The 72,089-nt window shown below is 35.0% G+C and overlaps 1 protein-coding gene and 1 pseudogene across 2 annotated transcripts; both read left to right on the top strand.

Annotated features, from left to right (window-relative positions):
- Nucleotides 1–13,594: 13,594 nt before the first annotated feature.
- Nucleotides 13,595–14,721, top strand: LOC149549836 (protein STABILIZED1 pseudogene; annotated as a pseudogene).
- A 3,368-nt stretch (nt 14,722–18,089) lies between these two features.
- LOC149549837 (RNA polymerase II transcriptional coactivator KIWI-like) lies at nt 18,090–54,437 on the top strand. 2 transcript variants are annotated; one of them, XM_089793065.1, is made up of 4 exons: nt 18,104–18,328; nt 18,404–18,509; nt 54,046–54,068; nt 54,183–54,437. In XM_089793065.1, the coding sequence occupies exons 1-4, from the start codon at nt 18,260–18,262 to the stop codon at nt 54,231–54,233; spliced, it is 249 nt and encodes an 82-aa protein (XP_089649191.1). In that variant the 5' UTR covers nt 18,104–18,259; the 3' UTR covers nt 54,234–54,437. The 2 variants fall into 2 exon arrangements, with proteins under 2 accessions (XP_089649193.1, XP_089649191.1); XM_089793067.1 differs by lacking the exon at nt 54,046–54,068 and having other exon boundaries at nt 18,090–18,328.
- The last annotated feature ends 17,652 nt before the right edge of the window (nt 54,438–72,089 follow it).

The raw sequence follows: 72,089 nt of genomic DNA on the forward strand, positions 1-72,089 counted from the left end.
ATAATTGCATACATTATTTTACAATGATAAATGTAACCTAAAGACATGTAGGCAGTACAAAAACTTATACTTCTTATCTCTTCTACTATCGCATATTGAAAAAAGATATATTATGATACTAGACTAAAAACACATAACATGTTGCATCATTAGAATTCCTAGATGAAATATTCAAAAAACATAATGCTAATAGAAAACACGAGTAGCGAATACAAACATTGATACTCCTCTTTTTCTTTGGTCATGTCTCCATGTTATCTTTATGATTTTTTCATCTTTCCTCTACACATCGCCACCACAATATTAAACAGTCATCGATGAAGTAAAGAAAAATGCTAATACAAAACACAAGTAGCAAATACAAAAATTGCTACTATTCTTTTCTTCAATCATGCCTCCATGTTATCTTTATGCTTTTTTCACCTTCTCTTCACATCTCCACATCAAATATGATATGCTGACTATGTCATCAAGCAATAGAAATAATGTTGAGATTGATCTATGTCTATACCATTTGAATCATAAATTCAATGGTGAAACTCAATGACATTATTATCACTTAGACAATGACATCCAAGACCTATATATTTTGATATCACATGGAAACTGGAGAAGTCAAACGTGTCATGGTTAACACCATGCATGTCTATATTGTTAGGATTGGTAGCAAGATTGTTTAGAAATGAAGAAACATTTTCATTGGGAACATTACTAGCATATTTTTCTATAATTGGATCCATGTTGAGAATTGCAGAATTCCATTTTTCGTGAGACAAGTGCATGGGGGAAATATCTTGTTCCAGTAGTTGCAATGGGCATGAGTTTATCAAATTTGAGGGATGTATATTCTGATAACTCATTTCAAAATTGCATAGTCCAATTGCAGTAGGATGGGTTAAAATGGATAGTGAATTTTTGTGTCACTTTCTAAAGAATACATGTTATCTATGCTAGCAACATATATGGAATTGATATGTTCTTTCGATGAAAGATCTTGTACTAGATTTCTTTGAAAACTTTCAAGGATGTAGGTTTCATGTGCATCATAGTTAGAAAGTGTTGGTTCTTAGTGATAGGTATTGTATGACCAAAACAATCATTTCTATAGACCATTGACATTGGACCATTTCTTTCTATTTCTATTGGACATCGTTCAACTTGAAGGGTCAATCCAAGTTGATCTTTCTCTAAGTGAGAGATACTTTTTGTTTCATGTATCTTTGTATTTGGATGCATAATATTTGTAATGGCTTTGTATCCTTTGAAGGATATTACAACTAGATCATATGCGATAGCAACTTCCTCTTTGGTATCAAATGTTCCTAGCCATTTTTGTTGGAGTTGATGAAAGCCAACTCTGAAGATGCCCAAGATCACCTGCATACGAAAACCTGTCAAAGAGAAGCCAAGGAGAGGAAGAGCATGGAGCAAGGGAAAAACCCTAAACAGACATCAGAGACCACATATGCAAACAGAAGAAGAATATCTATTTACAATGAGAAGTGATAATGTGATGTGAAATACAAAGAGAGACAATATGCAAACACAATGAAAATGTATTTACAATATACAATATGAGATGTGATGATCTGAAAATACAATGAGGGAGCCCAAATATAAAGAGCTCTAGGAAGCTTGTAGAACAAGCTAGAAGGTGGTAGAAGATAAGGATGACAACTCAGCACACATCCACAAAAGGTGAAACATGCTAGAAGGGAACAGACTCCCTTGTTGTCAACAACTAACCACTACATGCATTAAATACTAAATATTAAATAAATGCATTTACCTAAGTAAGCTTAAGTAATAGAATAAATAATAAATAATAAATTAATTATTTACTCTAACACCCCCCCTTAAGTGCAACTTAGGGAAATGTCTTAAGCTCACAAAACTAAGATGACTGCAAAATGGGTCCTGACAATAAGGCCATGTTAGGTACTCATGTACAAATGCAAAGAAATGCAACCTCTGTGAAACGGGGAAAGAGAGAAAACCACGTGAGAAAAACCCTCCCCCAAAAATAGGTAGGAACCTAGTGAAGAACTGAAGAAGTCTCCAACTAGGGAAATGTCCCCTAAAATAGGAACAAGGAGTGATCATGAAGAAGCGTCACTGAAGCATGAAGAGCCGCAAATCTGCCAAACTACTGATTAGAAAAACCTCCATGGAAGATGATGGCAGGAACTGAGCATGTCTATATGGTAGATAATCCATCTCATCGAAATGCATAGCTAGCTAGCCACTGCAATCGCCTTGTACATAGGATCAACCACTGAATACATAGTTTACACTATCAAACCATCGAACCAAGGATGCATTAGAACAACAACATAACCCCCCCTTAATGTAGATGGGGTGTGATGATAGACAACTAAGAAGGTGGGCCAAAGTCTCCTGTAGATGAACCAAGAACGACGAGAGAGGGAAAGAGGTATAGACACCTATAAAGACACGGTCAAATTGACTCTACACGGGGCTAATGTTGTGGAATGGACACTCACTTGACAAAGGGAGAATGCCTAAAACAACAAACAACTATCCCCCCCATGTTGCTTTATGAAAATAGTGCATGTACAACTGACTCAAAACAACGTTCTTCACTCCCAAAATGCAAAAGTGGCACTTTATCTTAGTGTGAGACATAAAAGTGCTTCAAAATTATAGCGACAATGATTAGAACTAAAAACAAGCTACAACAAAACAAAGTACAGCCTAAAACAAGAGAAACCATGCCAAGAAAATGATCCTCGGGCCTAAAATACTCAAGATATCCACCATATAGAAAAAATGCCAAAACTATGATAGAAAGAGCATGGGCCAAAAATTTAGAAAAAGGACCACATTTCTTAAAAGGTGATAGAACCAGCTTTCCAAAAATATAAAGTTTTCAAAAAACAGGCATGGGACGCAAAAGATATGCATGCCGAAGTTAAAAACAAGACTTCGGACTTCAACTGAAAAAAATGAGCTATAAAAAAATTAAAACCTAAAAATACCTACACCAAAGTCTCCATCTCGAAATTAGCTTTTTGGCGCTTCTTTCGGATCATAAAAATACCTCTGTATGCTCAAGTTATGGCCAAAAAATCAAAGGTAGGTCCAAAAGTGACCTTGGAGATGTGCAAGGTTGGTTGATGCAGTACGTCATGGTGATGTCATCAATCTGCTAGCTTAAACTTGATGACTTGCGGCCCATCACAGCAAAAAAAGAGCCACGTGGCAGTGCCACATGGCAGTGCCACGTGTATGCCACATGGCAGGATGGATGATGTGGCAGGGGCCACGTGGCAGACCTGCCACGTGTCACGCAGCTTGGACCTGCTGACTAGGCCAAAAAATAGACGTGGCAGACAAGCTGCTAACTATGCATGGGGTTCGCAGGAATGTGACATGCGTCAGCTACAGACGGGGTCCATGTGGGCGCTGGATAGGCAGAAAACATTGACAGAGCAGGGCGGGCTGACAGGGAGGTGTTGGGGTGGCCCGCAGGCAGCGGCCGGGCCGCAGCGGCTTTACGACAGTGTTGCCATGGTAGCAGTCGGTGAGCTGTGCGGCAGTGACCGCTGGGTGGCGCAGCGGTGGCCGCCCGATGGTGCGCAAACATGTATATATTTTTATTTTTCCTGCAAAAAATCGTCCATACGACCATATGGAAGGGCCTGTGGACAAAATTTTTTTGCCTTCCAAAACTCTGTCTTTAAAATTGAAAAGCTTTATATGAATCCTCATTGCAAACGGCCTTTCGGATCCAAGGGTGATGTCCGTTTGGCCCTACTGTGCTTTGAAAAATCATTGATCCTCCGATTTGAAGAAAAAATGCACAAACAAACTAGGGTTTGTGACTTCAAATCATGGCTTCAAAATTTCTTCAACCAAGCAGCAGCACGAAGGCTCTGATTCCATGTTGGAGTTGATGAAAGCCAACTCTGAAGACGCCCAAGATCACCTGCATGCGAAAACCTATCAAAGAGAAGCCAAGGAGAGGAAGAGCATGGAGCAAGGGAAAAACCCTAAACGGACAGGAGAGATCACATATGCAAACACAAGAAGAATATGTATTTACAATGAGAAGTGATAATGTGATGTGAAATACAAAGAGAGACAATATGCAAACATAATGAAAATGTATTTACAATATACAATGTGAGATGTGATGATCTGAAAATACAATGAGAGAGCCCGAATATAAAGAGCTTCAGGAAGCTTGTAGAACAAGCTAGAAGGTGGTAGAAGATAAGGATAACAACTCAGCACACATCCACAAAAGGTGGAACATGCTAGAAGGGAACAGACTCTCGTGTTATCAACAACTAACCACTACATGCATTAAATACTAAATATTAAATAAATGCATTTACCTAAGTAAGCTTAAGTAATAGAATAAATAATTAATTATTTACTCTAACAATTTTTGCTTTTGTTGTATAAGATTCCACACTTGTGCAACATAACGACCACTTGAATGTTTCCTAACACCTCAATATGACTTTTCTTTTGGACAGATTTTAGATCCATTGCAAAATGACATATGTCCTTTGTTTTCTTCAACTTTTTCAGAACGTTCTTGCAATTCAGACAACTTCATGTATTTAGTTTTTTTCCTGTTTGATCTCATTACATTTGAGATTTGAGTGCTTTACACGTTAGAAGATTGGTTATGAGGTGTATAGTTGACATGGCAAAAGTTGGTGTATGCATTACTGCCTCTCACTGACATGTTGGCCATATCATATGCAAAGGCTACTTGTTTTGCTATGTTAAATGTTCCTAGTCATTTTTTTCTTCGTAGCTTGGGCAATGTTATCTCTTCTGAAAATCAACCAAATGCTTTCTTGTGAACACCCCTGTATGTCTTCTCCATTTCTTCTTTTGTGTTTCTATAGCACAATTAAGCTTTTGTTAAGACATGTTTCAATACACACATATTTACATTACATTACAAATGACCAATCCTCTCAAATAACAATTTCAATTATAAAGAAATGAAAACAATATGCAATTACAGAAAATAGTAGCTAAAAAATGATTGTTGTCATATTATTCATAATCATCTTTTATTAGTAGTTACTTGTAGCTTATCTCCATTATAAACATTGTTTCCATACTATGATCAATCACAACACTACTAGCCGATAAATACTAAATGTCATTACTATTGTCATGACTAGTGACATTACTATTATTGTACGTTGCTCGGTTACATACCAAATGCATACAATATGGCTGCTGTACACACTACAATTAATGTTACAAACCATGGAGTATTGTTCATTGTGAATAATAGTGTAAAACCTACTAATGTTATCAAGATTAGTGTCATCCATGCTTTTCTTACAAGTTCGTCATAGGTAGACACATGCTCAATTTTGTTCTCAGCCAACTTAATCATCATGTTTTGTGGATATGCTCCATTCACTGCAAGGGGGTTAGCAATCTAGAGACATAGTTCAAAAAGTGGAAAATAAATTCTTTGACTGTGGGTGGTCTCGACCTACAAATATGTGTGTGTGTGTGTTCTAATCTATTCTATGAGGTTTTGATTGTAAATTTTGTAGTCAAGAAGACAATACAATTAGTAATTTTGCATCTCTGAGATCTATTCAAGCACACTGTTTCTTTGACTTTTTAAATTTAGAAATCATTATTTTGAACACATAAACTTATACCAATAGAGATCTTATGAAATGCTAACATGGATCTTAAGGAAATAATACAGAAAGAAACAAGCATATTTTGGAAACTTGTAACTTTGAAATTTCTAGATTCTAATCAAATGTATAACTTTACTTACTATTTTTTTCTTCACTCAATTTCCAAGCTTGTGTATTTGATCCTTGTTGATTTTCCTGCTTTGCAAACAAAGCATCGTATTAAGAAAAGCATAATCAAACCTTCACAACATTAGATGTAATTAATTAGGTCACTAGTTCTTATTCTACATATGTGAAAAATAGTCTATTGTGTGGAATAATTGTTGTGCACGCATTAAACATAGTATATCAATCTTTTACTAGTTCTTAGTCAATTTTGCAAAAAAATGGTTAGCTAAACAAAGCTATCTGCATGTTTGCAACAATCAAAGTTCAAAACAACTTCTAATATATTATAAAGTGAGATGGAGATTACTAGATACATATTGTAATACATTTGTTGAAGCCTCAAGGGATACTTCACTAAGAAGAAAATGACATTGAAATGACCATATACATATTATACTATGTCATAGTGAAAAATATTATAGCTTTTACATGCAAGTTATGAAATTTCATTTATAATAAGCATAAGCTTATACATCATCACTATATTCTTGTGGTGATTGTCATCTTGTAATCATTAGTTCATTAATAAAGAAAGCACCATCTCCCAATATCCACTACAAGATGAATGCAAAGTGGCTCGAAATTATTCTCAAATACAAACAAAAAATGATGAGTAATGGTGCTTTATGGTCTTAGCTGCAAAGGCTCCCATATCATTATCATACCATTGCCCAAGAATTTATGTGTTGTCATGTCTTGTAATCCATTTAAGTGAAAACATTGGATATGTTACCACAAGATTTATTATGGATAAAAGTGTTTCATCTTCAGCAACCGTGCTAAATGGTGATAGTTCACAGAATAGTGTCTTGCATGTTGGATTGAAAATAGTTGTCAATTCTTGTGCAATGTGATTTCCAAGAGGGAAATGTCTTATGATATCTTCACAATGAACTACTTTATGAGCTTCCCTGTATTCCTCCACCAAATGTTTTAAGTAAATGAGTTCATCGTTAGTCATGAATAGGGATAGAACACGAATTTGATTAGTGCGTGGCATTGGCTAAATCTCTCCCCATCCATCGTATCTGAACATGACAACATGCTTATCATAAAAATATCTTTCAAATATTTTTCTTTGGCATTCGTTTGGAAGTTCTAGAATTTTTTCAAGAATAGTAGATTCCAAACTTTTAGAGAGGTGATCTGTATCACGATCTAATGAAACAAATGCATCGAGAAAATCTATTCTTGTGTAATATGGAGATGAAAACCCTGTTTGCAATGAGGAACATTTCTTAGAATTTACTGAGCATCAATTAGTTCTAAGATATATCTTTCACTTAGTGTCATTCTTTCGTCAATATACTTTTTATGGCAATAACCATACGAATATCATTAATATAAATGATTCCATACATACTATTCAATAATTATGCAATGAATGATTATCAATTACAATGTTTAATTTTGCATCAATGGATTCCACTATTCATTGCACGTTAATAGTATACTATTCAATAAATGTGCAACAAATAACTATCAATTACAATGTTTAATTTTGCATCAATACATTCCACTATTCATTGCATCTTAATAGTATAATTAGTATTCAAGTTTTAAAGTTCTCTATAGTAATTATAGTATCATAAGTTTACAACCAATTATATTCATAACAAAGCTAGAAGACACATTACATTAATAATATTTTTATTCATATATCGATACAATATTCACATTACTTGTACATACTTGTTCATTCATAGAATAAATTGCCTAGATAGAGCACCTAGTCTCTGCAGTAATCTCCATACTTTGTAGATACATGTAACAATAGGCAAAGCACAATAGTCTTTGTGCTATTTTTCACACTTCATACATACATGTAACCATAGGAAAAGGACGATGTGATAATTGAACATCGACATTAGTACTTCCAATTTATGAGCAGAAATCAATTTATACTACTACTAGACAATCAAATAGTTCATGAAGAGCTTGTAGTTGAAGGAGTTGGAGCAGTCAAATTTGTAGTTGGAGTAGTTAGATTTGCTTCAGTTGGGAGTGTTTGTCACTTGGATGCTTCTGTTCACATGGAACACTAGTTTCCTTGGGTAGTTTTGTGTACAAAGACATGAATGCATTGTACAAATTTGTCACTCTTATCACAAGAAGCTCACCCAAATGAGCAACATGTGTATTTAATGCATGAACTAGAACAAGATCACATTTATTAGTAATAGCTAGACACACAACACAATAAACACATGATACAACCTCACACTCTTCAACTGCTTTATGGGAAAAGATGTTGCCAACGATAAATGCATGTTGAGTTCCTCGATATGCACAAATTGCTTCACGGTATCCTGTCGGTGGTACAAAGTACTCTTGTACATAAGCATTTGCTAGTTTCTTGATGATTGTTGCTTCTTGTATGAAGTCCATACAATTCGACAAGAATCGTGAAAAAATATCAACATAGAAATTTTTTCCTGAAGCATTTTTCAAAAAGTCCTCACCTATCAGTGTCCTTAGAGATTGCTCGATACGTGAACAATCAAATATGAAGACATGTTGCATTGTAGTTGATTCAATTGGTCCTATAATGGGATAGTCCCACTGCGGCCTTGGAATACATACTTGCTTATCCATTTTCAAGTTGTAAAGTCTATTATCAACTTTCCAATTGTCAGGTTCTACAGTATTTTAAATTTCTAAAGCTAGTTATATTAGTCACTAGTATAATTCTCCTAGTAGAGAAAGTAATTGCTCAAGATTTTGAAAAATATGTCACAAGTATTGTCTATAGCACAAGTTTTCCTGATTGAAAAGAAAAATCAACAAGATGCACAATAATACTATTTAGTTTTGTGTTATTTTGTTATGTTTTATTCATTATAGCAATCAATTATCATTCAAGATGCAGTACATGAAAATATGGGCTTGTAGGTTTACTTTAAAAAAAAACAATAATCAACATTGAAATTTTCATTATTATTTTTTAAAAAGAAATTTGGTGAAAGTTTGTATTCATAAATAATTCAAATATTCTCTTTTACCAATGAGATATTCTAATGATGGAAAATATAATAAGAAAGTTCTTAAGTGGGAAATGTTGTTTTATTCATAGATTGGTAGAAATATTGTCAATAACATGAAATATGATTATGATCAACGTCTTTATTTCCATTGTACCCTATGAATATATTGGTCCCACTTTGTATTCCCCCGTCTTTTTCAACATTAATGCTTTTTCTAAGTGAAAATTGTGATGACTCTATTTTATGTTAATCAATATCAAAGTTGGTAATATTGCAGTTATGATATGCACATTAGATCTAGTGGGTTCATTTTGTTGAATGTTTGTGTAACTTTTCTAATTGTGAATTAGAAACATACAAACTAATTGTAACATTTTTTAAAAAATGATGTAAAAATCTAAAAACAATATTTGAAGAGGAAAACTTAATTTAAGGTCTTAAAAAGTCCAAGCAAGCAAATATAATCTAAGCTTCACTACCACAAATTTCCACTCTCCTGTGAGTGCTATTTCAAGGTCTCTTGTGGGGCCTTTTACATCACTATTTTTGTCTTCTCTCCAAACACCAAAGATGTCACATGTAGACAATGCAATATATTCTCATTAAGGCTTTGTTTCCTAGATGATCTTTTTCACATTCTAGTATTCCTCAATGGTTTCAAGATAAATAAATGACATTAGATGCAGCATAAGATACTTAAATATAAACATGTACTTGGTTGTGTAATAATAGATAGTCGAAAGGTCTTAAAAAGTCCAAACAAGAAAATATAATCTACAATAATAAATGATAAATATAAACTGTAGGAAAAATCCTTAATATATTTAACAAAGTGCAATTAAAATACAACAAAACACAAATATATAATAATAATAATATATAAGTTTCACTAGCACAAATTGCCACTCTTGTGTGAGTGCTATTTCAAGGTCTCTTGTGGGGCCTTTTACATCACTATTTTTGTCCTCTCTGCAATCTCTGCAAACACCAATAGAGTGTGACCCTACAAGGAACTAAATCATGGAAGCCCCTCCACATAAATCTTGAGGAGAATGTGGGCATCAGTTCACATCGAGTCTTTTTCTTAAATTTATTGGATGATGAATAATGCAATAAGGATAGAAATATCAAACAAAATGTGGTCACAATAGCCATGAACGTGGAAAGAAGTCACAGAGTAGCTAACATCATAATTATGGAGGGAAGATAACCGCAAACATCATGGGTTCTAGAAGGATTCCTTTGACCTACCACATTATGGCTTCTAGATAGAATATTTGGGCCTATCAAATTATGGCTTCTAGAAGGATACTTCCATGGGGTTTTTATGCTTCTTTGGCTTTGTGTTCGTCCATTTCAATGTCATACATGCTTTAATCTACTTTCTCAAGCATGTTAGGTAATGCTTAGTCTTCAGTTGGTGGATCTCACTTATGTGGCTTAAATAGAAGTATCTCATGGATTGAAATTGAACATTTTAAATCAAAAATTAAATTTGCTAGTTTATTGCATATTGAAGTTTTCACTGAATCCAATACAACACTGACAGTGAATCATCCAACATATGGAAATAATTTTGAATTTTGTTTTTATTGTTATAGACAAAAAAATTCATTACTATTTGATGTTCCTATCGAGGCTTTGTGCCAAATGAATTTAGTTAGGTTCACCAATGAGCTAGGTTTGTCTTTTGAATAATTTTAGCTGATTGAATCCTCCCACTTTTAACAGTTGGATCAAAGAATGAATTGTGGCATGGATATATTTTCCCTCATAAAATTACTCTCTACTATATAAAATCTATTTAATCTAATGGTTCAGTAGATTTTCCTAGAGGAAGAAGCAATTTCCTTGTTTGATATCTTGTCATATTTATTTATTAAACTAGTTTCTATGTGGTGCTCGGAGAACCCAATCTAGCAAAAACTAGTTAATAAAGTTGAGCTAGAAAGTTATCTTGATTGTTTTATTAAAATGAGATGACGTGCACAATAATATCTGAAATTTCTTTGATAAAGACAATGGATGCGACTTGTTAGTTTACAGTTTTAGAATTAGAATGCAAAATCCACATTTGATACCTTGAAGACCAACAGTAATATTTTCTTATAGTAATTCTGTTGTTTGCTAAATTAAATTATAATACACTACTTGGTTCTTTTTCCAAATAGTTACTCAATGCTTATCATCCTAAGATTAGAAGAGTGTCCTCAGGTTTGGTAAAATTACTAGTCTCCCCTTGTACCTCTATGATGAGGTAGGGTTCGAAAAGATCCCCAATTCACAAACATGAAACCATTCACTAAAGCTCACCCCTCAATATATCTAATGACACAATATATGCAAACATAATTTCTCAGGTACAAAGCTAAGATTAAAAAGATCACACTACAAAATTCTCATCAATTTGCCATCAGAATTATACACTAAATTAATATAGCAATATAAAAGATCACACTACTAATTTAGTAATAATAAAAAAGATCACTATGAAATTTTCATCAATTTGCCATCCTCAAGATATTCAAGCATGGAAGCAAAAGTGTTCAGACAAGCTGCATTTAACCCACTGATTTCTTCTACAACTTTAACAAATTAAAGAATCTTTAAAACCAAGATAATATAACACTTTAGGAGTTGGCGATAAAAAAAGAGAGGATATAGATCTTAGTAAAAGATTTAAAATAGCAAAATGATTATAAAACCATAAAGAAACTTCCTTATGCCCAACTCTCCAAAAATTCATCATTCAAAGGCCTCCATGCAATAGGTCAAAGATTGTAATATACAAGTTTGATGAATCATTTTGGGAAATATACTGTACTGGAGTTGAGGTTAATCTGGAATTATACCAAGGTAGCAAGATCATTATGTGGATGCATGTAATTCTAGGGAGAATGGAGTTGTTTTTGTTTGATGACACCAACAGAGCAAGGGTTGCTGAAATCCACGAGACACCTATGATGAAGGCAAAGCACATCTCTCTTCCCTTGTAGATGCCACTGTTTGAGAGGATGCATTTCTATTGACGACTATTTCTTGCTTGTCTTCAAGCAGTTGCAACATCAGGGTGAAGACATTGATGTTGGGAGTATAGAGCATGTGAGTCCTGAAAACATGCTTGAAATTTATGTTCTTGGTGTTACCATGAGCCACTTGAAGACAATTCCTTTAAATGTAAGAGAATATAGAATATTTGATTTGGAACAACTAGAGGCAAAATTTATGGTCTTTGGATCACAAAGTCAGCTTTTGCTATATAGCCACGTAGATGCTCCTAGTCGTATCCTTTCATATGTCCTAAAAACTGTTGTAGCTAGAGAAGTTGTGCAGTTGTAGCAATTAAATCAGATTAAAGCTCCAAAAGATGAAACATAAATCATTGTGTCATGTCCCTATTGTGGTTACATCTATCACATTTTTTATAAGTTTGTGATAACACCTAGCTTGTTTCCAGATGCTTAGAAGTGCATCACTTTCAAAGTGGTACTAGAAAGTAGTAGATCAGTTAACTGAATCAGCTGCTGCATAATGTCCTCCACCATAGCCCCCCAAAGATTTGTAAAAAATCAAATTGATTTTATGTTTCTGAGTAGGTTAAATTTGGGGTTATTTTGGAAAAGATTTCAAATTATTTTTTAAAAATTAGGTCTTGAAATAATACTTATGAGATATAAAAAATATTATAATTGATACTATTTTTGTAATTTTGTTTGGATAAATAACAATGAGAAAGAATTACTTGTTATGAAAAATGAAAACATAATCAGCTTGGAGTGGGAAAATTGGCAATAGCAGCATTCTATCTTGAACAGGAACTCGTGACCATAAAGATACCTCTTGACTATGTAATCTAATTAAATATATGTACCATTAAGAACAATGTTGTATAGTATCAAATTCTTAACATACAAGTTGAATGACTTACATGAGGGTCATGCTACTCATGTTGCCTATAACAAGGCTTTGTGAAAAGGCTGGGCCCAATACTACAACTAGAATCCGTAAGAAAACTTCCATTGAGTAGAATGATAATCTCATACAATTGTAAAATTAAAATTACATGAGTAGTTCAACCAACAATGAAATTATATGAGTAGTTCAACCAACAGAAGCTTGAAGGCTTCAGATATTCTCCAACAAATACGGTTTATGGTTTAGGTTTTTTTGATATTGAATGTCCCATTTCTATATTTTATATTATAAGCCCCTTTTTCAAACTTGTTTAGATATATTAAATTAGTAATCAACATTCCTATATTATTGTGTCTAAAATCTTATAAACAGTGCTAGTGACAAGATTTCTTCTCTCTTACTAATGTTTTTGTTCGGTAGCTAGAAAATACTATAAGTTATGATTCCCATATTGAGGTTAGGGCTATCTTTATAATTCCACAAAAAAAATTTGTACCTTTAGTGAGACTATTGTGAGAATATATATACAATTATCCATCAAAGGGCAAGTTAAACTCGTCGATCACCTATAACATTACATTTAGTCATCGTGAATTATCCAAGGGTTAAAAGAATACAACTAATTTACACTAGATTTTGTTAGAATCTAGTGAAGTTGATGATAAAAGACCATGGTAGTCACTGTAATCACTAAATAGTTTAATAAAGCTAATGTTCAATAAGGCAATGTAAGCACTCTTGCTATGTAGGCAGAGGTGATACTATTGGTACATGTAGAATTTATAATTAGATAGAATCTCCTAGGATTGGAGAAGCATCTATCGTACTAACACCTGTGTATATTGGATAATGTTGACAAGGCATATTAGTAATATGGAAGGAAAACTCAAACTCTATACGCTTTGTATGGAGGCTGCAGAGCGAGCAAGGTTTGTTGTGACTTGCTAGGCAATAATTTAGAATACAATTGCTATTGGAGTTGAGTAGGAGGATAGGAAGAGAACATGGGTTGCAGATGCAGAGGAGTGTAAGAAAAGAAGCTTAATTGAAACTACTCGTGCAATTTATAATCACACTCTTTTAGTCTTTCTTGCAAAGAAGGGTGTATGGCTCAAGGCTACTCAGCTAGAAAAGAGCCATGGAACAAGAGAGTCTTTAGATGCTTTATTGAGGAAAGCTGTGACCTACTGCCCACGAGCAGAGGTGCTGTGGCTAATGGGTGCCAAAGAAAAATGGCTTGCAGGAGATGTTCTTGCAGTACATGCAATCTTGCAAGACACCTATGCTGCAATTCTTAATTCTAAGGAGATTTGGCTTGCTGCATTCAAGTTGGAGTTTGAAAATCACGAGCCTCAAAGGGCTAGGATGCTTCTTGCCAAGGCTCGTGAGTGAGATTGCGCAGAAAGAGTCTGGATGAAGTTGGCAACTATAGAAAGAGCGCTGGGAAAAACTGCAGAAGAGAGATCACTTCTTGAAGGTCTTAAACATTATCCTTCGTTCTTTAAATTATGGCTTATGCTTGGGCAACTTGAGGAACACCTTGGAAACTTGGAAGCTGCATATGAGGTTTATGATCAAGGTATCAAGAACTGTCCAGATTGTGTGCCTCCATGGCTTTTTGTTGCCAAACTAGAAGAGATAATGGGTGGTTTAAGCAAGGCGAGGCCTATTTTGACTATTCCTAGGAAGAAGAACAACTAAAATCCCGATCTTTGGTTTGCTGCTATCAGGCCTGATAAAGACATGGAAACAAGAAAGAGAGTAAAAGTCTTATGGCCAAAGCATTGTAGACATGTCCAACTAGTGGCAAACTATGGGCAACAACAATTGAGATGGCTCCAAGACCGCAGAGGAAGACAAAAAGTATGGATGTAATCAAAAAGTGTGATCATGATCCCTATGTTATTGCAGCCCTTGCCAAACTATTCCAACATGACAGGAAGGTAGAAAAGGCTAGGAATTGGTTCAATAGTATGGTCTTATCAGAAGCTTTTATCTAGCCAACAGACAGTGACAGTATGTGATCTGGGTGCAATTTAAATAATTAAATAAAAATCAAATCTCGACACAAGTTCAACACATCAATCTTTCCCAAACCTCCAAAACTAGTCATGATACACCAAAAAAATTAAGTTAAATTCCATTAGAGAGCAACCATTTCCCTAAACAAAAACTAATTCTGATAACATTCTATTGTGGATACACAAGTGAGAATAATATATAAATTCTTGCTCATAATTGAAAGTAAATCCAAACCCTACAGATCTCCACTAAACAAACCCTCAAAGCCTTATACACCTAAAATTATGTACAAATTACTGATACCCAAAAAATTTATAAACACAAGTAAATCCGAACCCTACAAATCCTCCGTTAAACAAACCCTCGAAAGCCTTATACACCTAAAAATTTATAACCTAAAAGTAAAGAAACTCCACTCAAGCTATACTTCAAGCTTTTTGAAACTATCAATGGAAACAAAAGAAATAAGGACATTTATTTTAACAGTAAAAGGAGTTATGAACTTACAAGAAAAGGTTGGAGAGGCAAACGAAGAAGGGAGAACTTGTTGGGAAGGAGTAAATAAGCAACCTGTAAGGTTTTCAATTGCATAAATCTCTCTTTTAAAAGTGAACCTTATTATAGGTCAAACTTAAGGCGCAATACTTTTCTATTCATTATGTATTAACAACCATTGATTCTGATCTTGTTTGTTGTACTAAGTAGTGGAATGTAGAATCCAACTATTCGCAAGTCAACATACTATTATTATTTCCTATTGTTATAGCTTGGTTCTCGACTAATCGTATTCAATTGATTTAATTACACTAATTGTAATGGGTCATCCATATTCCTATGAATCATTTAATGAAACGAATATTAATTAGTGGAATGTAGAATCTAACTATTCGCAAGTCAACATATGATTATTATTCCCTAGTGTCATAGCTTGGTTCTTTTGATACAATTGTCATGTTATCAAATATAAGTCTACAACATTATTTTTTTAATAAGTATTTCAATAGCACAATGTATGACTTTGATAAAACCTTGAACAATCTTGATGATTAATTTACAACAACAATAGATTAAATATATGAGTTTAATAAAAACTTTGAACAATCTTAATGATTCATTCACAATAATAATATATTATTATCACCTTTTATTTTAAAATCTCTTATTTCAAGCAAAATAGAAACTAATACTTCAAAATACATAATCCAAATTCTTTCTTAAAAAAATAGAAAATTATGTTGTATTTAGACCATTTTATGTTTGAAGGCTCTAAAATCCATTTTTAATTTTAGTTCTATTCCTCAATTTCAATTAATTTATGTATTTTATATGAAAAATAATTTATTTCATATTTATTTGAGTAGAAAACTCCACAGGCTTGTTACTATATAACTTTTGTATCATCTAGAAAGTGATCTACTGTTTCATTCAAACCTTGTCTCCATAAAACTTGGAGATCTTTCTAATGATAAACAATCGTGAGTCATAATATTCCAGTAGTAACAATCACAAACATACTAGAATCACAATAAGCTACTAGTGATACTCTGTTAGTTCATTGAGTTTGGCTTTACACCCTTTCTTGGGGGAGTTTCCCCAAAAAATTGAAAAGATTCATGTTTGATTGTGTTTTAGTAAACTCCTAAACCATTTTGTGGATTAAATTATAGAAATCATTGAGAATATGCATCTGAAGGTTACCAAGGTTCATTCTACAGTAGCCAAGCTCATATATTTCAAAAGCTTCAAGGCTTTTTCTAACAAGATCCATTGTATTACTTGCTTTGGAACTACTTTTGTACAATGCATCATTCTTTAACAATTTGGGTGGTTGGGACAGTTGGGATGGAGATGATAATTTAAGTTTGACAGGATGGTGACATGGCCTTTGAAATGGTGAGTCTGAATCTCTTCCTCAAGCAACACAAAGACAACAAAGTTACGCAAACAACACTAAACATAAAAAACTCTAATCACAAAATGTACTCAAATTTCCAATATAGTTTTTCACAATAATCAAAAGCCATATATCAAACACATTATATTGTTTTAAATTTTATCCGTGCACAAAATTATTGTGATCTAAAATATCTACATAGATCTGTGCAAAAAAAATTCAATTCTTTACAACAAACTTGATTCTACACAATAGCTCATAGATCTCAAATTTTGACAAATGGATCTCAAATTTTCAAACAAAAAACTCAATTATTTTACAACAAAATCAATTCTAAACAATAGATCTGGACAAATTTTCATAGATAGATTTCATGTAAATATGATGATGACAAAAAATAATACAACACCAACACAATATGTTCTAAACAATAGATTTGGACAAGATTCCATGTAAATATGATGATTACAAAAAACAATACAACTAGAACACAATATAATCTCAAATAAAAAGAATAGAGAAATATCTGACATACCTTGTACTCCAATAGGAAGAGACAAAAGCCTTTAGAAATGTGAATTAAAAGTAATCAACCAATGTTATAAATAAGGAAACAACAATTCTAGAGGATTCCATAATCAATGATCACGCAGGACAAATGTTGACCTAAAAATAATTTATAAGCCACAACTATAAAGAAAAATACTCCCTGACATCCACAATCAATGCTCACAGAACAAATGTTGACTTAAAAATAATTTATAAGTCACAACTATAAAGACAAATATCCCGTGGCATCCTTTCCAAGGAAACTTATGCAACACAACAATAATAAATGACAAGATATGCCATTTCTCTAATTGCTTATCATGTTGTATTATTTTGTTTGTTAGAAATGAAATACAATTGTAACCACAATAATAATAAACGACAAGAAATGTTATCTTTATAATTGCTTATCATGTTGTCTTGTTTTGTTTGTTTGTGTTGATTTGTTAGAAATAGAATACAACTGTAACCACAATCTATAAATGTTTGACAATATGTTTCATTTTTATTATTATTATTTTTAGTATTGATATCTAAAATTTGGAAAAAGAGAAAAATAAATTATTTTGTATGCAAAAAAAAAAAAAATGAAAAACTTTTAAACTCATGTAGCACACATAGACTAATCAAATTGCATGAAAATAAGTTTTACTAAATTTGCAAAAATGTTTTAAAAAAAAAATCTATAGAAAAAAATAGATAAAAATAAATAATCATTCACTTTTAAAGAATGCATAAGTTTCCTGGAACTAATAAATTTATTTTCAATTAAAAAATCTCACTCATTAGTAATAACGAGATAAACTATAAGCACCATGATTGAAAAAAACCAAATTTCTTGGAATTCATATATTCCTACGAAATCCTCCGTTCCCGCTAAAAATCACATCCGAACCGAAGGCTCTCGTTGTTTAGGCCGATCGGAATTCGCAATCTATATAATGTCGGTACATCCCAAATTCATTTCATTTGGGCGGCGGTCGGTCTAAGTTCTGCTGTTTGACTGTGTCTTCTTGGTCCTTCAAAACACCCGTGCAGCTGAGACGAATATCGGGCCAAAAAACAGACGCAAAATGCCGAAATGGGGAAAGCGCAAACAAGAAGGCGGCGAGGAGGACAGTGCAAAAATTGATGTGTGCGAGGTAAGTCTTGTATTTCGCCATCACTACCATGTACTCTTTCTCAACACTTTCATAACAATAGCCTCTGAACTGCAGTTGTCACCGTACCGCAAAGTGGCGGTAAGAATGTGGCAAGGAAAGACATTTGTGGACATACGCGAGTTTTACAACAAGGACGGGAAGCAACTACCTGGCAAGAAAGGTATTTACTCTTAAACCTATATGCAGGCAGTTTTTACTTACCGTTCTCTTATTCATGTTTTTGCTTCCCTAAAATGTCTCACTTACCGTGCACTCAACTCAATTGCCCTTTAGATTGATCCCAAATGACTCCCACTTGTCTGTGAATTTAGGGAATGTTAAGCTTATTAGAAAAACCTCATTTAGATATGTCGTATAGAATCCTCCTCTGAGATTCCTTTGCGTTGCCTTGCAAAAATTTGGTTGACTGGCACATTTAAAAAAATGTTCTGCTGTTATTTGGTGGGTGAGATATAGAGTGGCAAGGGTAGATAGTCTGATGATTGTTGGGTTGGCTGATTCGCATGGTAGCAAGGCAGAAAATATTAATATAATTAAAACCCTAAAACGTCCAAAGTTAAAACCCTAAACGCACCTATTTTATAAAAATGACTTGATGTAATTTCGATGGGATGGTAAAGTGGAGAAGCTAAATAACCTGCCGATTCCCGATGTTGCTAATTCACAGGGCAACGATGTAGAAAATGTTAGTTATATTAAAAATTTGTTAAAAACCTGGAGCCTTATGATTAAAACCCTTAAGTAGAAGTGTGCGATTCTCCTTTTTCTGATATCTGTTATGTTTTTACCTTTTGGCACTAAATTTTTTTAATTACAGCTTCAAAAGGCCACCCAGAGGGTTTCTGCTAAAATTGTTTGGCTTTTCAATTTGCTAAGTAATGTTCGATTGTTTTCCCCAAATAGGAATAGAGTGTGCAGCTAAGTTTGAAATGAGCTTCGATTCTATATCCTATGCTACCAACCCATCTTTTGGCTGGCACGCAATAAATGGCATTTTTTGTGACAGTAATTACATAAAAATAGCACTATCTATATTTAGATTACAGTAGTCTGAGTGGGCATTGGCATCTTCTTAGGGAATTTCGCTTCCGTTTATGACCTGTAATGTTGAAGCATTGTATTCTTTCAAGTTGGTGGCAAATGCAGCTAAAATATTCACTAAATTCTGCATATGCCTAGATATTTCAGCCTTCAAGAAGTTTCACCTTTAGTTTCTGGCAGTAACCAAATTCAGCTATATAACTAAATTTTTTCATTTCAGTTCATGGCTCAGATCTCATGTCTGCAGTAACGTTTGAGGGTTGAGATTTGTTATACCTGGATAATGGGTTTCACACTGTAGGTTTAAAACATATTTAACAAGTTGTAGTTGGGCTTATGCGTTGTCATATTGAGGTTACAAAATTATAAGATAATAACTGTAGTATGAAAAACCGAAATTTTTGCAGGAAATGGTTTCCTTCTTGGACCTTGAGTAAAATCTACATATATTGGATGTTTTAACAGTTTTGATCACAGGCAAAATTCTAGGTATATTAGATGAACTAACACTAAGCACTTCATATATAAATGAGCTAATAAGTTATTCCAGATGCTTTCCTATTGCTATGGAATCTGAATTCTAATCCCATATTAAAGCTAGGTAGCCGTGCTAGTCCAGCTACTGGCTATGTGAGTTGAGATAGATCTATAATGATGTTACCGTCATCAATTTACAAGATCATTTTAATATGAAACATATATTTTGCTAATTCTATGGTCTGCTTAAAGAAGGTGGATAAAATGTATTCATGTTGTAAGTCAAACATATTTGCACAATTACCAAGGGTTTCAAGATATCAATGTATCACGTGGTATAAAATATGGATACAGCTGATCAAGTCAAGTTTATTATGAGTTAACGACACAAAAGAACTCCAAGCAGCAAGAGCAATAAACCCATTAGAGGGGTGAACCCTGTTTATTCAGATCTGAACCCCATCATAAACCCATCATTCATTTGGGATGTCCCAGCCTTCCTCAATAGGCTTCCAGCTGTGTAGAGCATTGTTCTTTCATTTTGCTCCTTCTAAATGAGGGAATGGCTATCTATAACGTCACACCAAGGGATTGTGGCAATGCCAACTAGGTAAACTTATTCAGTCTGGCAGGAACTTCCTCAAACTTTTATAATAATAACACATTTTCCGTTAACTATGGCAGTGAAATACAGAAATACAATTGGTATCAAAAGTTTTCAAGCTAAGCAGCCAATATAAAAATATGCACAGGAGAAAGTCCAACTCTGTAAGACTTCCAATGTAACAGAAAACAAGATAAATCATGTGGTTGTAGCAATTAGCATTATTGCAACTCTCTTTTCTGGTGACTATTGTGCACGAGTGTTCATAGTCATCCCATCCATTCATTCCAAAGGCACACTATGGTGGTGGTAGCTCATGATGCTAATCCATGAGTTGTCTGGATTAGTTGTCACATGTTGTGTAGGGGCACTTCAATGTATTGTTTAGGAGGCTTTTCATAAAATTGATGGTGGTTTTTTTGAGAGACCCTTACCTTACCCCATGCTGCTAGTTGCCCACCTGCAAAATAGGGATCAAGGCCAGCACACCAACTTTGGTTCTGTAAATTTAGCTATGCCCTTCTTACCTATATGACATTCTTCCTTGACATTTTATCCCTCTTCATTATGAAAGGAAATAAAGTATTTATATCTAAAAAAGAGGAGTGATGTTAAATAGATTCAGATTTACAAGTGCAAGAATTATCAAATTAGTATTATTTAATGAGGCCTTAGTGGAAAGCAACTGCGTTCTATAATGTGAAGAGCACACGATTATACTGAGGGGGGGGGTGAATTAGTATAATAGTAACTTTGCCAATTTAAAACTTTTATCCAAACAATCAACTTCGAATGCTGAAATAAATAATTATGCACATAACTCAAAGACACAATGATATACGTGAAAACCATGTGGGAGAAAACCACGGTAAATAAATGCTTTCTTATGTAAATTGTTCTTTTACAATGTTTTTGTAGGCTACAACCTACTAGAGGCTCCAACCCTTATGTTTATGAGCCCCGACTCACTGGAAACTCCAACTCCCACAATTTGTAGGCACCAACCTATTGGAAGTACCAACCGCCACTATTGTCTTCGTGATCACCGATCCACTGTACACAAACTGTTTTCCATCTTGACTATGTTGCTTGTCTTCAACTGGTGATGGATACTTTTATGTTGCAACATATCTTCAATAAAACTGATTTGTATATATGCTTTGAATATACACTCTTATCTGAAGATATCTTCCTTAAGAATGAGCTGCAATCTCCTTTGTTTTTATTTAATATTCTGATATATTTTCTTCTTATTCTTCTAACTCCACATACGTTTTCCTTCTATCTCTGACATATATCTATAAATCTGTTTTTATATATATTTCTTTAATTCATCCTTACCTGCTCATTTATTTCACACATTTCAAACACTTTTCAACTTTTCCCTTCTACGCATCCACTCTGGTAATTCACTGCTGACTTCTCATTCTATCTTCTTACATTCTACTTTGGAGATTAGTCTTTGTCTGTTTATACATCTCATACAAAAGGAGGTGGCTTTTCAAATATTAAAAGCCACTTCACTAAATCGTTACCATTTCATTAATAAAATATTCTGATCTTTTAGTCTTCGGTAGTTGGTATAATGATCAAATTATATAATTTGAAAGATAATATGGTTTGTAATCCTTTGGTTTAACAATATCAACATTTATAATAAATATAACTTGGAACACTTTGGAGGTTTTGAATTATGGTGTGAACAAACTTAAATGTCCGATGCATGTAAAGTATTACTTCTCAATAGCTCGGAATTACTATCACTAGATTTCGTCTTTAGTAATGTTTATCTGCTAATATCGTTGTCTTTCCTTTCTTCTAATGGTACAAAAAGAAACTCTCGTGAATGGTTTGACTTCCGTATTTCCTTATTCATATCAAGCATCCGAATTCTTTTTTGACGTAGATATTTGCTTGTACTGACTCCTGTGGCTTTTGGCATAACCCTTCATTTGGTATTTGTGTATCAAAACTCTTGTGCTATACGATCTGCCTTATATGAAATAGTTATTTTCGTTGTTATTGTTTCATTGTCACTGCTGCATAACGTTGTGTAGATGCTGACATGGTTGCCAATAACGCCACTTCTCTTCCTTTCTGCTGTAGTTATTATAGAGGTTGCTTTGACTGTGTATATGCTTAGCGCTTTTGTATAGATTTTGCTTGCTAATTTGGATGCCGCCTCGCATAGATTGGATATGCGATAAACCATCTTTGTTAGATGTTGAACACTCCTAACAACATGAATTTGATTTGAATATTTAATTAACAAATAAATAGCAGTGTACATTGTCTTCATTTCTTTGGGGACACCAATGACTCTGTTGACATATATAAAGGATTGTCGGCCACCAAAGTTTTTACTAATGGATTAAACTTCTGCGTCACCTTATTCCTTACGTTGCTTCTGTATATATTTTGTCCTGCCATAAACGCTTCTTGTCCTTTACTTATTTCCCTTGCTAATTTGCTAATGACATTTTCTTTGTTTGATGTCGCCTACTAGTGCTGAGAATCTCTATCAATGCTATCGGGATAAATAAGAAGCCGAATTCGTCCCTTGTTGCTCGGATTCGGGTCCGGGTTCGCACGGGTTTGGATTCACCCCCAGGTTCGCTGCGGGTTTGGGCAGGGTCCTTAGTTTGGACTGTGGGTTCGTCTGGGTCCTTGCTGGAGCGAACTCGGACGAACCCACATTGAACCCGGGGCTAAAACAACTTTAAAGAGTGTGATTTTTTAATTGTTTTCTTATGTAACTCTAAAAGGAACTTAATAAAAAAACATTTCGCTCATCTAATCTCTTATGTTGAGGAGTAGGATGATGTTATAGCAGCATATGGGACTAGTGGAACCAGTTTGGGTTTCAATGATGAGGATCTAGATATAGTTGCAGTTGGGGATGACACCTTTGATCCCTCATTTTACAATGATCCATTTGACCCTTGAAGGGCATTTGATACTATGATTATTGATAAACTACTAAACGCTTGTCATTTATCATCATATTTCAAACACTAGTGCTGAGAATCTCTATCAATGCTATCGGGATAAATAAGAAGCTGGATTCGTCCCTTGTTGCTCGGATTCGGGTCTGGGTCCGTAGGGGTTCGGATTTGCCCCCAGGTTTGCTGCGGGTTTGGATAGGGTCCTTAGTTTGGACTGTGGGTTCCTCTGGGTCCTTGTTGGAGCGAACCCGGACAGACCCACATCGAACTCGGGGCTAAAACAACTTTAAAGAGTGGTTTTTTAATTGTTTTCTTATGTAACTCTAAAAGGAACTTAATAAAAAACATTTCGCTCATGTAATTTCTTATGGTGAGGAGGAGGATGATGTCATAGTAGCATACGAGACTAGTGGAACCAGTTTGGGTTCCAATGATGAGGATCTAGATATAGTTGCAGTTGGGGATGAAACCTTTGAGCCCTCATTTTATAATGATCCATTTGACCCCTGAAGGGGATTTGATGCTATGATTATTGATAAACTACTAAACACTTTCATCTATCATCATGTTTCAAACTTTATTATTTGATGAACTAGTCTTTGTTTTGCAATTTAGTAATTCAATGTATTATTTGATGAACTAGTCTATGTTTTGCAATTTAGTAATTCAATGTATAATTTTCTTTACAATCATGAAGATAGATTAATGAGTGAGTATTTAATGTTTATCGTTGACATTTGGCATTGATCAATGATCAATGATCAAGCAACAATTGTTTGTATTGTGAAATGGCTTTTTTTGCAACTATGCATGTTTTTTTTGTGTGTGTGTGTGTACTCATGAACCCACTCATGAACCCAAATGGGGGAAAAATTTGCTTGAACCCACAAACCCGAATATATATATATATACACACACACACACACTCACGAACCCACCCACAAACCCAAATGGGAAAAAAAAATTCCCATAGCCCACGAACCTGAACCTAGAACCCGAATCCGTCCTCGAACCCGAATCGGCAACTTAGGGATAAATACAACAATGTATATGCCATTTTTTTCTTTGTTATTTCCTTGTTGTTTTCTATTCCATTTCCCCATATATTTATTGCAACCTTTGTCTTATTAAATTCGATGTCAATGTTTTTGCTCTTATTGATGTTTCTATCATTTTGGAGTGTCTTATTTAAACACTGACTTGTCAAAGACTAGGTTGCCATCGAACTATCCATGCTGTTTATATTATATGAATAATTCTGTAGCAAAGTTCATGTATGTGATGACTTCTTTTAAGCATAATGAAAAGGATTCCTTTTAAATCTATTCTTTGATTATTTTACTTAAACATTGCTGCATTAAATTAATCTCTGCTTTATAATGTGGCACCTTTCATGTGTTGTGTGTCATATTTATGTTTACATAAGCCTTCATAAGTTCAAGTATTATATTGTTTGTTATTCAACCCTGATCTCTCTTTGAGACATGCTGCTGTATAATATGTGAGATCACACACATCCTTCCTTTCATTGTATCTTGTTTGTTTGTTCATGCTCATAAGTTCCTTTGAACAATTCTTCCATCAGAATGAACTGAAATACTCTACCGAAATTGATGGTTATGAACTTGGAGGAAGTTGAACAAAATCCACAGCTGACACAGACATGGTCAAAACTATTTATAGCTGTCCAATTCTTAATATATGATAATATTTCTTGCCTCAATTGCTTTTGACATTCCCAAAAACACCAACCTCACCTCATCCATTTTTTCTATTGATGTCTTGATTGTGTTACTGGGGGATGTAACAATCATCGATATTCTTGCATCTCAATTGTGATGGTCAAAATTCCAAAGTTAAGCAGAGTTGGTTTCTTCAGTGGCCTTATTGTTGAAGCATATAAGGTCAAACACCATGTAAAAATGAACAATGGTTTAAAATGTTGTTTATGTGACCATCCACTTTCATGTCTTACTGTTAGGTCCCTTCATAAAAATGTTGACCCTTCCAGCTCCTTGATATTAAAAAGGTGTTTATTAACACCAGTAAATGTATTAATGAAGAACTCTTTAATATAAATTACCAATAATAAAATAATAATATAAAAGAAAATAAAAGATAGATTTCAAAGTTTGAACTTGCCTTTCAATTTGTGGTGTCGAGGCCTATGCTACAGCTAGGTATTTATCTAGGAATGCTTGCCATTGTGAGCTTATGCTTTTTTGGATGCCAATTGTCTGTTGCAATTCATATATGGTCAAAAGAGTCTGTCATGGACTGAGTCTGTCACTATCTGTATAATATTAGAGGCTCCAACCTCTTCTATGACATCTTGCAAGAACAATTGACAACAGTTCTATGAACTTGCATCCTCTTGGGATAACAGTAAATAGTATTGATGAGTGGTCAATGTTTCGAATTGGCCCATCCATTCATGATGGAGCATTTGTCCCTTGCCCAAGCTGTCTCATATCTTCCTTTAACACACTATATTGAAATATTCTCTATCAAGCAGGGGTGGTGCATAGCTTATGTTCTCTAAGTGGAATAGATGAGGGACATGCAACTGTGACATGTTTGAACATTGGTTTAAAATGTAGTGAATGTGCCACATTAAATGGTATGACATGAGCATAAAATCAGCCACATCTTGTGATTGTATGTTGAACATATTTGCAACAGTAGCACATCTCATATTTTCCTATAGTAGTAGTAGAGTCCTTTCCCCCATGATTCCAACCATAGTTCAAAATCTCATTCTCTACCACTTATCGACGAGGCAAAAAAAAGTTTTTTGGGTAAATATCGGAGAGAAATCGATGACTTCTTGGGAAAATATCGAGAATTTAAAAAATAACCTAAATTTAATTATAAATGTATTTTTTTTTACAAAATTCAATAAGTAGATGCATGTAATGAGTCACTAAATGAGTAAACAAACCAAACAAGTTGATCTAGATATGTATAAATGCAATAAGTAACAAAATTGCATTCTAATGTGGAATGCTGATGTAGTTAGAGACTTTGAACTCTGAAGCAAACTACAAATATCGAATTATCTTTGTGAAAAGATAAGCAAATACAAATGTCAAGTTCAATATTAAACTAGTCTATATTGTCCTCTTCCCCCCTCCCATTTGTTCTAGTAAAAACTATGGGAGAGGGAGGGGGTCTAGCTAGTCTAGCCATAGCATTTGTCTGTGGTGGTGGTGGTGCTAGCCTTGGCAATGACTCTTCATCCTCTGAATCCTCACCATTGCTATACTCACTGTCAGTGTCCTCACTCTTACTGCCCTCCTCTTGAATGTCGTCTAGTCTTGTTGCAAAACCCTCCTCCTCCATAGCCCGCCTCTCTGAATCATATATGTCATCCTCGGTGAACAACGAAGGTGTGCTGTCTAATCACCAAAAGGATTTATGTCATCCAGAGCAAGTGGCTTAGTTGGTGATGGCTCTACCTTTCTTATGCGCAACTTAAGGTTGTATTGCACAAAGACAAGGTCATTTAGGTGTTTTTGTGCCAACTTGTTCCTCTTCTTTGTGTGAATGGATTCAAATAAGCTCCAATTATGCTTACAACTGAATGAGTGACATGATTGACATAAGATGCAAAGAGCAAGTTTTTGCAGATTTGTGACATTTCTACCCCAATTTCGCCACCAAGCATCTACAAGATAAATATTAAAGAGTTAGAAAGCAAGGTGAGGACAAATTTTTGTAGCTTAGTATTTATCTACTTTTCATGCATGTGAAAGACTCCAAATTCCAAATATTGTAAGTAGGGCTTGAGCGTGTCTAGCTCTCTTTGCCAAGGTTGAGTAGAATAGTTTGCCCATTGCATTTTGATACATTTCCATCTCAGCCACAATGAGGTCTCTCACCGCAATGTTAGGTACCATCCTTTGCATGCATTCACAAAAGCCCTTCATGACCTCTCCGTTGGGATCTGCATATGATGGAGAGAAGTGGTAACAAGGGTTGAAGAAATACCCGGTTGCATGAATGGGTTGGTGGAGCTGATTGCTTCACCTCCTATTAATAATATCCCATACGGCTTGATATTTTAGGTTGTCCCTCTAGTATTTATTTCTTATAGCTTCTTTGGCTCTATCTATGGCCTCATAAAGGGACCCCATTGGGGTTTGTTCCCCATCTATCAAGTGGAGAACATTAACCAAGGGCTTCACCAACTACAATTGAAATGTAGAAAACAATTATTAATCAGAGAGTAGAGTTATAAATTAATAATGAAAGACTTGATTAATAAGTACAAAAAAATAAATATTCAACTTTTGAAGTTTCCAAGTTACCTCCACAATTTTTGTAGCTTGATCAAACAATTGGATGTCAAAGACAATGCGTGCAACACTTTGTCCATTGACCTTCTTTGAATAACGTGACTCTAGCCATTATGGACACACAAACATCTACCTTAAAGGATTCATATGAAGAAGAACACTTTGCAACATTAAAAAAATCGTTGCAAATCTTGTGACTATGGGTTTAACCAACTCCTTGTCATTGGTGAAGTCTCTCATCAAGTGAAGGACTCAAGGGGGATTGTAGATATATTTTGTTATCTTCTTTGCATATTTCTAGATCCTTCAAAAGAAAGTCAATAACATGCTTTGCACAAGGAGACCAAAAGAGTGTGCTATGCTTTTCTTGTAAGATCCTACCTGCTGCCACATATATCACTGCATTGTCAGTTATGATTTGCACCACATTTTCAGCCCCAACCTCCATCACAACATTCTCTAGCATTAGAGCCAAAGTCTCAACCGTCTTTACCTTGAGGCATCCAAGGATTTAAGAACAACTACTTGATCATTGCAAGAAGCCAAAAAGTTGATGATGGTACGGTTTCTTCCATCCGTCCATCCATCTGAAAGTATGGTGCAGCTATATTGTTTCATTGTAATTTTTGCTCTTCAACCACATCTGTAGCTCTAGAAACAACATCTTTCAGCAATCTACAAGCACAAAATAAGAAATGACATTTAAGTACACAACTTTGATTAAAAAAAATTACATTCAACAAAAATAAGTAAATTGTAGAACTGTAAAAGTATTAAAGTTTGAAACAAGTAACCTACCTACTAGTCAAGTATGCAGGAGTAGGTGGCTTGTAGCCCTTTCTCGCTACTGTACAATTAGTGACAAAATTTTGAAAATATGGACTTGTTGAAACATTAAAGGAGAGGTTGTGAAAAAACCAAAAATCAGCACGTTCAATGTCTAGTTGTTGATGCACATCACAGTTCCATCTAGTACCCTCTATTGATGGTTGTGCTCCAGGTGTATTTCTATGCACAAAATAACTATTAATAGAAGAGTTTTGTGATCTATCTAAATCAACGGATGTGGAAGCTGAGCCTGAGGGCTTGCTACGGGTAGGTGCGCAAATTCGTGGGCCATGAATAGAGCCCACTATCCCCTCAAGTGCTTATTCTTCTTCATCAAGGGTGACTGGGATACTTGGTCACAACCCACATCATTTCATTATGAACCATGATAATTGTTTTAGCACAATCAAACTAATAATGATGATTAGAAAATAATAAATGATTCTTAAAAAGGAAACATATGTTGCGATTTGGAAATGGATAACGGCATGACCAATTTTGCCCTTTCCCTTTTCAACTTCTCTTCTTGGGCACTGAGCAAATCAATTATCTCTCTTTTTATTTCTCGGTGTGTCATGCTTTTGTATACCGGCAAGGTGGTACTTCAAATGAGATATGCCTCCACGAAGTTGTTATTTGCATTTTATGCATATCACACTATGATAAAATCAACCTAATTTAACATTTAGCATTTAATGTAAAATCAACCTACACATACAAAATAGTCCACAACTTTAGAAATTTAATAAACATATTTAGAACAAACTATATTAGATTAAAACTTCAAATAAGTTTAAACACAAGTTGAAACTTCAAATAATAAAACATAAAATGTATTAGGTTATGAAATTATTGAGATTTTTTTTTGAAAAATTGCAAACAATGGTGTTATATCTTTGTCATTACATTCTAAAATGTGTTAAACACTAAAAATGGTATTCCAGAGTCTTAATTAAGTTAGATGCAAGTTATGCAAGAATGGCAAGACAAATCGATTTTTAACTCAAAATAACAAAAATTTAAGAAACTTACTTGTGAATCTGAATTTTCTTGAAAAGAGCTTCAAATCTGCTCCTAATCTACTGGAAATTGCTCTAAATTAGCGTCAAACACTTAGTTTCTCCTCCTAAACCCTTCTCCTCCACACAAGAAGTTCAACGCTGCAAAAAAGTAATGGTTTGCTGTTTTTCTAGGCTTCTTTGTTTACTGGCATTCAACCCACAAGAACATAAGAACTTCTTGTCGAGAATTGGGCATTTTCTCGCCAAAATTTTACCAACTTCTCGGTCTCCAAATCTCGTGATTAAACCTCAAATTTTTGCAAAGCCTCCAAATTCTCTCAAGGAAACGCTATATCACCAAGAAATTGACACTTTTTTGATCTTTGATTTCAACTTTTTAATTTAAAATTTGTTTTCTCAAAGAAAGCATTGGTGGTTGTAGAGTATGGTCAGTTGTCCTTGATACATTTGGAGAACGACTAGATGTCCCTCGACTTTTTTGAAATGTTTCCTAAAATGTGCATAAAAAATGGATGGGGAGGGAACATTTCCTAGGTGTCCTGATGTCCTTGAAACATATCTTGAAAGAAGTGGAGGTTTTGGGGTAGGGGAAGAATCCTTGGGGAGAACTGGTTGAAAGGGATAGAAAATTGATGCACTTTTGGGAATCAACTGATTGGCAGTCAACTTTTATGTTGTCGTCAGAAGCTTTTCATGAAACATAGCAATACTCATGCCAATCGCTCGGAGTGCCTTCTGAATATCTATCCTTCGCTCAACAATCAAGGGGCTGTCATTCATGGCGGATTCAGATGATGCCTTCGAATGGATTGTTGATGTTTAGGTTGATTTTGTTGAGTGTTTGAACATTTTCAAGAAGTCAAAGAAAGGGAGCATGCTGGTCAGGTTGGATAATCTTCAGAGTGGGTTTCAAATGGTTTATGACAAAAAGAACGGGAATAATAGGAGGGAGTTTGGGGTTTTGAAGATGTCAGGATGCTCTTTTGGCAAAAAGGTGGTTTCCAATCACAAGAAAACTGCCGGTGGGTGTAGCCATATGCCATTTCATTTGCCCATTTTTAATAGTCCACATGAAAGGTATAATATTTTTGTGGATAACCGTAATATTCTTGGGAGCATGTAACGAAAAGAAAACTACTGTCGTGTCATCTCTATTTTTGTCAAGGATCATTTGCACGTATGAAATTCATTTTGATGCTAATGGAGAGGTTTGTATTGATAACCTGCTTTGTCTGTTGTTATTTTGTTTTTGGTTTAGTTGTCTTACGCGTGCAGGTTATTCGTTTGGATAGTATATGATGTGAAGTCAATAATTTCTTTTTGTATTGTGCATTTTATCTAATCATTGTATTGAGGATGATTGTCATCAGTGTTGTGAAGCCTTCTAAGTAGGTAGAATGACGAATTCAAGATGACTCATGGATTTCAGTAATGGGGAATCTTTTAAGGTTTTTATTAATGTGTTTATGGCATTGGGTGTCTTGTCGGCAAAGATTCAACAGGAGATATCAGTTGCTGGTGTTTTGACCCTTAGACCTGCACAAGGCGAAAGCAAAGACATTTCTATGACAAATAAAAAAAACATATAGTAGATGGTAAATATGGTAGGTGTTGGGTATGTGCTCTCATTGTTCCTCTTTTGCTTTTCTTGCCATGTCTTTACAGGGTAGGTACTTTTTCTCTTTATTCATTCATCATTCAAATTTGCATAAATTCTTGATTTAAGGTCAATCATTATTGAGTCAAATTTATGGACTTAATCATGAACTCTTCTCTTTGATCTTTATATATCTTTGCAATATTTCGAGCAAAAGGCTGATCGTGAGTACTTTTGCTGGAACACTACAATCATTTATTTAATGTATTTAATCCTCAGGATTGATGTGTAGAATGATCATCTGGATGAGAAAGGCTCTTTAATGTCCAGTAGTAATCCTGATGAGTTCTAACTAAGGCAACAACCTTGATGTGTTATTATGAAATCCGGCTTGTGGAGCAAGCTTTGGTCTAGATGGCCATGAGGTTTGAATAGTGGGTTCATGAGAGATTGTATTTTTTTGTTTTGAGTATTATATCACCTGTGATCCTATATTTAGTATCATGTGTATGCTCACTTGACCTTGTGCAAAAGTCTGTGATTTGACTGGCAGGTTATTTTTGAATATGTCGTTTCTCATTTTCTTTTATCTTTATTGAGTAACACATTTTGTATAGCATGATCATAACAGATTGAATTAATATTGATGGCTGATTGATAAGAGAAAAGCAAAAGCGTTAAAGGGACAAGTCACTTTGATTTGAAACCTTTTTGCTTTCAATAAATTGAAGAAATCAGATTCTACTGCAGCAAGTATGACAGGGACACACATCTTTTGAACATGGGTCCTTATGGTGAAAATACTATGCAACTTGAGTCAAGTGAATGAAACATCAAAGGGACAGACTAAATTAGTTTTGAAAATATTTGTTTCATAAAAGTTTTAAGTTTCAGATTTACATTAGAAAAAAAGACTGAAAGCTCCAAGAGGAGTTAAAGATGGACTAGTGAATGCTACAGCCAAATACATATTATTCAAAAAAGAAAGGATTCAGCAAGAGTCTCCTAAAATAGAATTAGCAAGCTGGTCCCTAATAATGCACAAAAGATAATGAATGCTAGGGCCGGAGTACATCAGTAAAGATTTTTAGGAGTAAGGGCCCGTTTGGTTGCTGCCATAGTAATTGAAATTTAGAATAGAAAAATAGAATGGGAATGGAAATAGGGAATGGGAATAGAAAAGGTCAATTCCTATCTTGTTTGGTTCACTTGGAATTCGATTGAGAATATGTTAATCCGTTGTTTGGTTGTTCAAAAATGGAATAGGAATAAGGTTAAGTTTTGTATTTTAAAAAATATTTTCCTTAATTTTTTTTGTTTAATTTTTTCAATAATTGTAAAACGGTTAATTTATTTTCATTTCTTCTTTATTTATTTCATTTTTTAAACAAATAGATACAATAAAAAAATGTTATTGAAAAAAATGTTGAATAAAAAAATAAAAAAATAAAATTCGAAAAGAAAAATTATTAAAAAAAATTATTATTAATTTTTTTAATAAAAAAATCAGATTGGGAATAGGAATGGCCTATTCCAGTTCCAACTATTTTTTGGCATAGACATATGCTCATTTTAGGGGCAAAATTGGAATATGTCTTCTTATTCCCAATTCTGATTGAGCAAACCAAACAGCAAATGTAAAATATATTCTAATTTTCTCTTCCTATTCCAGCAACCAAACAGGCCCTAAAAGATGACGAAGTTTTAAAAATAAGAATATTGCCAAACAAAGCACACACTCTTTTGTTAACATGCTACTGTTATATATTAAAGTAATACATCAAACAAGAAATGAAATGCATTGTTAATAATGCTGAAAAGTACGCAGTGTAAGCATCAAGCAAAACTAATGGAGGTTTCAGCACTATGATAAAGTGAAATACTTAAAGTTTTAAGTCTGAGAAAAGTATTCAGTAAGGCATACATGTGCAAACAAGTGAATATGAATGATAGTATCTAATGAGTATCTGGAGTAGTCACGCGTTGAAGTTATAACAGCTTTATCCAATAGGAGGAAGATGTATCAAAACTGAATCACAAAAAAACATTAAAGGGACAGAATTGTACTATTTTGAAACCTTTTGTTTTAATATTTTGATTAGGAACAAAGTGCAGAGAAAAGAGAAGTAAAAGACTGCATACCAACTCGATAAAACCCAGATCTGAATACTGCAGGAGATGGCATAGTAATCAGAGCTCAAGGCATGGAAATATGACAGAACACCACAATAGCAGGAGACAACAAACATACCCTCACGGTGTGGAGCAATTGCAGCAAATACTGATGAAATTGAAGCAAGTAGAAATGAGCCGTAAAAACACCAGCAGTCACGCTCAACAAGCCTAAGCCGGCCATGGCTTCTCATACAACAATCTCCAAACCCAACAGATGAGCAAGTAATGGCTTCCAATCAGCAAGGAAAGTAGTCATGATCATGTTGAGGACAGCCTAAATTTAGAGATGCGAGCCATGATAAACCCAAAAGTCTCCAGCCATAGCATGGGACGTTAAAACAAGCAACTCGTAGCCAATCATGGCATTCAACAATGAAACCCAGATCTAGAAAAACAACTCACGGCGAACAGCCCAGCAGGGAAATGAGCCATGAAATGGAGTGACCAAGAAGGAGCCAAGAAATATGCACAAACGTCTAGCTACGAGTCACGGAAATGAAGCAAAGTCATGGCTATGAACAACAACATAAACAAAGTCAAGTAGAGCCACGACATAGAGAAGAACTAGTGAAAACCTCCAAAAACCTAGAAGCCGTAGCTAAATAATGGGGTCAAAAATGTAGAGAAGAGAAGGGATCCGTCTTACCCAATCTAGAATGGTGGCTACAACAGCAAAGACAAGGAGCAAGATATGAACCAACAGTCACGGCAAACAACCCTACAAAGAATGAGTCACAGCATCATGAATGACTATAAAAAATTGCAGAGAAAATCCAGTTTTTCCTCCATTTTTGGCTAGGGTTTTAATCGTATATTTTCCTCTATTCTTCCAAATGAGCATTCGAATGCCAAAATAGACTTTTGCTTTTACCTTTTAAAATTCCTTTATTATGTTTTATAAAATTTCGGGTCTGCACTTGTTTATCAAAGCAAAGGAATGTTTTAATTTATTAAAATAATAATATGGGGTTTAATGTGTGAAATCCATATGATTATTTTTATTATTGCATTCTTGTTTAAAATGTAAATATTATTATTAATTAATTAATTTATTTTTTAGTCGATGAACGGTCGAAGCCTTCGATTAATATAATAAAATATTTTACAGAAGCTTGCCTCCTTTCAAACAGGCATTGGTAGGAAAGAACGAAGAAGAAAACCTCCAGTCTCGCCTGGGACATAAGTCCTATATTATTACAAATATAAAAGGGGCATACCCCAGTGATGATACTTAAAATTGGAGTGTTTTACAAAATAGAGGGATTAATCCCATTTAACATCTACATCACATCTAAGAGTTGTGCATACAAAACTAGGCAAATTACAATAGTTCATATCCTTGATGTGAAAGAAAATACACCATCGAGCCATCCTCGCTTCATGTTGGGCTAGTCAGAAACATGTTAGCAAACAACGAAAACACAAAAGAAGAGCAGATATCCGAATAACCAGTACGCTATTTCATATCGTAAATATGAGAATATAAAAACCTATAAATAAGATACTTGACTTGAAAGCACTTCCCAAATGAGCTCAAAAATCAGAATTCAACATATAAGGTAGAATAAACATAGTCTTATCCATTAAAAATCTGAAGAAAAGCAAGAATTGAAAAAGGTGAAAACTAAAAACAGAGCTGCATAAAAGATAAAACTGAAATAAGTCAGAACTACTTAATACAGCCACCCGAAACCATTTAATAAAGGATCAGAGACCAAATTCCCCCACCTACCATTATCCATAATAAATCTAACTCAGTTAAACATTCCTATTTCAGCAAGCTAATACCATCCTCCAACTATTGATTAATCAGAGTGGATTCCAAACGTTCTCTCGGCCCAACACCAAACAGCTTGATATTGTTTAATGAAACCGCTGCAACACAAGTGAAAGGAATATAATCACACCAAAAGAAACCATGCAATAAGTTGAAAAGTTGAGAGAAGCTTTCTCTCTCCTGCCCATCTATACTTCTAGCTGTATTAGTAACTACTATCTAAACAACAAACCCTCATGCCATATTGTTACATAGCCCGAAACTAGGAAAAGAATAAAACCATCTAGGAGTAAATAAAATAAGGAATCCTCAAACAAACAAGGAGGGGGGATATTCCCCTACCCAATCATACAATAATCATAACCCCTATCTCCAATTGTAGATAAAAGGATACATACCAATCCGCCATCCAAATACATGAAACAAATTAATAGGGGAAGGGGATAGACTCCAAGAGGGACCATTACAAGGAAACTCATGCTCAAATTAGAAGTCTTGTATAAGCATTCTACTTATAGACTAGAATATTATTAGGTCTATGACCCTTAATTAGATGAATATTAATACCATTTGCCCCATAGTTTGCTAGTTGATCAGCTATTGAGTTTCCTTCGTGATAAATATTTCTAATTCGGTAATCCTCAAAGTGATCAATAAGATTAAGGATAGATTCTAGTCTTGAGTTAATGACCCAATTAGGAGTTGATCGCTTCCTAATTGCGTTCAGAATAATTTGAGCGTCTCCTTCGATAACCATTTTGGTAATTCCAACCTCCAAACACAAATTCAAACCTGCTTCCAATCCCTCTAGTTCAGCCAAGTTATTAGAGGTGGGCCTAATGGCCATTGCTTTTTTTGCTAACCAATGCCCAGAATCGTTGTTAATAATGCAACCGATTCTTGCAATCCCAGGGTTATTGCGAGCAGTGCCGTCAAAATTGAGCTTCACCCATCCTGTCAGGGGAGGGGACCATCTACAGTTAGCCCTATCTTCTTTGCTTTTTTTATTATAGACGAGGGGGGGATTAATTAGGTTAGCCCAATTCTTTTTCATAAGCCCATCCTAGGATGAAAAGGAGCCTTCTTCTTTCATACATTTCCTGAGATGCGAGTTAGTGACTTCTACGATACTTTCCTCAATTTTTAAGATCAACACATCTGTTTTCAATTCAGAATTCTGAAAAATATGCCTATTCCTCTCCTTCCAAATTTCCCAAGAAACAATTGACGGACATATATTCCAAATCTTACTGTAGACACCTTTAACCAAGCTAGTTGGCCAACTAATAAGAAGGTCCCTATAAGATTTTGGGAACGGCGCAAACCAACCTAACTTAGATCTCAGCCATTCCCAACAATAAAGTGAGTAGGGACATCCAAAAAGTAAATGATCAAACTCCTCCAGATGTTGTTTCCAAAGAACACATCTTGATGGACCATATATCCCAAATTTACTTAACCTTTCTGCAGTTAAGATCCTGTTTTGAAAGGCTAGCCATAGGAAGAATCCAGCCTTAGGGAGACAAGCCCCATCCCAGCATAGTTTTAGTGGGATATCTAAATTTTCCCAACTTTGAGAGAAGAGAATCGTATTATAACCATCCTTAACTTTGTAATTCCCATCATTGGCTGCTGCCCATATAAGCTTATCCGTTCTTTCGGACTGCTTGACAGCCCTATCTGAGATAATCTTGATGTATTCTTCTACTTCTACCTGATCCAGACCCAAGCTTTCCACTGATTTCGAAACCCATCTAGTCACACCATTAATCAATATCTTTGTTTTATATTTATCGACTTCCATGCCCCATTGAGAAATTAAAACTTCCTTTAAGTGTTTTGGACAGGCTTTGGAAACAATAGGAGGATGTCCATCCCACGAATCCTCCCAAAATAGGGCTTTATCACCTATGCCAACCTCCCAAGTGAGGAACTTACCAATAAGGTCACGGCAATTCAGCATAAAGTTCCAGCTTTTAGATCCCTTGGGGGGATTCTGAAGATAGACACGGGGTCTTCCGCATTTAGATATTTGTTGTATAATATCTTAGCCCATTTCGGATCCCTTTCAATGAATAATCGCCAAATGAGTTTCGCACCCAAAGCTTTGTTCTGCCATTCTAGGTTTTTAATGCCTAGTCCGCCCAATGCTTTAGGTTTACAAATATTATCCCATTTGATTAGTGCCAGTTTTTTATCTTCATCACAATCCTTCCAAAGAAAATTCTTGAGTTTAGATTCCAGTTTAATGCGATGACTCTTTGAAAGAGGGAGGCAGGATAGGGGATAAATCGGAATGGCGGAGAGCACTGAACTAAGTTTGGTGACCTTACCTACTTTAGAAAGCCATTTTACCTACTTTAGAAAGCCATTTGTCCTTCCAACCCTCGATCCTGACATCCAATTTCTCAATAGTGTTATGCTAGACTTTGCAAGATTTAGAGCCTTTTTCAAGCGCAATTCCCAAATATTTACATGGGAATTGCCCTTTCCTATAGCCCATCAGCTCACAAATCCGATCTTCCAAATCTACTTTAGTATTTAGAAAGAAAATCTCAGACTTATGCTCATTTACTTTTTGAACTGAAGCCATCATATATGATTTTATAATGGATTTAAACTCGGAAGCTTCAGAAATAGTACTCTTTCCAAGGAGGATAGTATCATCAGCATATTGTTGATAAGTGATATTTGGTATGTTACTTGTGATAGTAATACCTGAAAGTCGCCGGTTCTGATGAGCCGTCGTTAAGGCTCTCCCAAAAGCTTCAGCCATAATGATAAAGAGGGAAGGTGATAATGGATCACCTTGCCGAATACCCCTAGAGATTTCAAAGAAACCTTCAGGCGTACCATTAATAAGGATGGATATTTTGGGTGTAGAGATGAATTTAAATATGAGATTAATCCATTGGTGTGAAAATCCAAAGGCTTCGAGCACCTTGCATAGAAATCGCCAATCGACCATATCATACGCTTTTTGTATATCAAGTTTCATAAACATACATGGTTCCTTACTTTTGCCAGCTGAATGAATAGCTTCTTGAATAGTAATTATACCATCAAGAATGGATCTTCCAGGAACAAAACCTGTTTGTTCCTCAGAGATTAATTTAGGTAGGAAACTTTTAAGTCTATTTGCCATGATCTTGGAAAAGATCTTATAAATCATATTGCAGAGAGCAATAGGCCTATAGTCTCCCGCTGTCTTAGGATCGTTATTTTTAGGAATTAGGGTGAAAAGGAGAAATTAATTTATGAAAGAAGAGCACCTCCATTTCTTGAGGCTTCAATGGCTTTCTAGAAATCGACGCCGATAATGTCACAACACCTTTGGAAGAAGAAAGCTTGGAAGCCATCCGGACCAGGAGATTTATCGGGGTTCATATTAAAAACTATATATTTTACCTGATCCAAGGTAATAGGTTTATTTAAGAACTTATTGTCTTCCTTAGTGATAAGTCTAGGAATATAATTTAGCATCTTATCTTGTGCCACTTTATTGGATCTTTCGTAGTTAAGTATATTTTTAAAATGGGTTACAAAAGTATCAACAATTTCGCTTGGCTTTTCAACTAGGATACCTTGATGATTTTTAATACAAGTAATTTTATTCTTAGATCTGTTGTATATAGTTGAGTTATTAAAAAAATTTGTATAACGGTCTCCTTCTAACCATTTTTCCCTAGATTTCTGTCGCCAGAAAGTTTATGCTTTTGATAGAATTAATTCCTGTTTAGCCAATAACTCTTTTTCTAGCTGATAACTTCCATTGCTCATACCGTTCTTTATAATATCCAGGTGTAGGTTTTTAAGCTTGTTTTCTATTTCTAGCTTTTCTTTGAATATATTGTTAAAATGACATTTATTCCATTTAAGGATGCGCTCTTTAAGTAACTTTAGTTTATAGACAAATGAAAACATCTTCGAACCTTCTAATATCTCTTGATCCCACCAAATTTTAATATTGTTAATGAAATCTGGATCTAGGAACCACATTTTTTCGCATTTAAATGGGTTTCGCGAGGGTTTGTGAGGTTTTGAAAGTTCTAGACGAATTGGATAATGGTCTGACCCAGCAATGGGTAGAATAGCTGATTGAAAGTTAATATTATTATCAGCTAGTTCGCCTATGATAAAGAACCTATCTAATTTCTCCGCAATATATGCGAAGTCTTTCCTTCTATTATTCCAGTTGAAGGTCCCATTGCTGGTAGGGACATCTATCATGTCATGTTCCCTAACCCATGCTCTAAAGTCTAAAGATGATTGCGAGAGATGGTATATACCACCTGTCTTTTCAATTAGGTCTAAAATAGTATTGAAATCTCCTCCTATTAGGAAGGCATAGTCTTTAAAGTTTAGAATGAACTTATTAATCTCATTCCAAACTCGTTTTTTGTCCCCGTAACTAATTGGACCATAAACATTGATAAGGATAAATTGCAAATCAGACTTAAGACTCTTAATGCTAGCACTAATCCAATGAGGACACTGATAAAGACAGCTAAGAGATACCTTCTTGGGGTTCCATAAAACTCCTAAACCACCAGAAGCTCCTACAGATTCTTGGAATAATGAGCTCCATAAGCTTAACATTTTATCTAATTTAATAACTTCATCATTATTAAGTTTAGTTTCTTGAATTATAACAATATCTGAATCAAAGGATTTAAGGTTTTGTTTTACTAACCTTTTCTTGCTAGGGGCATTTAGTCCCCTAGCGTTCCATGTTGTTATCTTCATGTATCTTTGGGAAGGACCTTCCCCTTCCCTGCATTAAAAAGCTGATCAATTTTTTGCTGCTCTCTATTGAGCCCTTTTGCTTCTCTCAGGTCTTTTAGTGATCTCCTACCCCTCTTGCCTTTGGACTTACTGAAGTTAGGAGAGCTCAAACTATCCTGATTCTGCTGGATCCCTAGAATTTCTATCGCTTTTTTGGGTCTAAAATCATTGCTATTCTTATGATTACTCTTCCCTTCTGTATTTTCAGCTTCTAACTCATTAATGATCTTATCAATGATTTCTACTTGAGAATCTTCTTTCACACCATTTCCCATAGTATTGTCACCTCTGTGTCCCAAATCTTCAACCTTCCTGTAAATGCTCTGTTCTAATCTTCTAGCTTTATCCTCTGCCTCTATGCTTATCAAGTCTCTTCTAAGGTCGTCACAAGTACAATTGTTGCCCCCTAGTTTGATGATTTTCTGGATAAGTTCAGTTTTTTGCTCCTATGAACTGTTATTGATTTCTTCAAAGCTAAAAACCTGAACTAATTCATCTACTAACTGCTCCAAATTCTCATCTCTTGAGTTCAATTCATATACATCTACCTCTGTATTGCCTTCTGTGTTTAAGAAATCTTGAAACATTTTTGCTAGAGATCCCTCACCTTTATAATCCTTCTCTTTGCAAGCCATCTCTGTTGGAGTGAACGGAGAGCTTCTGGACTCTGAAGGAGTCTGCCAGAATTTAGAGGCTTTGTATTGGCATCCTTTAATAGGTGTGACAATAGATGGTTCCACCATCTGACATTTCACCTCTGAAGATATTTCCTTTGTAGGTACATTGAGCTCTTTTGGGTTTGGATCTGCTTCAAATAACATGTGATTTTCCATATCTTCAATGTTGGTATCTTTAGACATCCTTACATTTCCTAGTGGCTGGTCACCATGCATCAAACTGATTGAATCCGCAGCTTCTATGATTTCCAGTGGCCTAGGCTTGATTGGTGTTAAAGCCGGCTCAATTGCCATTTGCTGTTTACTTCTGTTCGGAATTGAAGAGCCTTGATCCTTTGCTGATCTGTCTGGAAGTTTCTTTACCTGTGTATGTTTCTGCTTCTCATTAGTTGAGCAATCCTTGTCTAATGGAGAATTCGCCTTAGAGTTCTTGACAATAACCAATTTGAGTCTTATTTGGGACTTTGGTTTGCCTTTAGTGGAGGCCTTACCAACTTTATGAGAGTCTGTATTTCCCTTAAAATGCTTATAATCCATGTTAGAAGGATCCAATTTACACATTTCTGCCCTTAATTTCCTTCTCTGTTCTCTGAACTTTGGGAATAACTTCTGAAAATCTGAAGTGCTTGGAAGAATGTCAGTGTATGTCTTCCTGCCCTTTTCTATTTTAATAATTTCTGAGATTGCTCCTTTGTAGGGGTGCAGATAGCAATCATATGATGCTTTCCTTGTATCAACTTTCATTAATCCTTGTAATGACTGATTGATTTTTGTTTTAAAGAGCATTCTAACATCATTATCATACAGATAAGAAGAATCTACAGCTAAGAGATCTCCTAGTCCAAACCCTAGGGATTTAAGAATCTCTAAGGGCTCGTTTGGTTGTGGGAATATAAAAATGGGAATAGGAATACCTATTCTGGACTACTTATTCTCGAATAGAGAATGGGGTTACGTATTCCTGTTCTTGTTTGGTTCATCCAGAATCTGATGCGGAATACACGGACTCAAAAATTTATGTTTTCTAAAATAAAAAAAATTGGAATAGGAATACGTATTCCTATTCCATCTATTTTGGTGGATTACCAAATCCTCATTTTTGGGCCAAAATTGGAATACGTATTCCAATTTTTTTCCTATTCCTATTTCGATTTGGTGCATCCAAACAGAGAAATAAAATTTCCCGGAATACACATATGCCTATTCCACTTGTATTCCCGTTGCCAAACGGACCCTAAATGATTTAACTCCGGTGGCATGGACATAATATGAAACCAGACCGGACATATGATATCTAAACTCTCTAAATTGAAATTAGGATACCAAGCAATGAATTTCACAGCATACCCATTAAAAAAACATTCAGAGACATTCATGAATTGATTTCTAATGCCTTCATTACTGCATTGTAGATAAAGAACATTGTTTGAGAAGTAAGAAATACTTACTTGTGATCCGCAGTTATCTTCTAAACAATCAGATAGAGAAGGTAAATCTTTTTTCGATCCACACCAGATAGCATAAATGCCACATGATTTGCATTCATCCCAGGCATCTTCTATACTTTTCCCATGGATGGTTATGGACCGAACTGCCTTATATGAAGAATCTGAGCCCTTGGGGTTTGGGGATGCCCTAGGAATTGTAGATTTCGGGCGGCGATGTGGGGGGATGTACAAACCAGGGAGATTGGGGCAGTCAATGGATGAATGGTCGGTTCTGCGAGGAGTGAGATGTGCTGATGGATTTGCCCTACCAAGGTTTGAGCATGGCGAAACTGGCGGTTCATGAAAGGATTTAGCATATTTGGTTAAATGAAAAATTCTAAATTGTTCCTCAAGGCTATCTAATGTGAAATACGCCCGAGAATAATGATGAATAGACCGATCAGGGCTACGGCTTGCAGAAGTTCCTTGGACTGCTCTGGACGACCTTGATTTTTGTCTAAGATCATTCCACTGATTTGCTTCCAATACCTTTAGTGCCTCAAATTTGTTTGAGGTTTTGACCTCAAAATTCAGTCTAAGATTCTTTTGAGCCTTCTAAGAATCAACCTTATTCTTCTTTTTTCGCTTATGAGCAGGATATTGCCATGAATGATGATTGTTCCTCTGCTCTGTAAAATTCGCATTTTCGCTGTGGATCGCCATTTATTGGATTTATTACAAAGACTGTTCCCCTTTCGCGATGCAACAATGATGCATTCTTGTGCGAAAACAATCTTAGATCATTCAAAATAAAATTTGCAGATGTCATTTGCATTCGCGCCAAAATGCAAATATTATTGTTTTCTAGTTGATGAATTATAAATCAACTAGTTACAAATGATATTTTTTTTATGCAATAAATAATGGTAAAGGCAATGCTATTTTTAGACTAAGTGTTGAAGAGAGAGATTTGCATTTTTAAATGCCTAAATATCGAAGGGTTTCTATTTTTAGACTCGCAGATTAGACTCATGACTTTGGTGTCAATTATGGAGCGGTTTTTGGCATTTATAGTCTTCTTGGACTTGTATACATGTGTGTTTGGTCAAGGCACAGTTTGGAGTTCATGTGACATGTTTTTTGAGTTGTTAGGCTATTTTTGTAAACAACTTTCTCTAGATTTCGACCCTCACTTCCTAATTTAGTGGGAAGATGGTGTTGTTTCGTTATTGTTATATGCTCCTCTTGTTTATAGAGAAGGGGTTCATATTTTGAGAGGAGAGAAATGTGCAAGTGATATTCGTCCTTGGCATCTTTTTCTCTAGTTTTCTGAGCTATTATGCAGAGATATTGTTATTTGGGCCTTTGATCGTAATATAGTTTTCAGTGGATTCAACTTTTGGAGTAAAGGATTTGGTTGTATGCTTTGTGATGATTGATGTTATCCTATTGTGTTTTATTGATAAACCTTTTGGGTAATGTGTTGATGTGTTGTTTTGCATCTTCCATGTTTGATATCTGTTATTCATAGGCTTTGAGTTGTGTTTCCTTGGTGATATATTCAATTGTGATTGATTTCCTTTTGTATGTTCATATTTTAACCTTCTCTTAAAATATTTGTGGATTAATAGTTCTTTCAAGTTATGTTTTCGTGATTATCTGTTGAAAATGTTCATTGTGTTACAAGTATAACAGTAATTTGCATTATTATTTTTGGTGTATCACCTTAGTTTTCATGATTTAGGTATTCCATTTTCAAGTTTACATCTTTACCCTTTCCCATACAAATTTCATGTCTTTGTTAGCATAGGTGAGATATTAGATATATTAGATAGTAACCAACTTAGAATCCAGAGGTTCAATCAGGTCATAGGTTACCCACAACCTCTGGTTGATCTAATGTTTCTCCAAAATTATTGAGGGTTTTCGGACTTAGAGCAATTAGGGTGCAGATTTTGGAGATGACAATATTTACTTCTAGTTTTATAGAAACTATATATTATGATGCATTTACTTCTAGTTTAATGGAAACCAATCGTAATGACGTGTTAACTTTTGGTTTTATAGAAACTATTTACTATTTTGCTTCTCACCCTCAACATTCTACATGAGAATGTGATTTTGTACACACTTTGCATTTATATATATCTAAACTTTGCTTGTTTCTTTTGTGGTCTCATTAATTAACTCATTGGATCGCATCTTCTCATTGAGTTTTGCAAAAAAATTATTTTTATGTAAACTTAAGCTGTTTTTTAGGTTCTAGAGTTTCTTAAAAAATTGGTTGAATCTTTCTCAAATTTTTTTGGGGCTTGGTGAGTTTTTGCCAAGTGAGAGTTTCCCATCTATGATTTAAGCCATGGTTTTATAACTTAGACCTAACAATTACTCAATATGCCCAAAATTTTGGCAAACTCAGGGCTCGTCAAAATACTTGCAATTTTTTTTTTCCTTCTTTTGATTGGTAAAAGGCCAAAGCCCTATAAATTATATTAAAATAAAATTTACAAAATCTCTTACAACTTTCCATCCATCTTTCACTTTGATTTCCTTGGTTTTTGTATTCGAAAAACTCTATCTTTGTATATGCATAGTTATTCATAAGGAGTTCTTTTGTTGCTTTGCTTTTATTCAAATTCGAAGGTGTACTATGCCTTATTCTTTATTAACATTACTTAGCATGTCCACCTTCTCCTTGAGTGGTGAATATTTTGCAGAAATAACAACTTCTCTTGGCCAAGATCATTGTTAGCATGAAGTAACAAAATATAGAAAAAATTAATAATGATGACATAAAGTCTAGTTATGAACCATATTATGTGTACCATAAAGTATAAAAAATTGGAACTAAATCGGATATGGTAAAAACTTAATGCTAATTATATTATTAAGTTTGACCTAATAAAAGTACTTTAGAGGTTGAAGGTGAGGGTATCTTCCCTGTTAGCTCCTAGATTGGCTAGTTCATCCAATATTTTATCACCTTCTCGGTATTTTTGTTGTATCCGAATTTCATTGAAATTATCTAATAGGGATAAAACTTCTTCTAGTTTTGAGTTGAGTTTCGAGTTGGGTGTATATCTACTCTTTATAGCGTTTAGAATAATTTGTGAATCCTCCTCTATGATAAGTTTTTTGAACTCGGAGTTTAGACTAAGTCTTAGTCCTTTTAAGAGGGCCTCCATTTTTGCCATGTTGTTTGTATAATACCCTAAATATTTTGCCCTTTTAATCTGCCAAGTATCTGTGGAGTGGATGATGCATCCTATATGTGCCCTTCCAAGATTTCCTCTTGATGCTCTGTCAAAGTTCAATTTTGCCCATTCTGCAGGTGGAGGATGCCATCTATAATTTGCTCTAGCTAGCTTGCTTGGTTTGGGTCATAGCTTTGGGGGATTGATAAGTTTACACCAATTTTTTCGCATGTCGCATCCTAGTCTGAGAAGGCCCCTTCTTCTTTGTTTGAATTTCTTAGGTCATTGTTCATAACTTTCGTTATGCTTGCTTTTATTTTGTTGAGAAGGGAAGGTATTGTTAATTCTTGGTTTGAAAAGATTCTCCTATTCCTCTCTTTTCAAATTTCCTAGAGTAATATGGATGGTGAAATTTTCCATAGATTGTTAGATATCTTAGAGTATCCATTTTTGGGCCACCTCTTTAAGTGATCCTATAGTGTTTTTGCAGAAGTAAAGAGCCAGTTGAGTTTCTAACAAAGCCAATGCTGAGTTTCTGACAAAGCCAATGCCGAGTTTCTGACAAAGCCAATGCCAGCATGATTTTGCGAAGGAACATTGATATAGTAGGTGTTGAATGGTCTCTGAGTCATTTTTAGAAAGGGGGCATCTTGATGGGCCTTCAAACACGTTTAAAACTCATTTTTTTTAAAAGTATGCCTAAAAACACATTTTTGATATCCATCATGTTTAAATAAAAAAATAGGGTTTAATTCATGTCATAGGCCTCAGTTGGGTTGAGAGGTAGATTCCCTTGGTTGAGGTATAACACCCATTATGGAGGCCTAGGTGCAATGCCCCTGTGAAATTTTTGAACCAGAAAAACATATGACCAAACTGAAACTTCAAAAATTACATGAACAAATTGTACAATTATATATTCTGGGAAAACCCTCCACTTGAGAGTGAAAAACCCAGCCACACCAAAAATGATGATTTACTGAAAACAAGAGAATCAATACAAAGCTTCCCAGGCTTATCTGGAAGAATGACTTCTTCAACAAAGTGTTATCCCATAACAAATGCTAATAGTGTATCTTTATAGGTTTAGATGTCTGACACATACACATCTCTTTTGAATCACAGTCGACATGAATAAAATTATTCACATGATAATAACACACCAGATGTTATATCACTGAACAATGTTACTCGAACTGTCTCAGGGCTGCTAGTCAAATGATCTCATCAAACTCTTGACACTGTAATCTTCAAAAGTATGTACTGATCAACGACAATATAAAAGCAACCTTATGTATCATACAGATATGAGATTATAGACACAATATGATCGTGCACAGAGTGCCCGAAGCAGATGTAACATAACAGATGACGAAGCATGAAGCAGATAAGATAATATCTCAGTCTGCCGTGATAATGGCGCACGCGCACCTTCTTGAATAATTAATCACACTTCAATCTCTGCCTATACATGATACTGCCCAGAACAAATTGCCATGGAGACACATATCAATCACATGTCACAACAATTACCAAATTGCCTCAGCTATATATGCTGGCAGCTCTACAGATTATCTCAGATGATATCTATCTAAATACATCAGAATTTATGCACCGATATCACAACCGGACAATACACTCTATAATCATTGGCCCTCAAAAAACACATGCTCTTTACACCTGATAGCACTAGCTTGTCAATCTCCATAATTGTGGACAGTGGCAGTTACACGACAGTTCACTTTCAAAAAACATCTAATGTGTGGATGTTTCTAATGAAATAACTATAATAGATATGGTGGCATATGTGCTAGAGGGACACGGTGGCATGAGTCCTTCAAAACCAAAACACAAGGTGAAATGCAGATTGACAGTAGATACAAATAATCTGCTTCCACAAACACAATAATCAGAGCATAACAAGAATCCATGCAATCAACACCATTGAAGATACTGTGGGATGAAGCAAAATGACCAACACAGGTACAAATGATATATCCTGAAGTTACTAAAACATTAACAGCCCCCAAGGAGCTGTTACAAGATTCAAGAAGAGTTGGCAGATTAACGGATTTTCGGATGATTGATTGATTAACAGAGGAACAAATGTGTTTCTTATAAAGAATTACAATGACGTTGTTTCTAAAAGAAACAACGTAGATTGAAGACGGAATTAGAAACAAAACTAGAGACAGGATAGGAAACATTCCTATCTGGACTGAAGACAAAAGAGACAGGATAGGAAACATTCCTATCTAGACTGAAAGACGGACTATAGACAAGTAGTTGACTATTATAGAAAGTATAAGATATTATCTTAATACCCTCACTTAATGGTCAACGTACGAATGTCGGAACATTCTGTGATAATTAAGACCCTCCCTGGATCTACAGAATGCTGAAACCAAAAAGCTTTGCCAGAAGAGTGCTATGACTCAAAATAAGTTGCATTTACAAAACTTCGTTTTTGTGGAAAAAACGGTAAAACCTAGAATGCGTATTATAGACAACTTGAAATGATTTTTGAGGAGAAAATCAACAAACCCAGAATCTCACACAACCTTGCGTATTACAGACAACTTGAAATGATTTTTTGAGGAGAAAATCAACAAACCCAGAATCTCACGCAACCTTGCGTATTACAGACAACTTGAAATGATTTTTGAGGAGAAAATCAACAAACCCAAAATCTCACACAACCTTGCGTATTACAGACAACTTGAAATGATTTTTGAGGAGAAAATCAACAAACCCAGAAAAAATAGAAACAAATTCAGAAGGCAAAAAATGCAGCTTCGCCTTGATCAGGACCCGAAGAAGTTGGACGCTGCGTAACACCCAGAACAAGTTGAGCGGTGTTGCAATATTCGAAGATTGCGATGATGTGCTGCTTCCAAGTTCCATAATTGTGACCATTGAATTTGGAATTATGTTCGAGCAGAATATTTGTCAGAGATGCCATGGCACGTTTTTCAATGAAAAATTGTGAAAATTTGTGAAGGCACGTTTTTCGAGGCAAAAATACAAAAGACCCAGAAGAATCAGAGAATGACCCAGAAGAGAGCTCGAAAAACCCAGAAGGAATCTTCTGTCGTTTTTTGGATCCGCTGGTCCAAAAATTGAGGCACAAAAATCGAGGCACTCAAAAAAATGGACAACCCAGTTGAGCTCTCGAAAAACCCACCAAGAATCTGCAAACAAAATATTTTTTCGACCCCAAAAATTAGGGTTTCGAAAAAAAATGGCCCTAGTTGAAAAAAGCTTGAAAAAACTTTAGATTTCTTGATAAAAAATGGCAGATTGTTCTTTAAGGATCGATGTGCATGGATGAATGGGGCTAGAGTGTGCTGAACAAACACAGGCAGACCCGAGTTCGGGAATTTCTCTAGGCCGAAAACCCTAAGCGGGTTTTAGAGAAATTCAACAGAAATAATTTTGAAAAAATTTAAACAAATAATTTCATGAAGAAATTATAATTTTTTTCGAAAAAATTTAAGTAATAGCTCTGATACCATGTTACAAGATTCAAGAAGAGTTGGCAGATTAACGGATTTTCGAATGATTGATTGATTAACAGAGGAACAAATGTGTTCCTTATCAAGAATTACAAGGACGTTGTTTCTAAAAGAAACAACGTAGACTGAAGACGGAATTAGAAACAAAACTAGAGACAGGATAGGAAACATTCCTATCTGGACTGAAGACAAAAGAGACGGGATAGGAAACATTCCTATCTAGATTGAAAGACGGACTATAGACAAGTAGTTGACTATTATAGAAAGTATAAGATATTATCTTAATAGGAGCATGGGATGCAGTACCCCTTATGGGCATCTTGGGGCAATGTCCTAGGTGGTTTGAAGGGGTTCTGGTATATAAAAATATTAAAAATAAACATATAAAGTTTTCAACATTAGGTGAGAAGAACAAAATTGTCCTCATTTTTGCGGAATTTTCATGGAAAAACGTAAGTTACTATGAGTTTTTGTTGAGTTTATATTAAAAATATGCCAGTTTTTTAAACAATCACATGCAGTTTGCTCACTAGTTAGTTTTTAATCAATGATCTAAACAAACAAGTGTTGAAGGATAGAAAGCTAGAGTGGAGGACTGTGGTATGAAGGTTGATGAACAACCAGAATAAATGTCAAAGCTGTAAGATGCACCAAAGGGATATAGCTCTCTTGATCAAAGGTTGGTAAAGCCACAGTATTGGATATATTTAAAACAAAAGAGTTCAATTAGACGAGGAATATAACACAGTTGTATGGGTTATTTGCAACCAATTGATAGATCCATAGAATGTTGGGATAGGCCACCCTTAACTTAGAACCCAGTCTGCAAACATCCTCAAGAAGAGAAAGATAATCAACACAAGAATTGTATTGAAATGAGGTGAGTACAAATGTACAAAGAGCCTTGTTTATGAAGGCAAGGGTAGACCAGTAGAGTGGACAAGGCTGAGACAAGTGTCTCACCCTGTAGGAGTAGAGTTCTAATGGGACTCAACAACAACAATCTCAAGGAAGTAGAGTTCAAGTAGGACTCTACATTATCCATCTACCTCATAAATGTATAGACCTAACTATACTCAAGTGAACTGGTAAAACACTATTTACTCCAACATAGAACATCTAAAGCAAGTGGAAGAGGATATGAGATGAACCCAAGAGAATATCAATGTCCTTGTAGCAAAATTGATGAGGGTGGTTCCTCTTGATCATCATTGTTTGTGGGTTGTGGGTAAGCAATTCAGGAAAGGGAGGAGGATTGCCATGTTCGTTCCCAAAATTGGTTGATCCTTCTTATTCATTTGTCTTATAAAGGCTTTTATTAAGACCACTTTATATATTAATTAATAACCATTTAATATAAATTACCAAAAATATGGATAAAAAAATATAAATTACCAATAATAAAATAAAAGATAAATATCAAAATTTGAAACTTGGCTGTGTAGTTGTGGCCGACGAGTATTTCACGCGGCGATGCTTCTTGTTCAATCTAAAGATTTAAGTTTTTAATGTGTTCTCTAGTTCAGATGATCCTTTCTCTCCATGGATTTGAATCCACAACCAACTATTTTGAGTAGTGTTATAGTAGTTATTACATGTATCAATGCATACAAGTGATACTGTAGTGTGCAATTAATTTGAGACATAGAAACTTAACTAAGACTTTGTTGGTAAACAGATTTGTTCTTTTCAATTTAACTCTCAAATGCCCAAATCTGAAAGAAGGACCCGATACCAACAGTTGGATAATCTATCATCAGGTTGATAGATTTCCTCTGAATTGAAAGGTAAAGCTCCCTTATCGAGTGATATTCAATGAATTTGTTTGTTCCTAAACTAATTGGGTACGTTCTTAACTTGAGAACAGAAGAGGGAAAACCAAGCTAGCCCCAAACTGAACTAAATCGGGAAGTGAATTGAACCCTAAACCTAGCCAACTCCAAGAACCCACACTTTATATGACTTCCCAGCATTGGTAATGCAGAAATGAATACTGTAAATGTAGATGCAATGAAACTGAAACGAAAAGAAAATTAAACATCCTAATCTTTGCAATAGAAATAGTTGAAAATACTCTGATCTACAAACAATTCTCCATTTGACTCAAGATGTGATTAAGTGTTCAAAACTGAATACAACCATGCTCCGATTGATTATAATAAAAAAAGTAATAACCAAATGCTCTGATTTAGAATAAAACTTCTTTTTATACTGAACACCACAAATAAGAATACTCAGACTTTATTTGCTCACAATCCCTTTGCCAAATCAATTACAAAAATCAGAATATAAAATCCCCTAAATACATGAAATGAAATGCATGAAAATAAACTACTGTCTCCCCTCTACTCTAGCAATACCTACTCTTGCAGAAAAGAAGAACCCTTGACGATAGGAAAAGATTTACAATAAATATCCCTCCATGACCTTTCAGTTTCATAACTGATCTTTGGGAATAAAAAATTTACTCCTTTTCTTTAATTCCCTTGTAACTGCTATTGCAAAGGAAAATCCAATGTACGGTAAAGCCGAATATCCCCCTTCTTGCTACCCTCGGGCATCATGTGTATCTCCCCATCATGATTAAAAACATATGGATAAGAAAGATGCCATTCTTCATCTAAAGCTATGCCTAGATGCTGCCATGTTGCACCTTGATCAACACTTTTTGCCACACCAGTGCCCCCTTGCATTGTAATAGCATTCTTTGTCTCAAAGAACAGGTATATTCATCTCCCTGAATATAGAGAAAAGGATCTGCTACAAAATTGCTTGGATGAGTATCACCAGAGACAGATGCACATGTAAGTACAGGATTAGCAACAGGCCAGGCTGAAGCGCCATCATTATGCACTCCTTCATCCTCAATTGGTGCAATGCAAACGGATTGGTGCCGCGATAAACTCCAATAGACCAAGAACCTTCATCATCGTCTCCGCACCCTAGAGTGCTCATAGTGGGCTTCTCAAATGGCGACATGGTGAGCCAGGCGAAAAATATCCCAAGCACCACAAAAATAAGGAGTGATGCTATAAAAAGAACAAAAGATAGAGATAGCATGCATTTTCGAGCTGGTGAATCCAATCACCATTTGCAGCGGCATTTCAGACTTATGTCACAACATCCAGCAACCCTCAAACTACTTGACATCAAATTCATCAACCCTTTCCCCATATCCTGGCATAGTATTGAGGATGACATTATGCCTTCGAGTCCCTCCATTGAGCTAACCGCCCGCTGAGGACTATTGGCGTTTGGTCAGACATTTGATCATATTCCTCATGCTGCAATCTTCATAATCCATCTTCATTTCGCAGACAGAACTCAGCGAATGTTCTTCTATGGCTTTTATGCCTTTGCTAGCCGCGGGTATATCTCTTCTTTTATAAGGGAATCAATATTTTCTTGCCCTTTCATCTCTTCCTCGAATCCCTCGCTTGCATTCTTGATCATCAGGCTGTGATATAATTCTGGTATATTCCGTGCCCCTCTTCATGGCCTTGAGTAACTGAGGCACCTAATGCGTGATTCATTCACTATTTGGTATTATTTACTCTACTAATGGACTTTCGATGGCAACCCAATTGCTGTTGATGATTGAAGAGTTGTTTTGGCAACATGATGCAGGAGGAATGCGCGCCATGGGCAGTATGAACATGCACACCATGATGCAGTATGAATCTTCATGCCACGAGTCTCATCACGAATCTTCTCCAAGCTGATGTCGGTAGCATCCTTCACGAACTCTGACTTGACTATTGGATTTTTAAAAAGAACATTTTAAAAGTTGACATTTTGTCAAACAGTTTGTGGAGACCTCCCCTTTTACTTCTTCGGGCATTCTATTGCATGGTTTGCGGGTCTTGGGTCAAGATGATTCCCATTCTTCTTTCTTTCCCGGCAGCTTCACACACGCACCCCTGCACATATAATAGTGGTATCTCACATTACAGTGATCAGGCTATCTATATATATCCTCGGTTTGGAGCTTCGAAGGTAAAACCAGATGCAAATGGTCATATGATATGTTCATCATGTGTGGTGGACTTTAAGGGCCGACTTCATTCTACTCATATCTTCATCTCCGACCGTAACGATCACTGTTGTGATTATTCCCGTGATATTGATTCTGGATGGTGACTTAGCATCAACCAAACAACAGGTGAAAAATGATATCTGCAAGGGGATCTCAGTTGCTTTACCTTTACCCTGTACAGTAACGGATACGATGATTGGGTTGGAGATGGCATTCTGTCAAACCATTCGAGTCATTCTTTGTTGAATTTAATCTAATTTAGATCACCATGAAAGCTTTTTACTACACTTGTCAAATTTTAACTTGCTTATCATGCACTCCTCTAAAACCCAATATAGTCTGAGATCCTGTGAGATATTGAACTCCATTTGCTCGCGAACAATAGGCATGTTTTGAAAGGGTAATGGTAAGCACAAAATGCACATTTCTGCTGCTCCGCGTAAACCCGATACATGGAATCACAAGGATATTTACACAACTGTGTGATAGCACTGTAATGTTAAATGAACTAGGTGTCATACAGAGTTATAAGGTTCTCCTGAATACCTTCAAGTGATCACTGCCAACTATCATCACATATGCTCTTAATTCTGTTGGTTAGAGTCATTCATCTTATAGGAAGAAGTATCTTCATATTTCTTGATGGAACATAGAGGGCCGAATCAGGTAATCATTCCTTATTATGACATAAGCCTCATAATTCTATACATTAGATTACAAGGCTTTGGTAGGATTCCCGAATTCTGGTATTCATGGCTTGATAATTGGCAATCAAATCTAAACAATATTGTTGGGAATGTGTAATAATCAACCTCTTAGCTTTTCATGCTATCAACCTTGTATCATCAACATTCTAATGAAGTATGAATACTTCATATAATGAGGTTTTGGGCACCTTAGATCTGAAGTTAATCCTTCCTGCTTCTAAGAGACATCTGAAAGATGTGTATGCATTTATAACACCTTTGGGTATTCATTAATTTCCCTGTCGTACGGACAAACCCCAAGGTTTAAGATATACCAAAGGTGGCTAAAGAACTCTGAATTGAATCTTGTCTTTGAATCATTGCTTTTGTTGGGGCTGATTTGGAAGTTTAAGATTGGGGGACTGGAAGTATGCCTGCAGACCTCACAATGCTTTTATTCTTTGTTGTTTCATATTAATTTTTTTGCAGGTCTTTACTTGGATCCTTAAAAATTTATTAGCTAGAATTTAAAGAAAATTTTATCGTTTTGCATGAGTGAAGCTTGAGAATATTATGCTAATAGTAGAAAATTCATTTGCTGTCCTTTGCCAGGTATTTCATTGTCATTGGAACAGGTAAAATTTTGCATTCCTAATGAGCATTTTTTCATTTTTTCTCTGAAGCTTCTATTTACATTCATTGGTACACACTATACATTAGCTCATATTGACTATTTTTCTTAAATGAAGTGGGAAGTGCTGCGAAATCATATTGACGAGGTTGACAAGGCAATGGCATGAGAGCATCATGTGGGTTACAGGTTCAAAAGTACCACCTGGGCAACTTTTGTAAGATTTATACATGACTCGTAAAATTACTAGCCTTGTTTCAGTTCATTGATTGATGGGAACTGAATTCTATTTTGGATAAATGTTCTTGTATAGCAGAGCAATTCCAGAAATATATATAGCTTGTTTTTATTAATGAAAATTTGAGTTAGCTTATTTGTCATTGTTGTTGATTTGATTTTGTTCATTCATTTGCCATACATATATATTTATTAGCTTGTATGGCTTATTTTTTCTGGATTGACAGCTTTCTATTTTGATTGAACTGTACAAATTGAAGTTTGGAAAGCCCGATTCTATTAGGTCACCTTACAAATAGACCTTATAGGCGAGAAAATGATTATTTAACACTACAACTCTTTGGGTGTAGAAAATTGGGGACACTAGGAATCTTCTAGAGTTACTTCTTGGTCTTTTATTCTTAGAACTAGACTTAACAAAGGCTCAAATTATTAAGTGAAAGAATACCATTTGAGCATAATATGGTGTTTTAAAAAAATGTGAAAATTACAGACAACTCTTAGATTTCTAAAGTTATTTTCGAGGATAAAAAATTAATAGAAGTATGTATCTCATAGCCATGGGAATTATGTTAGTTCTTCCAAGTAGTCAACGACTTCCCTTGAGGAAGCTGTAAATAGCAACGAGCATGCGACTCCTACTAAGAGGAATGCTAATTGAAAGTTGGCCAGCTTTACTCTTGTGATTAGGATTGTGTCACATGTGACCAAAGTATATGAGGTTAAGGGAAGTGATAAGTTGGATAATGCCATGATGGATGGACACAATTCCTTGATGAAGATTATGGCTTCAAATTCTGTATTTTTCCCAAAAGCAGAGCACTATATAACACATGGATTTAGAAGACTAAAGTTATTTTAAATGTTTTTATTGACAGTATTAAGGCAAGATTGGTAGCTAAGGATTATTCTCAAAATGATGCTTTGGTCATCAGAAGTCTTTCACTGCTATCCCAAAGATAGAATTGGTACAAATTCTTCTTTCCTTCGGAGGTAGTTTTGGATGAGAGACGTGCTAGATGAATTTATTCTTTATGCAATGAAGATTTAGGCCTCTAGGGATTGAATATTATGCTAATTTTTAATTTGTGCACAAACATAGAATTTGAATTGTGAATTGAAGCGAATTCTGTCCACACTATATAAGATATGTTCTTACTATATTGTGGCTTTGATAATTGAACATCCAATCAGGCTATAAGTGAAAAATTGTACATGGTTATATATGTATGGTGCATTGTCTTGACAACTCGGTTATTTCTAGATGTGTTACTTTTTTATTCCCCAATCTTTAATATATAAGTACAAGTTGGATGGCTCTTGATATTAGAGTATCATCACAGGACAGTCTTGACATACAAATATTGAGTTTGAAGGGGGGTTTATTTTCAAGCCCAAGTATGCACTTAACATGGACAAGTTCTAGATTATTAACTAATACATGAAACGTTTTGAAAGCTTATAATGGTTTACTCGTATGTGAATTTTTTCTGTTGTAGTTGGTATATGTCAAACCCAAAGGAAACCGACTTAAATGGCTGGTCATGTTTATTTAGTTGATCTTGTTAGAAAAAAGGGTGTTGTAATGCCTTTTATGTAAAATCTATGCAATATCCACCAGTAAGTCTGAATATTGAGAGTTGGTGAATGTATTACAAGGTGGCATTTATTTGCAAGTTATTGATGGTATTGTTTGGGAAACATTAACCACGCTGTACATCAACTCTGCTGTGATGTTACAATAACATATAATGTAGCTGAGCATGCCTTGGTAAATCACATTCTGGTTTGTCAACATGATGCCCAAGAATTTCATGAAAGTATATTGCTCATCAATTTATGAGAACTAGTGATTGAGTTGTAAGCATCTCAAAGGGTATGAACAACGAGTTTTGTAGATTGAGAAACTTGATCGTCATTTTTAGTATATAATGTAGTTGAGCATGCCTTGGTAAATCACGTTCTGGTTTGTCAACATGATGCCCAAGACTTTCATGAAAGTTTATTGCTCATCAATTTATGAGAACTAGTGATTGAGTTGTAAGCATCTCAAAGGGTATGAATAACGAGTTTTGTAGATTGGGAAACTTGATTGTCGTTTTTAGTGATAAAATTGATGCTGAAATGAAATGAATGACTCATTTGAGGCTAAACAAGGAATCTGATTTTTTTGTCTAGGCACTCCAATTTAAGGTTGGATTATTTTATTGGGCTGTAGTATTTCAAAAGATTCTATACAGGTATTAATATAGTATTGTAAAGATCTTAACTCACCTTAACCTACCTTAGATGCAGGTATACAAATAAATGGTTCTTGGCTGCATAAATCAATCTTGCATTACATATGTTCTTTTAAATTTTTCTAGAGTATTTTATTAATTTCCTAACATGCTTGTGTATAATATGCTGGCTATGTGTACATTTTTATTTATTGCCCATCATGGGTTGTAATGTTAAAATCCTATGCGCTTTATTCTTGATGTAGGTTTATTGATCCGTAATTATATTTTTAACATATATGTCAGAAGATCAAATAAATCAAATAAATGATCTTTGGTTTACAATCAAAGATCTATTCTTATTAATTTAGAGTTTAGTCATATTGAATCATACAGATTTTTTTATTTCTGTAATTTGTAAATGGAAAGAGGAGTTAAACTTATATCATTTATATTTTGACTAATGATAAAATGGTGTCATTAGGTTTTTTTTTTGTATCTAGAAAATTATTTATTTCTTTGTAAACTTATGACTTGTAGCTTGTATTTGTGGGTAAGATCAAGGTAGGTGGTTTAGTGAAGTTGGGGTAGGCATAACTGGTCCAACCAATGCTACTGATTAGGTTTAAGTTCATTCATGTGATCTTACTTTGAAAGTGAAGGTAGTTGATTGAGAAGTAATGATCCTTGAAACAATTCAAATGTTTTTGAAATAATATTTCACATATTTCATTGTAAATGCTGAATGACAATTTATATTATTTTATACTTGTTAGTGATTGTGTATTTTTAGGTGAGTATATGATTTGGGGAAAGTGGCTAGTAATGGATTGGAATAATGATTGAGTGATTGTAAGTTGGCAGCTCTTTTATATTCCTCTTTTGACAAGCGTCAATAGTACATTATTATGTTGGTAAATATGATGGAAAATTATCATCTTAATATTTGATTCAATTGGTAAAACGTATATATTTTAGAGGATCTAAGTTTTTTTAACAATGTGTTTTAAGATATTATGGCAACTAAAAAGTTCACAAAACCTAAACGTTGGACTAAAACTATGGTATGTTTTGACTAATCCATTGATGATGTGTCATTTCTAGATCACATGCCATCTACTTATGAAGCTTTGGTAATGCTTGCTTTGAGTGTGACTTATTTTATACAGTGACAAATGTTAATTTATTAAGGAGATCATGTTTCCACAATTCATGATAGTTATGGTGCTTAGCTTCTAGATTAGATTGTGTTAAGATTTATACTATCAACATTTCAAATCACACACTGTGATGCATCATCGGGATGAAAGAGCAACAGACGTATAACAATGTATGTTGTAGATTTGCATAGACTCACAAGATAAATGGACCAAGAAAAGAGGGATTGGATGCACCTCAAAATTAGAAAAATAAAAATAATACAATGGGGTAAAAGACTAAACAAGAAAGCACCAATACCAAAGAAAACAAAGAGAGAATAAATAAGGTAATGTTAGATAAAAAATTAATAAAACCTAAGAAAATGCATAATGAAAAGCGGGGGAGAAATGAATCAAACACGAAATAAGAGGAAATAAAAACCTAAAAAATGTATCTAAAAAATATGAGCAAGCCAAAAACAACCTACATGTGCAAATACATAAAAAAGTATCAATAAAATATGTGCATGTCAGAACTGTCCTATATTGCACAAACCTATAAGTGAACACACACTTAAGAGTATATATAATGTGTGTATATATATATATATATGAACTTGTGCATATAATTGCATACACGCATGTAAGTAAATACATATGAAATGTATATAATGTGCAACTTACATTGTTTTACATCAATTGCTCTTTCATCCTGATGATGGATCACGTAGTGTGATTCAAAATGTTAACGATAAAAATCTTAACAATCTACTTCAAAAGCTAAGCATTGTAAATATTAATTTAGATTATTATTCTACCACTAGAATACATAATTTATTTTGCTTCATGTTTGATTTGAAAAAAAATGACTCTTTTTTGTATGTGAGTTTTCTAGGGCTCTTCTGTCCTTTAAAAAAAAAAAATGCTACAACCATTAAAAATGTGATTCAAGTGATTGAAAGAGTTTACATAAAGTTTTAAAGAAAGAAAATGAAACAACATTACGAAGGAAGAAGGCTGCCCAAAGTTTTCAATAGAAAGGGATAACAAATGAAACACATAAAAAATTACAACAAAATGGAAGTGAAGTACAGGCTTGTAAGAGGCTCCAACAACCAAAAGTAACGGCCAACCATAAACAACTATTAGAATATAACCACCTCACAAATTGAGGGGTTTGAAATTGAAGTAAACTAGGGAGCTTCAAGTCTCATCAATTCTTTGACGAGGGTTCCTTGGAAGAGCTCAATAGAATCTTTACCAACCTAACTCCCTTTAAAGATCAATTCAATTACAATTTTATTTATGAGGTTAGCCCTCTTGAAGTCTTCAACGTCCATTTTGATCTTAAGGGGAGTCTTCTCAAAACCTCAATTGGATCCTCATTGGACTCTATAGTAGCACTTTAAAGAATGTAGGCACCGAAATCAAAGTTTCACGAGTTTTTGAAATTTTAGCATGTAACTATATGTTAATGATAACACACTATAAATGAAGAATCAAAAGTGACTATTATTCGGCAAACACCCAACTTAATGTAACTTATCATTGCCAAAATTCTAGGGAATTGTAGGAATTTTCATCCATATAGGGATCCATTTAAGAGTTTGCTTGAAGGCAACAAAATTGGTAGATCATTTTTACTTAAAAAAAAAGGAACAGTTTTTCTAATTGAAAAAAAAAAAGAAAACAAAGTTTCCAAGTGAAATAAAAAAAAACATTTTTTCTAAGTGAAACATGGTGCAAAAGACAAAACACTTGAAAGTCTCATTAGTTCTATCATGGGGAAAAATGAGGAACCCATTAGGGAATAAAATCACTATTGTCTTTCCAACAACACTCTTGATACCTGGAAGTGTAACAACGCACAAAATATAAACTTGGTTAAGAGCTAACCAACCTCACATTAAGGAAGAACACCACCCTCATAAAAGCACATCCATCACCAACCAGAGTACAACCAATAGTACAAGGGTTGGGGTCCTTAGAACTACCTTGGAACATTGACAATGGATTCAATTGGAATTGTGCTAGAGCATGTTGGGGTCGACAAAAACAAGCGCCCTCAAGATGGGCCTTAAAGAGAATATCTAACAAAAGTTTGTCCACAAATTCACCATGGATGAGGGACACTCTTAGCCCCTTTGACAAGGCTTCAACACCATTTCCAAGCTTGGTGAAGAAGAAATTTTAATCTTTGAATCGGTAATGAATTGTGCTAACAAAGAAGGGAAAACTATCCACCCTAACAACATTGTCTTCAATGCCTTTATGAGATTAAGGAACATTTACCTTGGAAACAAGGACTTTTGTACTAAATCGAACAACTCCATTATTTGTAGACACAATTTCCATAGTTTGTATTAGTATTTATTGTAGTCCTTGATTTTGATTGTTTTGTTTCCTTAATTTTCCAATAAAAAACTCCATGATCATTCATTAGGAAGAGGACGAGATTTTTTTAAGAGATTGTTAACAAAATAAGGACAATAAATTGAGGGAGCAAGTGAAGGGTGACTCCATAATTCAATAAACCTAAAGGAGGACAATAGAAAGAGGATTGCAAAATCCCAAAAATTAGAAGAGAGCAATAATAGTAATAATAAAAATAATAAATGGAAGATAATACAATATGATAAAGTGGAATAATAGATAACCAAAACATATATGAACAAGCCAAATGAGAAAAAGTAAAGAAAAGGAAAGTACCAAACTTTGCTAATGGAGGAGGGGGAAGGAAAAAAAAAGAGATAGATAAGAAGGTAGGGACAATAATATATAATTGAAATTTATAATATAGGAAAAAAACAAAAGTACGAAAAAGATGAAGATAAGTAATGAGAAAAAAATCAAGAGAAATGAATGATAAAATTAGAGAATAATAATAAAAATTAAGGAGAACAATCCTAGATTGTAGATGTAGAATATAAAGAACTAGAAAATGCTAAGAATATACTCTATGAGTGAAACCTTAACAATTAAATGTGCATGTAAGTGTAAATGTATGCAAAATATGAAGAGACAAAGATCAAATCTAAACAAAATATAGAAAACATACCAAGCCCCCAAGGCTAAAGTACTCTACCCATCTTCATGACCCCCTTGCATCTTCATGATGTTGTGTAGTGTTTGAATGTCTTAAAAGAGTTAGATTAGATTCATCCCTTAGCTTCCACCTTGCAATTGCTCTATGTTAGATTGGGATGTCTAGACACACTTGTACCTTGCTTTCATCATGTGCAAATGACACATTTGATGCCTTTCTAAAGTGAATTTTCTAGATTCCCCCTACGAGAGCCAACTATAGTGAACATGAATCAACTTGAGATTTGAAATAGAACCAGGGCCATGTTAGGATTTAAACAGACATAAATAACAATTACATGCAAATATATTCAATAATCGAAAATAATAATACATATAGAAGAGAACACAAGATAGAGATTTAATGTGGTTCACCCATTCCTTGGGCTACATCCACCAAACAACGAGTCCAATATTTTTTAATCCAGTGATCACAACCTGATTACATTTTGTAATCTCTTACAACTCAATACCGCCGCAAGAAGCTACTATCACATTATGAAAACCCCTAATCGTAAGTCATTTTATACAAGTATTTTTATTGCTTTAGAGTTAAAATTAGTTACAACATGTTGGCCTAAAAATGCCAATAAACTATCCCCAATTTTTTTTTCCTCAAGCTTGAGCACTGTTGAGGAATTATGGAGTATTTACAGTACTTCCTTGATCAGTCACCACAAACTAACAGGTCAAAACTGCTTAGCCACCAAAGAAAAGGTCAACTTGGGTCGACTTATTCCTTGAGAGGCCAAAGTCTTGGATTTGCAACCCATGATTTGGGGACTGCAGAAGGCCTAGGTGTAATGTGCATTAGAGATTTAGAATTGAGAAAAAGGGCCTAGAAAGAAAAAAAGGATGTATATAAATCACATCCTACCTCATTCTTTGAGTGAGAGAAAGAGAAATCAAGGAGGATGCATTATGTCCTACCTCAATTCTACCTAGGAGAGAGAGAAAGAAAGAGGGAAGTGTGTGCTACAAGTGTAAGCGTACAATGCGAACTCACTAAAGAGGAGCTAAAAGGCCATATATTGAAGTGCTTCCAATTTATGGTGGTATAATGTGAAATGTGGTTATTAGTTTTTATCACCTACACTTCTATATATTTTTATTTCTAAAAGTAAATAGATTCAAACAAGTTAATGATAAAACCCTAAGAAGCTATTCAATAGCTTCATATCTAAAGCGTACAAGGTCTATGGAGTAGTGCTCTTAGATTCACAACAAAGAGACGACACAAGTACACTCTAGAATGGAAGACTGAAGAGAATATATGCAATAGGGATGCAAATTCTCAAGACCTTATCACAAAATACAATGCAAAGCTATATTAAATGATAAAATTAAGCTAAAGATGAATGCAAGAACAAAAGATAACAAAAGATTAGATAACAAACTATGAAAGTAAATTCTATAATCTCTTAATGCAAACTTAAATAATAATGGTACATATTGTTGGAATTTGTTAAATTTATCTAAAAAAATGATTTCTTAGAACACATGAATGTAAGCTTACATACTGATTTTTTTAGTGTTCCTTGTCTTGCAAACATGGTGTACTTTAAATATGCCGCAGTCATTAGTAAGTAATATTTTAATAAACTCAACACTCATTTAGTTCCACAAATGTGTTTGGGCACTCACATATGATTTGTTAATGCTTTAATAAATTCTCATTCCATAGCTTGATCTTGGGCTTCCTTAAATGTTTGATTGCAATATTAGGGTTTGATGCCATCTTAACGATGCCATCCAATCTTCATAATATGAGTTCATTCTACTATGGGCCTAAAATGATTGGTCCCTCTTGAAATTGTTTGTTTTTTCATCCCTTTTTGTAGGTTGCTTAAATAAGGCACCCCTAACTACAAACAACCTAAAATTTCAAATTAAATACAATGATCAAATACTGGAGGAGGCAACTAAAGACCTTGTTTGCAAAGTAAGGCTAGAATTAACATTTAGGTAATGGTTTTACAACGGAGTGGATGTAATCAAGTGGTGGGGTATTTGATATTGATCCATCACTAGTCTAGAATGAACTAGATGATTATAGAATCAAAAAAAAATTGTTAAGGAGAATAGTACAATAGCTTATAAGTTGATAGTCTTGAATATAAGTTATATTTTTCATATTTGGATAATTATAGTATGACCAATTATAACTGACATTTTGTACATCTATATATCAAACATTGACTTGTTTTTTTATTATATAGTGATCTTTTGCATATCCATAGTATGAATAGTTGACCTTATGTGGTCTCATATAGTCCTGAGAATCTTGATATATGTATATTTTGTGAAATTATATATATTAGAAAAGTTTTTTTTGTTGTTGTTGTTGTTGTTGTGTGTGTGTGTGTGTTTTCATGCATGTTTTAACTACAACAATAGAGTAACCCCTATAAATTGTAGTGTATAGGGTAATTTTTTAAAGCATGATTTGCTATGTCGATGTGAGATGTCCTCTAGTAACACATAGGCTTTAAGGGGAGAGTAGACCTCATGTCTACCAAAAAAAATTCTTGCCAATAACATACTATTTATTGCTATTTTTTAATAAATAACTTTGTTGTTTATGGATTAAAAACTAGTTAAAAGAGAAAAAAATGAATAAAAATGAATATTAAAAGAAAAACTAGAAGATGTAAGAATAATAAATAAAAACAATACTTGTGAAAGAAGGAATAAAAAAGTTGTTAGAAAGTCCAATAGAAACAACACTAGTATTGTTAGAACTACTGCTTCTTAGTGTTCTTAGCACATTGAAGAGTACCTTTATAGTTGGCAATGAAAGCTATTGCCTCTATGAAACCTTCTCTAATATTGAGGATAAAGACCGCTTCTCTAGTGGTAGCTACATCCATGTGTCCATCATTTTCATTGCCATTATATCTCGTATGGACTCTATTGGAAAACCTTAATAATGTCCGCCTTCGTTGCTACCTTAAGTAATTAGATAAGATAATGCCACCTTATGTAACACAAAGAATTCTTTGCCAAATGGACTATAATTTGACTCCAATTATAGGATTTTAAAGATTATACATTGTAGTGTTGCAATTTGTTATATTTATCTTAAATACTTATTCCATAGAACACCTGAATACAAGCCTAAACAATGATTTATTTAGTGTTGCTTGTCTTGCAAACACGATGTACCATAAGTATGCCTTAGTCATTAGCAATTCAAGTAATAATGAATACAACACCCATTTAGTTACATAAACATGTTTGGGCACTCACATATAATATTTTAATGCTTTAATACATTCTCATTCCATAGGTTGATCTTGGGCCTCCTTAAATGTCTCATTACAATGTTTTGATAAATTAAAAACAAGTTTTGAAAGGATCCGAAACCTTGTGCGAAGGGACAAGAAAGATATAACAATGAGGATCTTAAAATAACTGTGGAAAACCACCGACAAACTAGAGGCAAACAACCCAAGAAACCACATACCATCAAGCTTTACATTTTGGTTCAATCTTTTGAGAATGTAAAGACATATCAAATGAAGGTTTGGAAGATTTTCCTTTTTTTCCTTTAATTGATGTCCAACCATCCTCCACTTTCTCAACAACCTTCTGCCAATCCCCACTAACCCCCAAAACCCTCGCAACAGTTAGGGTTCATAGATGTTCATAATATATGAGTTCATTATACTATTGGTCTTAAATGATTGGTCCCTCTTGAAATTGTTTGTGTTTTCATCCATTTTTCTAGGTTGCTTAAATTAGGTATACCTTACTACAAACAACCTAAAATTGCAATTTAAATACAATGATCAAATATTAGAGGAGACAACTAAATGCCTTGGTTTAAAAAGTAAACCTAGATTTTATATTAACCAAGGTAATGATTTTATAACAGAGTCTATGTAATCACATGATGGGCTATTTGAGCTTGATCCATCACTAGCCTAGAATGCACTAGATGATTATAGTCTCACAAAAAAATTGTTTAGCATAATTATACGATAGTTTATAAGTTGATAGTCTTGAATATAAGCTATATTTTGCATGTTTAGATAATTATGGTATGCATAATTATAAGCAATATTTTAAACATCTATATATCAAACACGAACTTGATTATTATTATTATATATATCAAACATGAACTTGATTTTTACTATATAGTAGTCTTTTGTATATCTATAGTTGACTTTGTGTGGTTTCATAGTCATAAGAATCTCGATATATGTATAATTTGTAAAACTCTATATAACAAAATAAGATTTCTTGTGTTTTCATGCATTATCTTGACTGCTTTAATAGAGTTACCCCCTATAAAATGCAGTATACAGAGTGATTTTTTAAGCATGATTTGTTATGTTGATTTGAGATGCTCTCTAGTAACAACATGCTTCAAGGGGAGACTAGACCTCATGTCTATCGCAAGAAATTCTCGCCAAGCACATAGTATTTATTGATGTTTAAAAATAAATAACTTTGTTGTTTATGGATTATCTTTTTTGTGTGAGATATTATGGAAGCTTTTTAGGTTCATTTTTTAAAATTGTGTATTGGAATAATTTTAGGACTAAACTCATTGCGTAATGTTTTCTTATATTGGAATGGCTAAACAACACTCACCTAATATTTCTTGCGTGAGGGTTAAAAAGTGTAAATGCCTCTTTGGAAAAAAAACATTAATTAGAAGTGCTATAGTGTAAGTCCATCTTTTATTTTCAACAAAGAGTAGGTGTATGTTTATATGAAGTGAGAGACATGAATAAATATAGAAGTTGTTAGACAAACTTTTTTTTAAATTTATCTATATTAATGAGGAGTGCTTTGGCATAAGTTCATGTTTTTTGGTCAATAAATTATAGGTGTATGCGTATATGTAGTAAAATGCTTGAATAAATATGTAAGTTCTTACATTTGTGTTTGGATTTGAATTTTAGGAAGACACAATATAATTAAAATGCAAATTTGGGTAGTCATATTTGACTAAGATGCACATGACCTTGACAAATTATAAGACATTATAATTGTTCTTCTAGATAATAATTGAATATGATATAGTAATAATAATAAGGAAACAAATAAATAATTATTCAGTGAAAGTAATAAATAATAAAATACTATTTTGATATTAATAAAAAGAAAACAAAATAAAAAATTCTAAATAGAATGTACATAAAATAAAGATTGTCTAAAATGAACTAAATAGAACCCCTCCCCTCTCTCTCTCTCTCTAATTTAAGATTATTTCATAATTATTTTTAAATATTATTTTTGAATCTCATGATATAAGTATATTATAAATTATTTTTCTTATTTTATTATTTCAAGGAATATTTTGAAATGAAATACTAAATTGTAAAATAAAATATTTTATAGTTAGTTATATTATATTCACTATTTAAAAAAAATAAAATTTAAATACACTCAATGGATTAAATAATAATAATAAAACAATCAATAAAAGGGGAATTAAAAAAAACAATAATAAAATAATTTGAGTTTTTTTCAATAAATTACATATTTATTTTTACTTTTAGTGTGTAGCATAATGAATGTTCTTCCCACAAGAAAAAAACTAGAAATGTTATGTGACCTCCTTGAAGTCATGAATCTAAATTAATTTGATTTGAAATATATGTTTTTAGATTACATGAATGTTTTAAGTTTTTATGTGTAGCAAAATGACTGTTTTCCCCGTAGGAGAGAAAAGTGACAAGATTATGTGAGATCGTCAAACTTGATTGTGACAGATCTTGATAAGATTAATTAGGTAATAAAGATAGATTTAGTACACAGGCTATGGATGAATGGTGACATTATTATTAATGACAATTTTTTTTTTTTTTTGCAAAAAGAGGGGTAAAAATTTATTAAGACAGAAAGGAATACAACAAGGAGAGCTCAACAAGGAGCTCGATCCTGAGCAACAAGATCTTCAAATTCTTGCACCATCTCAAAGGACAGTTGCCTCCTATCCCTAATATTCCAACCCGGATCATGACTAGATGCCCATTTGGCTAAACAATCAGCAGTTCTATTCCATTCACGAGGAATATACGTGAACCTAATGAACTGAAAAGAGGAAGAGAAGAAAAGAATCTGCTTAACAACAGTGGCCAGCTGCCAACTAACATCCTCAAGCTCTTGCGAAGAAAGCATGTTCACCACCACTTGGGAATCAGACTCACAGATAATCTTACTCCATCCCCGCAAGCAACACTGTTCCACAGCATATAAAATAGCCTGAGCTTCCATGAGATTGTTAGTATAATCAACCTTATGAACTGAGAAGAAAAATTTAACATCCCCAGAACTACAACGAACCACTCCGCCAATACCAGCCAGACCAGAATTCCCACGGGAAGAACCATCAGTGTTAATTTTCAGAACTCCACAGGGAGGAGGAGTCCAGTGCCCATCCCGGTTAACTCGACCCTTCCTCTAATGGTGAAGCTGCCTGGACATAGAAGGAAACCTATGAGCTGTAGCCCCATCCTGCAGATGAAAATTGAGGCGATTACAGAGAGCAAGATCAACCGGATCCATACCCTCATCAAGCTCATACTTCACAAGAATAGTTTCTAAAAGAGAATGTGATATTTTCCACCAAAGATGCAAAACACCAAGCCGAACATCATGGAATATGCGACGATTCCTCTCCAACCAGATATGCCAAAGCATGAAAGATGGGCCAGCAATCCAAGCAGCATGGAGAAAAGAAGACTTGGAGGGAGCAGTACCCAAGCGGGCCCAGAACTCAGGCAAAGAGGAAGCATGCCGACAAGAGCAACCCCAAGCGCTCCACCAAAGGTGCCATATTTGAGTAGAATAAGAGCAATGGAAGAACAGATGGGAGATAGACTCCTCTCCATTACCACACAAAACACAATAAGAGGGGCCCTGAAATCCACGTTTACAAAGATTATCCCAGGTAAGACAACGGTTGTGAGCCACTAGCCACATGAAAAAATTGCACTTGGACAAGGAAACTTTATTCCAAACTTTCTTCCACCAAGGGACCTCAGCATCCCCAAATAATTGTCTAGTTATCTCCTGATACCCAGTAGAGACATGATATTTACCAGACAAGGTACCACCCCAAGCCAAAACATCTGGACCAAGCAAAGAAGAACACTCTCTAGAGGCCAGAATTTGAGAAAGCTCCTGACGATCCATGTCTGTACCTCCAAGAGGCCAATCAGAAGAATGCTTCCATCTGTAACCAACAACAGGTCCCAATTGATAAGGAGTCTTGTAATGAGCCACTTTATCCCATCCAGCAGCAAGAAAAGAGTCACAAAGAGGCTAAAGATGAGGGTATATGGATAAAATGGAAGGGAATCCATCCCAAGCATCAGACCAAAACAAAGCCTGAGAACCTCCTTTACATATCCAAAACAAACCCCTCTTTACCAACATCGCACCTGTCTTCAAAGTATGCCAAACCATTGAGCCACGACCTTCAAGAGGAAGTGCAGAAACAAAGCAAGGATCAGCACCATGAAAATATTTATGAGTGATAATACGAGCCCAAAGTTGATGTTGTCCAGAGCACCATCGCCAATAAAGTTTAGTAGCCAAAGCTTGACTACTCAATAGAGCAGATCGAAGACCAAGACCACCCTCCTTTTTAGGCCTACAAACAGTTGCCCAATTAACCAAGCTCCACTTAGTACTACGAAAATGACCACTCCAAAGGAATTGTCGAGAAAGAGCATCAAACTCCTTGAGAAAGTAAATAGGTGCAGTGTGAACCATGCTTCGATAAGTAGGAAGAGCTTGGATAACAGCTTGAAGAAGAGTAACCCGGGCAGCAGTAGAAAGCCATCTATGAGTCCAATGATTTACCTTATCCTGAAGCTTGGTAATCAAATTTTTCCAGAAGAGACGTGGCTGCCTAGAAACAACAATAGGGATGCCAAGATAAGTCAAAGGAAGTGATCCTATCTGAAACTATAGGATACCAACAATCCTGTGCTGAATAGAATCAGGAGTGTTAAAAAAAGTAAGTGGAAGATTTGTGCTCATTAACTTTCTAGCCTGAAGCTACCAAATAAACGTCCAAAGCATGTCGAAAGGCTTCAGCTTCCTTGATCCTAGCAAGACCAACAAGAGCAGAATCATCAACAAATTGGAGATGGGAAAGAGAAGGTAAGCCATTACCCCAACGCCAGCCTTGAATAGAATTCTGGGACACCTGATGCTTAATGAATCTGCCCAAGCCTTCAGCCATGATGATGAATAGATATGGGGAGAGAGGGTCACCTTGGCGGAGGCCTCTAGAAGTACCAAATAGTTGAGAAGGTTGACCATTAATAAGAACAGAAAAAGAGGCAAAAGTAACACAACTCATAATCCAACTCACCCAGTCAGAGCTGAATCCAAAAGAAAGAAGAATACTCCTTAGGAAGCTCCATTTAACTCTATCGCAGGCCTTAGCCATATCCAGCTTAACAAATGTGGCTCGCTCCCTTGAAGTAGCCATAGAGTGAATAGCCTCAGTAGCAATAACCACCCCATCGAAAATTTGTCTGCCAGCAACAAAACCGCCTTGTTCTTCTGAGATAATAATGGGAAGCCACCTTTTCAATCTCTCAGCAATCAACTTAGTAATAACTTTGTAAACCACCTTACATAAGGCAATTGGTCTAAAAAACTCCAATTGATTAGCACCCTCTCTCTTAGGAATAAGAGTCAAGAATGTAGAGTTCAAAGCTCGAAGCATCTGCTTGCTAGCATAGGATTCTTTAACCACCTCCAACAAATCACGATTAATGATGTCCCAAAATTCCTGAAAGAATTCAACTGGAAAGCCATTAGGACCAGGAGCCTTCCCCTTAGGCATGCCAAAGACCACCTCCTCCAGCTCTTCCAAAGAAATAGGACGCATGAGATAATCATTCATTTCCTGAGTGATAAGGGAAGGAATACAGGACAAAATAAGATTTTCTTCATTATCAGCAGGAGGAGAGTCCTCAGAGAAGAGGGTAGAGAAGTACCAAATAGCCTCCTGGAACAAAGCTGGCAAGGAATTCAATTGGATACCTTGAGAATTAACCAAAGAAGATATAGTGCTCTGATTCCGACGAGATTGCACTATTTTATGGAAAAAGGCAGTGTTACGATCACCTTCCTGGAGCCAATCAACTCTAGCCTTTTGCTTCCAAAAAATTTCCTCTCGAAGTTCCCATTATTCTAGAGCTCTAGAAGCAAGAGATTCAGCGTTGCCAAGATCCTCTGAGAAACTTCGATCTCTAATCTCCCTTGTGATGACATCAAGATCTTCTTGAGCAAGCCTCTTCATAAAGTGAAGGTTCCCAAAGCATTCCCTATTCCATATCTTGAGCTGCCTTTTAACATATTGAAGCCTTTTAGAAAATGAGAACATTGCAGTACCATATGCAGGAGCACCATCTTTCCACCAACAGAAAACACAATCATGAAGAGAGGAGTCCCAAAGCCACATCAACTGGAACTTAAAAGGAGGATGCCTTGGAACATAAGCCCCTATAGCGGAAAATTTGATTGGCGAATGATCTGAACCCCTCCAATCAAGGATTTCTGAAGAGATAGTAAGGGTGCCACTATCCCAGAAGCAAGAAACAAGAAATCTATCCAGACGTTTTGAGATAGCAGCAACACTAGTCCTGCGATTATTCCAGGTATAGAGACCATTAGAAGGCTTAACATCAGAGAGATGCAAAAGAGATATATGTTGCCGAAGAAGAGCAGAAGAAGGCCCCAATCTAGCGAAACCACCATGCTTCTCTTCTAGACTTAAAACTGAATTGAAATCCCCTGCTAACACCCAAGGATGATAAGGATGACAATTTCTAACATATTGAATATGTTCCCAAAGTTCCTCCTTTCCCACAAGATCAACAGGTGCATACACATTAGTAACCATGATTACCTCTCCTGAGTCTAGAGCAGAAGCTACCATAGAGAGAGCTGAGCGAGAAGACATCCAGCCAAGAGGATAAATTTTTTGAGGATCCCAAAATATAGCTAAACCACTCGCACTACCTGTTGCCACAACACACTGGCATTGGCCACGAGACCAAATACTAGAGGCATGTTGGACCATAGACTCCACAGAGAGCTTAGTCTCTTGGATACAAAAAACATCAGGGCTATGATCAACCACCAAGTTATGAATAGCCTTTTGTCTAGGGATGCTATTCAACCCCCTTACATTCCATGAGAGAATAATCATCATTGGGTAGAATTGGGAAAATGAGAATCCAAAGGTTTCACTGAACCGGACTCAATCAATATATCTCTTGTGAGTTTAATCTTCTCTTGGTCTGTTTTGCGCCCACTCCTTAGAGGAGGAGTAGAAGAAGCCCGCTTAAAGGGTCGAGACATCAACCCCAAGGGGAGAGGAGAACCCTTGCCCTTACCTGATGGTAGCACATCCTTAACCAAGTCAGCTAAAAAAACATCATTATCCTCCAACACTGCAGGAGTCACCAGAGCCTCTATCACAGGAGCTACAAGGACCTCACAGTTCTGATATACTACAACTTGGGATGCCCCAAAAGCATCATTAGGAACAGATCTCTCATCTGGGCAAACTGGATTAGAAGAGATAGGAGGAGGAATACCCTCCTCTACAACCATACTATCCAGCACCTCAAAGCGGTTAAAACCTGAATCAGATAATCTTTCTTTCAAAGGCCTCTTATGATCACGACCCTTAGCACGAGGGCGAATAGGGGTAAATCCATCCTTATCCTGCATTTGAGCCTTACCCTTACCTGTAGCATCTTGCGGATTCATCCCCTTGGTAGTATTAGCCATTTGAGATTGTCCTTTCCCTGTAGTATCTGCCAAACCACCAGTATTGCTAGCTGTAGAACCATCCACTCCTTTGAAACTTGAGTTAGGGGGGCACTGACATAGTAAATGACCATACTCATGAAAAATCCGGCAACGGAAAGGGAGAGATTCATAATCTAACTACTGCACCCAAGAAAAATTCCCCATACAAATTTTCAAAGAATGTGGTAATGGGTTTTTCAAATTAATTTCAACACAAATTCTAGCATAAGAAATAACCTTTTTATCGAGGGATTGATGTGCGATCGCAGCCGGCTTCCCCAACAAAGCAGCAATTTGTCAAAGGATGTCTTCACGCCAAAATTCCAAGGGAAGATGAGGCAAGCGAACCCAAACTGGTACTGTTGAAGGGAGATCCTCAGCAGAATTAAAACCTGAATGCCAAGGTTTGACAAATAACCCCACATGGTTGTAGAAATAAGGGCCTCCTTCAAAAACACGATCCCGATTAGACATGCAAGAGAATACAACAAAAAAATAACTATTCCCTGCCAACATAATCTCCATATCGCCTTCCACCTGCCA

This window comes from Cupressus sempervirens, chromosome 7 (genome assembly GCF_028749045.1).
Source record: "Cupressus sempervirens isolate cs-2001-9-10 chromosome 7, ASM2874904v1, whole genome shotgun sequence".
Lineage (NCBI taxonomy): Eukaryota > Viridiplantae > Streptophyta > Pinopsida > Cupressales > Cupressaceae > Cupressus > Cupressus sempervirens.

Excerpts from the sequence above, each read along its gene's own strand:
- LOC149549837 (XM_089793065.1), top strand. The coding sequence starts at position 18,260 with ATGCCGAAATGGGGAAAGCGCAAACAAGAAGGCGGCGAGGAGGACAGT. Across the intron at positions 18,329-18,403 it reads CAAAAATTGATGTGTGCGAG|TTGTCACCGTACCGCAAAGT; the intron begins GTAAGTCTTGTA and ends TCTGAACTGCAG. Across the intron at positions 54,069-54,182 it reads TTTCATTGTCATTGGAACAG|TGGGAAGTGCTGCGAAATCA; the intron begins GTAAAATTTTGC and ends TCTTAAATGAAG.